Below are 65,354 nucleotides of genomic sequence, written 5' to 3' on the forward strand. Positions count from 1 at the left end.
TTTACTCTTGTTTGCCTATGGAGAGAGTGGGGCACAGAATGTGAAAAAGGAGAAATGACTGATTACGTATTTTTACTTTTTAAATTTTTGGTGGTGGATGATATAGCAACATGGATAAATGTAGAAATTACAATATAGGATATACTGCAATTACAATTATATTAAGACAGATTAGCTTATGGACAAGGCCTGAAGTAGAGCACACATGAAAAAGAAAAAATTGATTTGTTGGGTTGGTGGGACGACGGAGATTTTCTTTTCATTATTGCTATTAAAATGATTGGGTTTTAAATATACTTTTGCTTAAAGAAATGTTGGTTATTTTGGCCTAAATGAGGTATTGAGGGTCATGTGGGATAATAATGATCCATAATGCCATTTTTTGTACGTCATAGTTTAGAAAGTTTCCATGAGCTCATTTGCCCCTCAGACACTCCCGTAAGGTTCAGGGCAGGGCAGACATTTGACCCCTTAGGCCCTTTCTGGAACTAAGTAAGATTATACATTTCAAAAAAACCATTATTTTCAATTTAAACTCAACTGCAGTTCAGATGGTTCAATAACCTGCCCTTGGGAGTCAAGCAGCTAGTGTGGAGAAGGCTGGAATTCCAACCCCTGGTTTCCGGCTTCTGGTTCAGCGCTGAAACCCAATGTCCTCTTGTTCATTGGAGGCAGAGTTCTCATGTGTCTGGGCTCTCTTTGCCCCTTTCCTGGGGTTGTTGGATGCTGAGTATCACATTATGGGGCTGGGCTATGGAGACGAGGAGACAGGGGGCGCAAGCTGCCCTCAGAGAGAGTCAGAGCAGGGCTACGGGCCGGGGTCTGCTGCCTGGTCTGGGGAGGAGCCCCCAGGTGGGAATCAGGGCCTGCTCAGCCTGTGCGATGGACCCGAGAACTCCTACTCCAAACTCTCACAAGCTGGCTGTGCAGTTCAAGACAGACACCATGTGAAAGCCCTTTCACAAAGCTGAAAGCGAAGGTTCAAATGTAGAGCATGACCATCACGAGAGGCCCGGCGGAGGGAAGGTGCTCCTTGCAAACATACTCCCCGTTCCTGCAATCATAGCGAAAAGACTATTCTGGGATGGTGGCTGAGAAATGACATGGTGTGGACAAAGTCTCCATTTACCAATTTGTTCAACATGGAGCTGGTAATCTCGGCGCCTGTCGGATGGTGTGTTCTGGGAGGCAGGGTCTCTGCTGAGTCCAGGCTCAGCAGGCTCATGCTCTCAGGCTGGTGGCACTGGGAAAGTTCCTCTAAAAGTGAAGCCACTTAACGTGTGACCAACATTCCACACTAAATGTCACAAAAAGATTTAATTGAAACTTTACCTTGAGAAATAAAATTAAAAATTGAAAGCCAGTTTATATTATCTTATATTTATATATATCTTATATTTATGTTAGTTGCAATCATGCACAAAAGAACAAATTAACTTTGCTGAAAACCTAACTCACTCACTCTGGTAAACATCCTAAGATCTGCTCTGCTGAAAAGTGGGAAGAAGTTTCAATTTTCATAAGAGCTTCTGAAGGCAGTTTTCTCCTCCGAAGCATACATCTGGTCAAATCGCCACTCTGTAGGCCTTTCCTTTACATTAACTGCCTCTGCTCTGCCTTACCCTCACTTGTCAGTGATTTAAGTGGGATTCAAGCCAGTTGCCATTGTCACTTTCATTCACTTTGCAAATCTTGCAGAAGATGCAGAATTTCTCAATTTCATCGGCAATTGATTTGCATTGCATTTGTGTTGTGTTGGCAGGCACCTGCCACATCTAATAATCCAGGAGCTTCTACAAGAAGTCCATGACTGGTGTGGCCAACCTGTGGATGTGAGCTTCTAGTTGGACCTGTTTTAAAAGTGGTCAGGTTATTGAAGAATACATCAGTTGTTTCCATTTGGAATCTTGTAACCACATGGAGTCAGACAACAAACACTCAGGAGCATATGCCCTCTGCACTCAGTCTGAGCTGCACCAGATGGGGATGTTGGGGCCAGGAATGTCATCAAGGGTGATGTCAGAATCAACACACTCCTGAGTGCTAATTAAAATAATCTGCGTTCTCCTGCGACACTGGGCAAACCCCTTCCTCTCTCTGGCTTTGTGTGTAACACTCTAATTTCAGTCCAGCTCTGCCATCCAGTTCCTCCATCACCGCCATGTAGAAACTGGTTCTCGGCTGTCTAGCCACTCCCCCATAGGCTGCCAGCTCTTGCCCAGGCCACAGTGTCTGAGATGCCAGGTCAAGAACGTGGGCCAAAGGAGAGTGTTGCCGTAGCGGACAGGACTCATGAGAATGTACTACTTGGCCACAGGTCTCCAGGGGCAGCTGTGAGGTGAGCGTTCCGGGTGTTTGCTTCAGCAAGGGCTCAAGGGGAACTTCAAGCCTTCTTTGTCCAGTGTGGTCTAAGCAGACCACAATCAACTCAGAAAACCAGATTGGGAGGGTCAAGAGGATTTCAGTGAGTTTTGGTCAGGTTTTGTCTTTTTTTTTATTTTGGTAAAAAATGCATAACAAAAAATTTACCATTTTAATCATTTTTCCAGTTTTAAGCATACGGTTCTGTCACAGTAAATACCTCCACATTGTTGTGTAACCGTCACCACCATCCATCCATTTCTAGAACTTTTTCATCACCCCAGACTGAACCTCTGTCCCCGTCTCCCCTCCCCCAGCTCCTGGCACCCACCGTTCTACTTCCTGTCTCTATGAATTTGACTACTCTAGGAACCTTATATAAGTGGAATCATATAATATTTGCCCTTTTGTATGACAATATTTCACTTAGCATAATGTCTTCAAGGGTCATCCATGGTGTAGCATGTGTCAACATTTCCTTCCTTTTTAAGGCTGAATAATATTCCATTATATATAATATGTATATAGAATATATATGTGTGTAAGTACCACCTTCTGTTTATACATTCACTCACCGATGGGTGTTTGGGTTGTTTCCACCTCTTGGATATTGTGAATAATGCTGCTGGGAACGTTAGTATACAAATATATATTCAAATCTCTGGTTTCAACTCTTTTGAGCTGGGCTTGGTTTTGTCAAGCTTTAATCCTAAAATACGTCTGACTTCTCTAATTTGAAAACATCTTTAAAAAAGTTGGATGTAGAGTGAGATTAATTTGTTTGTTTAAACAAAATCTTTCTTTAGTGTTAGGGAATTTGACATAAGTAAGAAAATACTTGTGAGTTCCTGGGGACCACCTCTGTTACGGAAACCAAAGTGGGTTCCCTCCTGGCAAGTTAAATCAGACTCTCCACGAGAAGTAGTTGTCTCACAAAGTAAAGTGTATTTGTGGCAAACAGGAGACCATGAGGAATCATTTCCAGAGTCATGGCATCCCCGAATGACAGGAAGCAGGGACATTTATTTCGGATGAGGAATGAATATTCAAAAGGGAGAGGCGGGTATTTGCTTGCACAGGTTCAGTTGGAAAATACGCTTCCACATACACTGCAGCTGATGGTGACAAGGCCTAAGCTCCTCCTGGAGAGATCTAGGCATTAAGAATAAGGCAAAGGTCACAGGCATTGCTCTCCTGGTGAGGCTTGGTCTGGTTCAGGGAGGTTGGTCATTGCATCTGTTTAACATAACAAAAGGGAAAAGAGCAATTTGGAAAACCAGTTAAAATATGCAAGCCCATCCTTGAGTTCCTCAGGGTAACTAGTCCATAACTCCTTCTCACATCTTAGGGAAGAAGAAATGAACTTAGCACTCCTGAGGCTTCAGAGGGAAGGATGATCAGAGCTGTCTGGAGCCAGTCTTCAGCCCAACATAGAGGAGCTTTTTAGGAGTGAGCATCACCAAACAAAGACCTGCACGGGCAGGGTACAGCAAGCTGTCACAACCTGCGTGGGGTGTGGGAGTCTCCAGGGTGCTCATCGTCCTCCCCCTCCTCCATCTCTTCCTTTCCTGAGACAGTTCCTGCTCCTTCTGCTGTCTCTGCTCTAATCACTGTCTCTGTGTGAATCTGGACTCCCAGCCATATTTGGCAAGGCTTACATGCGTGCTTTTCCTGTAAACTCTGTGAGCCCAGCCAACTTATTGTCACAGAGGTGAGAAACTGGGAACGTTATCTGAGAGAGATAGAGATAGAATGAGACAGAGAGTTTGTAACCTACTGCTCTCTGAATGGAATGGAAATGTCCTGTCTCCTCTCTTTCTTCTTCCAGGTCCTTCTGCCCTTCCACTTCTATCTTTCCTTCTTCAGAGAAGAAGAGCTGGTAATTATTCACCTGTGATATTGGGGAATTGTTAGCTGCTCTCCAATCCTTCAGGGATTGCTTGTGTTGGGGGAGATTGTGCACAGAAAGCTGTCTAAGTGATGTGGCTAGAACTCCCCCATGCACCCTGTGAGCAAGGAGGGGGTTGTTCTGGAGAGCTGCCAGTGAAGCATTTCAAAGGTAATTGGCAAATGATGTTTTAGAGACAATGCACAAATGCACTGAATTTTCCTAGCCTGAGATTGGAACCAATCCCCTCTCTGCCAGGTACCCGATGGTTTATAATAATCACCTACGGAAAATTGTATTTTCAAGCCCCCAATTAATTTCCTACCCACTGGAGTTTATGAAAGGACTGCCAGCCAGGAAATAAAAAATAGCTTTGTAGAGGACCTTTACTATTTTGACAACGGAAAAATCATGTTGTTTCTTCTGCTGTTTTCCAAACAAAGCAAAGCCCTGGATGTGGGCCAGGGATCACAGGCTGGAGTAGAGCCGAGGCAGCGATGACAAGGAAGGAGTGAGCTGCTGGTTGTGCATTTGATCCATCGACTGATCTGGAGAATAATGAAAAGACTCCCTTCAGGTTGCCTGTTGGAGCATTGCTGAGGCAGGGGATGGCTGTGGAGGGTGGCTGCCAAGATGCCTCAGGGCCCTTGGTCCAAGATGCCTAGGGTCCTGCCTTGGGGCCCACTCTGAGGAGTGGGCATCCCCTGGAGGCAGAAGGTCTTGGCCTCTGGTCTCCTGTTCTCGGCCCTCTCTGCTGAGTTCTAATCTGGGCTCTCTGTCTGCACGGTCCTTGAAACTCGCTCACAGTCTTTGTCTTGGAGTTCCCTCACATGCAGACCGTGACACAATGATTCGTGTTCAGGTAGTTTCCAAGGAAGCAGGATGAGGGAGTTGGAGAGTGAGATGAGGAAGGACTGTTTCCCGTGTCTGGTCTGTCCTCCTCTCTAAAGGTCAGCTCACACTTCTCCATAGCGGCAGAGCAGCTTGCCCTGGGCCTCAGCTCATTAAATGGAACATGGCCACCGACAGCTCCCAAGCTTGATATGTGTCAGCACTCTTTCTCAATCCAAAGTACAAATTCCCAGGGAGTGATCTGATTGGCCCAGCTTGGGTGGTACCCATCTCTGAGCCAATCACCTGTAGCCAGGGGGCAAGGACACGCAGAGAAATCATGTGATTAGAAGGAAGATAAAACAATGTTTCCCAGATTAAGGGATGGAGATGGGACAGTTCCAAGAAAAAATAAAGAAATGGACAGACAAATCAATAGATCTCTCCTATAAGAAACTATCATCACCTCGTTTTACAGATGAGCAAGTCTAGAGCCTCCACAAGCGAAGTGTACCAGGGAGGTCATAAGACAAGAGTAGAGTTCTGTCCAGGCCCCATGTTGAGGGGATAATTGGAAGAAGAGCAGCCAGAGAAGGAGCCTGTAACAAATCCTGTGGGTGCCACACTTGTATCCTCCCAGCCTAACCAGGAGGATGTTTACAAATATGTCCAGTTCATGCTGGTGGCTCCCTAGGTCTCTCTGCCCCAGAATGTCTCTGGCCACTGGAGTTTGTGCTGCTCTCACAAAAGGAAGCCCAGAAATGCCAAAGAGTTAACCAACGACGGATGACAGATAAATACTTTGGCTTCTTCACCTCTTTGGGGAACAATTCTGAGATATATGAGGTATATTCTACAGAGTCATCAGGGTCCCCAGTGGCACTAGCCCCAGTTACAGAGTCATTGGGGTCCCCCATGGGATGAGCCCCAGTTGCCCACAAGGGTAACCTGACTGTAATACACCCTTTTTTGTCTTTCTTTCCATCACAGGTGAAGTCTGCATAATACTTTATTGACATTGTCTTGATTTTTTTTACATAAAAATTTGATACCCAATTATCTAGTTTCAAAAATCAGAAAGATTAAGGGAAAAGGTATTCCCTTTTCAAAAAAGTTCAGACCTAGAATTGATTTTAATAGTAAAAAGAGTAGACCCTCATAGTATACATAAAATGTGAATCAGTTTAACATAAATTTTCAGAAACATATTTATTGCATAAAAGTCAACCAAAGAAAGTGAAGATGAGGCCAAGCAACATAGGGTGCAAACCGCGGCCCTCATGCTTCAGGACACGATGACCTCAGGGGCAGTCTTGGCAAGCTCCTCTATTCTAGAATGTTCTGCTTTGGTACTCCATACGATGATGAGCACACGCCATGGGTGAGTCCCACACAGCAGAGAAGAATCTTCTCAGGGGCTTGTGTGGTTTGGTGGCTGGAGTGGAGCACTGTATGCTTTGGAAATGTTGAAGCTACAAATACGCATGTTTTTAAACAACTACAGAACAATTGTATTGCACCTGTAGCATCCCACGGCCAATGTCTAGCTCATTAGCATAGCAGGTGCTCCATACATGAGAATGAATAATGAGTGAATATTGGTATGAAGGTCCGTGCAGAGGGGGATTCACAGCCCACACTGATCTCATCTGCTTTCCACCCTCAGCCACAGCCTTCCATGGTCCTCAGATAGGACCACCAACCACACTATGTCATTTGCCTGCTCAACGGGCTTCATCCTGTGTCCTTCTCCTCTTGTCTCTCCAACTGTCCCTGTTGGGAACGCTTTCAGCAGCAAGTTACAGAAACCCTTCACCACAGTCACTTAATTTAGAAGTGGCCAGCTGAGAGATTGTGCCCTCAAGGAGCTGTGCGCTTTGGACGGTGCTGTTCTGCCATTTGCAGCAGGTCTGATTCCACCCTTGCGCTCGTTTCCTCATGTTTGCGAGGTAACTGGGCGCTGCCAGAAATGCAGGCTTCCTCCAAGCAGGAGAGGCAGAGACGAAGGAAGCATAACCATATCCATTTCCTTCTGTTAGAAAAGAGTTTTCCCAGAAATCTTGAAGCAGAGTTCCTTTTGATCTCATTCCCCATAACTGTGTCACCCGACTGGCTTTCGCTAAAACGAGACTGGGTGAAAGGTTCTTTTTAGCAGATCATATTGCTGCTCCCACAAACCCAGCGTTTTGTTAAAAATGAGGGAAATAGATGTTAGGCAGGCAACTAATAGACTTGTTATAACAACTAAACTGTAAAATCCATGACCACTGGCTCCGTGTTTTCAACGTCGGTCGTCATTGAGAACCCCCAAAGGCCGTGCAAAAGAACGGAACACTTACTGCCCGGGTGGATTCCAGTGGAGGTAGTTACCAGAGCCAGGGGGTCTGTCCAGGGCTACAAATCCAGAGAATGTGTCCCTTCGAAGTCTGGTCTCTCACTAATATCCAGGCTTCACCTTGAGACGAGACGGCTGCGCTCCCCGAGGGAGTTCTGCTCGGCTCGGTGAGGGTTCCTGTCAGCTGCCAAGACCCATCGTCCAACTATCCTTGACAGATTTTAATTTCAGTTAAAGCAATTGGCCTAATATGAATCAGACTGCCGGCCAGCTTTCAGAACAGCCTCTAATAGTCCATAATATCCATGCTACCCAGGGGACTCAGAATGACATCGCCAACGATAATTATTACAGGATGTAGGAGCGAATGGTGAGGGCTAATTAAAGGTCTTGTTTGATGTATATTTCCTGCTTAAAGGAAGGAGATAGGGAGCTCCCAAGAGAAGTAATGGGCTTCTGGGGAGGGGAACTTCCCTTTGCAATTTAGAATGACCTCGGGATTGTAACTTCAGCAACTTCCTGCTCAGCACAAGGATCCGCCCCATGAACAACAGAACTGCAAATATCCGAACAGCTTGGGAGAAACTTACAGGTTAATTAGAGGGAAAAGGCTAACATGAGAAGTAGTGGATCCTATTGTTAAAAGCACAGCTTTGGAGTAAGATGGGCTTGGATTCAGATTCCAACCCTGATGTTAGTTTTGAGAATTCAGGCAACTTATTTAACTCCTGCTTGTTGCTTTTCTCATCTGGAAATGGGAGGAAATAATAGGTATCTTCACAGAATTGAGGCAAGAGTTAACATGAGAAAATGAATGTAGAGCACGGAGCCCAGAGCTTGGCAAGTGTAATTGCACCTATTAGAGACGGTTGCTTGGCAGAGCACGTCGGCAAGCGGGCCAGGGCTCAGGCTGCTGGGGTTGCCCACGTGCCCCTGCTCTGTACCTCTGCTTTCCACCACATGGGTTGAATGTATAGGGGATTTTGTTTCATGACTGGGAGGCTGGGAGGAGATTGCTGTTGGTGTTGGAACATGCTGATAAGGATAATGAGGGGCTGCATCTTGGATGTCTTGCTCAGCCTCCGGGTCAGATGTGAGTCCAATGGCCACACGAGTCAGGACCAGAAGCCACAGAAGTGGTGTGACAAAAGTCTTATGAACTGGGCCCCGAAGCCACTCTGCTCATGTCCACAGACCATGAAGAGTGCCGTGGCTGGAGGCAGGATTCTCTTCGTCCAGCACGGGCCCCAGTGTGTCTGGTGGCTTTGAGATGTTGGGAAGCAGTGTACACTTTGCAAACACGTTGATGGGCATCTGGCCACGGGCAGGCTGGGAGTCAGTCCAGTGCTGGGCCAGTGAAGACGTAGCTGGGCCAGGTTTGTGGCTCCTGAGACTATCCTCAGGGGAACTCTTAGAAATACCCGGAGGTGATATTGGGAGGCCCCATGTTCCTGGAAAACCATGTTCCTCACTCAGCAGGTGGTTCAAACTTAAATGTTACTGGTACTTGCCTTCTTATTCACAGACTGGTACACCTAGATGACATCGGGATTATACCTCACGCTGACCACAATGTGATTAAGTATCAGAATGAGGAAACATATGTGTAGATTACAATAGCAGTGTCTGGAAAATAGTTGCTCAGCCAGTGCCGTTCACCCTTGATGTTTCAAATCTTAGTGAAGGTAAGAATGTTACATCATAGAAAGCTCAGGCAAATATTTATTCATTTATCTATTCATTCAACAAGAATTTGTTGAGTGCCTACTGTATATATGTATATGTGTGCATGTGCATACACCTGTACATGATAAACACGCACACACACGTTTGACCAGTGTGATCCTTGCATCTGGGATCTGCAGATCCTGGTAGAGGAGACCTGTGTTGCTCCAGTAGGTAGGACACAAAGCAGAGGCCGCTGACAGCTGCACCAGAGGGACCGGCAAGCACAAGGAGAGCACAAGAAGAGGGCTTGTTATGGCCTTGTGGGGAGGAGGCAGTCGAGCTGAGTGTCAAAGAGCTCCTCTTCCGCAAGTGGAGAGCCAGGAGATACCCAGCCCAGTTAGAGCAGACGGCAAGGGCGTGCACGGTAACTTCACGAGACTAAAAAGAATGCATCTTGACTGCAGTGTCATTGGTGGGAAAGGAGAGCAGCAGAGACCACTGTGAAGGTGGTGGGCCACGATTCACTCAGGGCAGGCACCCAGAGCTTCCCCTGGAGGGGTGGGAAAAGGAGGGGCCCTGCGGGCAGATTGCGGAGTTGCGGGTGGCACACTTTGGAGAGTTATGCCCCATGGGACTCCTGGACTTTACAAAAACACAGGACCCATGAAAAGGCAGGTTAATTTGCCTTTGAAAAGCACTTGGGCAAAAGCCTCTAACTGTGCCTGGAAGTTGTGGATGCGTGTGGCACATGGAGTTGACTTTTCTACTCTTTGAAGAGCAAAGTTTCATGTTTCCTTGTTTTTTTTTCTTTTAGTTCCTCCCTCATCTCCTAATGACCTCTGTATCTTGTGAAAATATCGCTGGGTGGGTATGGGAGGGTTCAGAAGTTCCATAAAATGCAGAATCTGCCCACTCTGCCTTCTCCTGCTCCCCGACTCCTGAGTCCTGTCTTATAAGGTACACGAGGCACAGACAGCAGGAAAGACGTGCAGGGAGTCTGAAGCACAGAGCCGCTGCTGCCTGAGCAGTCAATAAATCACATGCCTGTCTCCTCCTCCCCACCAAGAAGATTTCCTTTCAAATAAAGTGCATGACCAGTGTCCAAAAGGGAGCCTCGCAATGCGCAGCAACTTAATGGAAGGCAGTGGCGAATCAATCAGCCAGAGACTGTTGCCCCCAGCAGCCCTGTAGCCAGAACTGCCTGCCTGCCCATTTGGAGCAGTAACAGCTGCCCTGTTAGCATTCCTCTCCTTTCATCTCCTGCACTTGGAACAAAGCTGGCATCATAAGGTGAGTTATGAACCAATGATTTGGTTCATGAATTTTTTATTTTCTCCTTGCTCTTAACTTGGAACTACGAGGTACTCATCCCCTTCCTCCAGGGCCCCATTTTCCTGTGATTGCTCTCCCAGACCAAGAGACCCTGGAGGTAGAGGGCCCACCTTGAGAAATGGGATTGTCCATGACTGCCCTGTGGCTGAATGATGATGAGGGAGAGAACCTCTTGGCACAAGGCGCAATGGGGTCAGCGAGGGATGGAAGAACTCAGAAGTGGTGCCACGACCCTCTTTGTGGAGCCTGCCCAGTGCTGGGGGCACATCCTCAAAAATGGCCACAGATGGTCTCTTTCATGGAGCATGCCCAGAGTCCCCAGGTGATAATGAGGTTCCTGCTGTTGCTGCTAAAGCCCATTTACCCACCATAGAGAGAAACTGCTCTGCTTCAATTACCTCTTCTCAGTACCAATAAAATGCATATGGCAGCTCTGCACTCAGGCACACACTCTCTGCCATGGAGTAGCTCCAATTACTATCCACAGTGATCTTATTATGCAAAATATTTTACTTCTGATTAACCTGAAACGGTTTTTATGTCTCTCTTTGCTTGGGGGACCTGGAGAAGTTAGTGAATGGGTAGGTGGGCCTTTTGGGCAATAAGTACAATCTGGGGGTGGGGATTTGGGGTGGGGCTTAAAGCCCTATCTCAAGATTTAAATTCTTTCTCACTCAGTCCCTCCTTTTAGTTGAAATTTAGCTGTTCCTTTGCTGATAAAATATCTGTGGGAGATAACGCCTGTGGCCCACCCTACACCCTTGGGTCTTAACATTGTAGTGCAGACTTCCAACTGCCTGAGAGCTCTCTCATAATACACCCCCACGAACAGCTTACAACGGGCAGCTAGCTTGAGTTGGTGTGCGGATGCCCCCTCCCTTACCCTCTGTGGAGATAACTCTTGTTGCTAGGCTGGATCTCAAGAGTTCCCCACAAGGGTCGAGCCCCAGTTGCCTGCTGCAGTCATCAGCTCAGTCACCTACCCTTTATTGGTTACTTCCTGCTCTGTCTTACTTTGCTACTCCCCTGCCTGTGTTTCTTGGGATCACCTTCCAAATAAATGTCTTACTCTTGAATCTTGTCTCAGGATTTGTTTCTGGAAGAAGCAGACAGAAAAGTGCCATCAAGAGGAACAGAACATCCAGTCTGTGTCTTGCTACAGTAAGAAAGCACAGGATTGGGGATAAACTTTCTGAGTTCCAGGGTAATGCTTTATACCAGTCTTGTAACAGACAGGACTTGGTAGAAAATAGTTCAAATGTTGGCCTTAAGGTTCAGTGAATTATATGTAAAGTCTTCCTAGGACCCCTTAAGAAATTTCCATTATGATGTGGAGAGATCTTTGGCCTGGAGGCACTTAGCTATTTGACTCTAGTCACTGCTTTGAAAGCGATGTATGCCTGGCCGTTCAGTGGATCTGATTGTTAAAATGACCAGGGCAGACAGGTCATAACGGGAAGTCCTATGTCTCGACAGCACAAGCAGTTTGCCTGGATGAGAATCAGTCAATCATTTAATTGAACCATTTGGTCTTCCTTCTGTAACCTATGCATCAAGACTCTGCTGTGTAAATCGTGGAGGAGGAGAAGCCAGGGAGAGAGAAAAGAGCTGCCCCCAAGTGGCTTACAATTTTTCTGGGAGCAAAAGACTAAACTTTAAGCTGAGAACAAAGAAGTTAAAAAGTCTTCCCCAGAACAAAAGACTCTGAGATCAGCTTTGCTAAATGCAGCTACGGGTACTCAGCATAATCAACGGTTGTTCAAAACTAACCAGGTCTTTCTGTCCCTTCTGAGTGTAAGAGTGAGCTCTCTTTCCCAGGAAGTCCATGTCCAGACACCAAGATTCAGCCTCACCAGGCCAGATGCAGGCTGGTGGGAAGGCACCAATCAGCACGGCCCCATGCTCCCTCTCCCCCACCTAAAGCCCCAGGTCAAACCCCTACCTTCCCTGTGGCAAAGCGGTTAAGTTCAGTGCATGCTGCCTCAGCCGCCTGGGTTCCAATCCCCGTGCGGACCTACACCGAGTCAGCCATGCTGTGGCAGCAGCCCAGATACAAAATAGAGGGAGATTGGCACAGACCTTAGCTCGGGGTGAATCTTCCTCAAGCAAAAGAAAAATAAATAACAGGAAGATTGGCACAGATGTTAGCTCAGGGCGAATCTTCCTCACCAAAATACAAACAAACAAAAATAACCCTACCTTTTTCCCTGCCAGGAGGTGGATTTGGGTTTTAACTCCCATCTCCTGGTTTGCCTGCCTTTCAACGATAAAGGCCCCTTTCCTTGCCACAAGCCTAGAGTTTCATTTTTTTTTCTTTTGGTGCCTCTTGTGTGGCTGTAAATGAACCTGTGTTTATGTTGGGTAGCAAACTGGCAGTCAGAAGCCCTGAGGTCTTACAGCTTCTCTATCAGCGTGTGACTTTGGGCAAGTTACTTCACCTTTTTGGGTCGTAATTCTCCCAATGAAGAATGAAATAGGGGACTGGATGGTCTCTAATTGCTCTTCCAACTCTGATATTCTCTGATTCTTGTTTTCCAATCCCTCTGCCTCTCAGCAGCATCTTGTGTATTCTGTCTTTCAGAGATGAAGTCTTGGCATAGAGTTAATAAAGTAGTAAAGGAAATGTTTTCATATTTGTAGTCTATGAGACAGCCATTGTGATTAACATATTTAAAGTTTATATAGTTTTAAAGGTAGGTAACATATTAAATATCATCATCATCAATCACAGATAATTTGATCAAAATCTGTTGATGGGCATTTAGGTTTTTCCAATTTTTTACTGTTACTTCACTGTAATAAACATTCTATTGGATATATTTTTTTGCACTTGGTATAAGTGTTTCTACAGGCTAAAATAGCTGTGTGTGGGAACACTGAAGCAGAATATAAACAGCAAAAGTGTTAATGTAAATATTACCAAATTGCTGTCACAGGGGAGGAGGAATTATTTCTCTGCCCTCTAGGTCCTTCTGGCTGGTCTAGGAATTAAATTGACATGAGACAGATTAACAGGAGAAAATCAAACAACGTTTAATAACATGCATACATGGGAGAAACGCAGGAAAACTGAGTAACTTGCCAAAATGGCAAAAGCTGCTATCTTAAATACCACCTTCAGCTAAGGACAAAAGGAGGATGTTGGGGGTAGTGATTTGGGACTCCAAAGGAGAAGAAGGCAATTCACACGGAGGTGGAGAAGCAAATGTTTGGTAAACGAATGTTTGTTGTTTGCTGGGCCATCTAAGCTGGGTAAACATGGGCCTCGCCAGGTGCCTTCCTGTCTACCACACCTAGAGTTCTCTATGGCGACAGCTCCTTCCTGGGACAGGCCTTCTATCTTAAGTTCTTTCAGGCAGCTAGGGGAAAGTTTGAAGTTTCTTTCGAAGTCTTTTATCCTTAAAAATAATCAAACAAAAGAGACACATTTTGAGGTGGCAAATTTTGATCCCCCACATTGTCCAGGACTATTCTTAGTTACCATATCTTTCTAAGTTTTTATTTTCCAGTTTTATTGAGATATAATTGACATATAACATTGAGTAAGTTTAAGGTATAAAATGCGATAATTTGATATGCATGTATATTGCAAAATTATTATCACAATAATTACTTACCACATCCTTGTCTGCTCTGACATAAATTTAAAGAAGATAAAATATAATCTGATATGTGAAAATTACATTGGACTGTATTTCAATTTTGTCTTTAAATATGAGTGATATACCATAGTTGTTGTTAATTAGCTATTTTGCTTTTTCTTTCTTCTGTGAATGCCTTTCTTTTCTGATTTGTAAACACACGTGTGTTAAGTCTTATGTGTTTCACATATCTTTGGGATATCCTGTATTCACTTCCTTTAGCTATGTACCCAGAAGTGGGATTGCTGGACATATGGAAGCTTTATTATTATTTTGGGGGGAACCTCCATACTATTTTCCATAGTGGCTGAACCAATTTACATTCCTACCAACACAGCATGACTTCCCTTTTCTCCACATTCTCGCCAACACTTGTCTTTATTCTTGTCTTTTCTGTCTTTTATGGTGTCTTTAGATTCTTGTCTTTTTTCTGATAGCCATTCTAACAGGCGTGAGGCGATATCTCATTGTGGTTTCGATTTGCATTTCCTTGATGATTTTTAGTGATGTTGAGCATCTTTTCATGTACCGGTTGGCCATTTGTCTGTCTTCTTTGGGGAAATGTCTATTCAGTTTCTCTGCCCACTTTTAAATTGGATTGTTTGCTATTGAGATGTACAAGTTCTTTATATATTTTTTATTTTAACTCTTTATCAGACATATGATTTGCAAATATTTTTCCCTCTCCATTGGTTGTCTTTTCATTTTGTGGATAGTTTCCTTTGCTGTGCAGAAGCTTTTTAGTGTGATATAGTCCCACTTGCTTATCTTTGCTTTTGTTGTCTGATCCTTTATTTCTTTGATTTCTTTGATGCTCTGTGTTGTTTTCTGTGCATTTGATAAAACAGCCACCACTCCCGGTCTCGATGGCATGGTCTCCTGCAGGAGATTGACCTTACCATTCAGCCTCACCCGAGCTCTTGGTTGTCACTCAAACCTTTGGATCATCCAAGCCACCCTCTTTGTTCTTAGTGGCCTCCAGTAGTTGAGGGTTTGCCAAGACCTGTCAGTCTCCCAAAGAGAATAGTCTTATCAGCACTAGATGCAGGCTGATTGGAGGCTGGACCCTCAGCCCGCACTCTGAAGTATGCAAATAGGCCTCTTTCAGTGAATGACCGGAAGATGAGTGTTCTGTCTCCTCCCTCTGCTCAGAGCCCTTGGAGGATAGCTGGTTAAGAACTATTTCTTTCTTTGCTACAGTCCTGTGGGACTGGTGAAAGCAAGCTCTGCTGGCCACGAGAGGCAAGTGATCGAGGATTGCATCCTCTGGGTGGCGGCTGCAAAAGCTGGGTGACAGATGTGTGCAGAGACTCCTTCCAGGGAGACACCAGTGACCTGAATTGGGCCAGAGGGAGGATGCTGAGATGGTGCTCACTGACATCCCCAGTCTCTGGCGAGGATTGCAGTCAGCCCCTAGAAGTGTGCTAAATAAGCCTGACCCTCAGGCAACAGCTTTTGAAGGGCACAAATAGGGCTCTTTCAGGCAAAGATTGGGAGACAGGCCTCCTTCTGGGCTGAGCCCTGGAGAGATAGCCACAGCTAGTCCCACTGAGCCTCTCAAGAACTATTTTTTAAATTTACTACCGTCTTATGGGTCTTGTGGGTGCAAGCCACATTGGCTTTCAGAGCTAGGCATTTTGGGGGCCCCTCCCTCAGGTAGAGGTCTTAAGAGTTGGGGTGCTGGATGTCAGGCCCAAACCTTCACTCCTCAAGGGGAAGCTGGAGTTGGGGGTTCCCTCCCAATCGTGTGTTGCTGTGTGAGGAATGGAGCTTATGGTGAGAGTGTATCTTAGCCTTTCCTACCTGTTTCCATGTGGGTATTTTCTCCTTGGCCCTTCAGGTAGGTGTCCTTCAGGCGGGTTATGGATTTCTTTCAGAGGAATTGCTCCATAGGCAGCTGTATGCTTGGTGTGTCCAGGGCAGGGGGCTTCGGGAGCCTCCTGCATCACCGTGTGGGACTGCAACCTCTTCTCAGTGCTTTTATGCTTTCAGTTGTTTGTATTCAAATCTTTCATCAGTTGCGAGTTTATTTTGGAAAAAGGAATGAATCAGGATTGCCTTTTTTTTCCAAAGTCACTAATCTGATGGCCCAGCTTTATTAACTGAACTCTCCAGGTTTCCTCGGTGAATCAAAATACCACCTGTATTGTACACTAAGTTCCCAGATCTATGTAGGACTATTTCTGTACTCTGTTTCTGACAGCTTGACTGCAACATGGCTAGGTGTGAACTTCTTTGAGCTTATCCTATAGGAATTTATTGAGTGTCATACCTATGTAGAGAAATGGTTTTAATCAAATTTGGGAAGTTTTTGGTCATTATTTCTTCAAGTATTCTTTTTGCCTGTCTCTCTGCTCTCCTTTTGTGACTTCCATTATACCTATGTTGTTGTATATCTGACATTGTCCCACAGGTTTTCTGAAGCTCTGTTCATTTTTATCATTCTTTTTTCTTTCTGTTCCGCAGACTGGGTAATCTCAACTGATCTATCTTCAAGCTTGCTGATTCTTCTTTCAACTAAAATTTGCTGTTGAATCTCTCTAGTGATTTATTTAAAAAATCTGTTTGTTCTTTTTCATATCCAGAGTTTCTGTTTGGCTCTTTTTAATATTTTATGTCTCTTTATTAGTATTGTCTATATGGTGATCATCATGCTCACAACTTTCCTTTGATTCTTTAGAACTGGTGTCCTTTAAATCTTTGAAAATATTTATAAAACCTGATTTAAAGTCTTTGTCTTCTAAGTACAACATGCGGACTCCCTTAAAAACCAGTTTCTATTGACTGCTTTTGTGTGTATGTGTGTTTGTGTGTGTGTGTGTGATACTTCCCTGTTTCTTTGCATGTCTCATAACTTTTTTCTGAAAATGGGACATTTAAAATAATACAATTTTGCAATTCTGGAAATCAGACATTCCCTCTTCTCAGAATTTATCGCTGTTTAGTGACTTTTCTGGACTAATTCTGTAAAGCCTGTGTTACGTGTCATGTGAGAGCACTGACTTCTCAGTTTGATTATTTTAGTGGTCAGCTCATGACTGGACAATGATTTCCTTAAATTCCTTGAACCAATAAGTCATCTACACTTTTCCAAGGGGCACTCTCTGTGTTGGGGGCAGCCCTCCAATGCTCAGGAAGTTGGCAGCTCTACCTTAGCCTTCACTTCCTGCTTGTCAGGGCCTCAAGATCAGTGGTAGGTGAGAAGTTAGGGCCCTCTCATGTCTTTTCTGGGCATGCCAGGGCCTTGCGCATGCACATGGCCTACTAGATTCCCTGGAATGTGGGAATCTACTTTTAAGACCTCCTATGAATAGCTCTTTCCCCAATTTTTTTTTTTAAGTTTTGTGCGGAGCCTCATGATTACCCAACAAGTATTACTCCCTCAGACATCTGTGGGATTAAACAATTATCTCCTATTGTTTCTGAGGCTGCTGGTTTTAGCAGCTACCATGGTTTCAAGGCTTCTGGTTTTCAAGGCTGCTGTGGATCTGAGGGGAAGGGGAGGGGACCAGGACAAGTTGAAACACCACTAAGTTCACTGTTCTTACCAAGAGTCAGCTGTTTTTCTTGATAAATGCTCTCAAGATGTTGACAATTTTTGGTTAATTTCCAGAGTTCTGAAAAATCTTTTGAAAAAAGATTTTGATTTTTTTTTTTTCCAGTGTCCTCATTGCTTTTACGGAGGAACAAATTTTTGGAGGTCCTTACTTTGACATTTTAAAGCTTCACTCTGAATTCTCTTTTTATTATTTTTAAACTTGATATGTCTCTATTTGAATTATTTTGGTTTATAGTGAATTAAATATCCCATGATAGAATCATCCTGCCACTCCTCTCCCCACTGATAATTTTCTCTTTAATACATCTTTGACCATTCTTGTTCATTTATTCCTCAAATTAATTTTAGAATAATGTCTTCAAATTCTAAAAATAAGTCTTTTGGTATTTGATTGAGACTGTTAAAATGTGGATAAATATGGGAAGAATTGCCATCTCTGAAATATTAAATCTTCCATTTCAGGAACACGATATGGCTCATCATTTATTCAAGTCTTCTTTCATGCTCTTTAGTAAAATTTTGCTTCTTTCTTTATGAAGGGTCCACACATTTCTTCATGAGTTTACTCCTAAGAACAAATGGGGTCACTACTTGGCTATGTCTGCAGGAGTCTACAGTCATTCTTCAGGATCCATCTGGTTTCTTCAAGGACTAGATTAGTGAATTAAATAAATAGCTGATAGGGACCATTCTCCCTTCATTCTTAAGATCTCTAAGAGTGGCTAATATCCAGCTCCCCACCTACCCTACCTCCCTGAAATGTGACATCGTAGAGTTTCTGTTTTGGCCAGTGGTGGAGGCATGGTTTCAGTGGCTTTCACTTGGTCTTCCCCTCTGTGATCTCCCCTATCCAAAGTGCCAAGGACCCAATATGGGGGTTGGACTCACTGAGGGGCTAGGCACATTCTGCTGGTAAGCATTCTTTGAGTGGGCTGATAGCTAGAGGATGACCTTGACAGCACTCCCAGCATCTGGGGCAAAAAGATCTGGATGGTGTATCTTTGCATTTATTGAATAACTTAACCTCATTCATTAAAAACGTTTATGTATGTATCTGCATAGAAAGATATGCGTGCATACATTTCCAAGAGCATGTAAGAAAATACCATATTATAAAGTTTATCAGTTAGGGAATGATTAAAACTACCTTTGTCTTTGTCTTAGTTTGGATTCCTGCAGAAGCAGGTTATCATTCTAGGACTTCTGCTGGTGTTTTATTTCAGAGATGCACCCAGGAAGCTCAAGTGAGGGATTGGGAAGAGTAAGACAGCGAAGGGAGACAGGTCCGTAAAAGGTATGTAAATGAGTGGGTTACTGGGAATTCATCTGTCCGGGGACCCTATAAGAAACTGTATGGAGTACATCTGGAGTTGTCCACCAGAAGGCAGGGAATTTAAGGCATTTACTTCCTTCCTTCCATCTCTCTTGAGGATGGTCCCTGGTGCCCTGGCCACCAGAAGTTCCAGTTTACACTTCCATTTAGGGGAGTAAACTCTGGTGTTGCTGGAGAAAGTCCTCAGGCAGTGAAGAAGAGAAGTGCGAAAGCTTGAGGCAGGAGGCCATCACCATTTTGGAACCATCTATCACAGTTTCAGGTGACCTAAAGCGAACTGAGGGAATTGGAGCCATCAATAGTGTCTGTTATAACCTTATAAATGATTCTGGAAAGATTCAAGTCTCCAGATATATTTAGAATAGGAAAATTATTTATGTAACTTTCCACAAGCCAGTCTTGGATAGTGGCATGGATAATATGGATTGGTGAAGGTCAATTTCAGACATAATACTAACTAGGTGTGTGATGTTACCACTCAGAAATATGTGGGGACTTGAGCAGTTTGCCCTCTTATGCTATGCTTTTACCTCCGGAGTCAAAAGGACGCTTGGTTAGGTGCCAATCTGTAACCAGCAGGACCTTAAGCCCATCTCTAGTCCTGGGGCTTCTGCCTCTTGTCTTTGGCTCAGAAATGTGTCCAGCTTCATGTCTTTAGCCCCTACTAGTCAAGCACCATTGAAAGACTGCCTTTTAATGCATGGATTCCCCATTCCACTTTCTGTTATGATTGACTGAACATAATTAGGCAAGCTTTCTTGATAAGAACATCCTTAAGAGAAAGTTTGGTTTATGGTAAACCAGGTAAAACACCTCCTCAGGTGATTTAGTGTGACAGGTAGACTTAATAGCCATAGCCAATTAATCAGGGGACCAAGAGAGGGAAGATGGTTTGCTTCCTCACTGTGGCCTATCTTGATATCTAGTTTCAATGTCTTGGCTTAAGGTAGGTATGTTTTAAACTCTTTCCTAGATGTCTGAGTGATCATATGAGCACTTATGCCTGTGAGTGTGCATCGAAGTGCCACACTGCCTGAGCAAGAGGGCAGGCAGTCTTCAGGAAGGGTCGATGATGTGTAGGCATCTGTGTGACGTGAAGAAGCTGCAGTTGGTAAAGATTCTAATGAATCTGGCATTCTTAACAAGAAACTCACTTACGTGCATCTGTTTCCCACCTGGTATATTTCCTTTCTCCCCATGAATGGAAAACTTGACTTGTCCTCATCCTAGGGATCCATCTGTAATCTTTGTCAGTCCACAAGAGGATACAGGTTGGGGTTGATCAAGAGGCAGACAGGAGACACAGTAAGTGTTACTGATTCTGAATGGGATTGTTTCTGAATTTGCCCAAGGTTGGGTCACTTCCTGGGGTGAATGCTGGCTCTGTTTCCGCAGGGTTATCGGTTACCATAAGTGCTTCTGAGTGGGGCTCTCCTGAGATGCTGGGCTCTGTGAAGGCTGTCCAAGCATGCTGGCTTCTCTTCTGGGAGAGGCATGATGGGAGTTTGTGTGCAGAGCTCGTGACTTAACCACCCTGCTCAGCAGAGGAAGGACACCCACTCCATCTGTTTGCTTTCGTTGTTAATAGCCCGTTCACATTTCAGATGACTGTTATGCCAAATTAACCTAATTATGTATGACAGCTAATTTTCTGAATGATAGGCAAGTCTTTAGGGCTTTTTAAAAAAAGAATTGTGGAGAACATGCAAATTACAGCTGTGAGGCTTTGGTAGGGGTGGGAGTGAGGAAGAGAGGTGGCAGTCATCCAAGAGGAAGCCTGTAAAAGAAGGAAGAGCAGATGTCATTCCATCACAACCTGCCCACAGGGTCCCTTCCAGACTTACTTCCCATTTCTTCCTTTCGTGCTCTCTTTCTCTATCTCTGAATGACTACCCAAATCTGGTATTTTCCAAGTAGGTTCGCTCCAATCATTTACTGGAAACAATTGCTAATGGCCACTAGGAGTGGTGTGGATAAAGACTCTGGGACTGTGTCTCATTTAACAAGAAATGCAGAGTGGCCAGTTTACAATGTCCTCTCATACCCGCCCAGTTTTTCACTTTTCTCCATCTCTGAGGCCCCAGTCTTATTCTCGGTATCATCTTTTCCCACCTGGACAACACCAATGCCATCCAAATGATGTCTCCATGACCACTCTTTTTTAAAAGTGTTTTTTTGCGAGGAAGATTGGGCCTGAGCTAACATCTGTTGCCAATCTCCCTCTTTTTGCTGGAGGAAGATTGTCACTGAGCTAACATCTGTGCCAATCTTCCTCTCCTTTGTGTGGGATGCTGCCACTGCATGGCTTGATGAGTGGTGCTAGGTCCGTGCCCCGGATCTGAACCTGCAAACCCCGGGCTGCTGAAGTGCAGCGTGTGAACTTAACCACTACGCCACTGAGCCAGCGCCCCCACGACTACTCTTGTCCTCCCTTTGCTCTTGCCTCCACAAGCTGCCAGATCCCTGGTGAATCTTACCAGGAACACCAGGGCTTGGGGTGGGGCAATTCTTTATTGAGAAGGACTGTCACGTATGTCGCAGAGTATTTAGCATCCCCGGGCATTCCTAAATGCCAGTAGTGCACTCAAATCATTGTGACAACCAAAAATGTTCCTACACGTTATTAAATGTCTCCTGGGGGTGGCTGTACTGTCTGTGTTGAGAATGATTGTTAACATATTTTAGGAGCAAGAAATCCATCTCATCCTTGTTTAAAATCCTTTAATGATAGAAACAAAATAACTGAAAATGAACGTTTCTATGACTTCACATTTTGCTTAGGATAAATTCAAACTCTTTACCATGACCCACAGGCTCTGCTCACCTCCTCTCTGATTCTGTTCCAGCCACCCTGACCCTGTGCTCCAACACACATCAAGCTCAGGCTCTGCTAAGGGCCTTTTCCCCACATGCCATTTTCTCTGCCTGGAATGTCCATCCATCCCCTCTCCCTAATCCTGTCTTTCACAGGGTGGGCTCCTGCCCTTGCTTCAGGTCTCAGTATATCCGTCACCTCCGCAGACAGCCTTCCCTGATCCTGATCACTGTGTCTAAGTAGCCCCTCCCCCACCATTTTCTGCTACCACCGCCTCTATTTGTTTCCTTACAGCACTTTCTCAATTTGTAATCTCATATTCATTTACTTGTTCACTGTGTGCTGTTTGTTTTCTGTCACTGATTCCATAAGGGCAGAGACAAAGTCTATTTGGTTTGTGACCCTGTGCCCTGGATGAGCCCTGAGGACAGCTAGTGGCTGTAGAGACCCTCAATGAGTTTGGAGGGACCTGCTGCAGAGGGGTGCTAAACTCACTGCCCAGTGTGTCTGGGGGAGCCCCAAAGCATTCCTATCCTAATTCAGTGCAGTAATACTTGGCAGTGGGAACAATGAATGTGCGTGTAGATACCAAAGGGCCTGTGACAGCCCCTCATAAAGGGCGAGGCAAAGAAGCCAAAAGTTTTCTGCATCTGAGTTTAGAAATGGGCAGGAAAGTCTTTGGGTCCGAAGGAGACATGTGGATGTTGGAGTGACTGTGGACTCAATGCTCTCCCACACGAAGATTCAATGAAAATACAGCCCTGTCCCTCACCTTCGCCTTGGGATAGCTGAGATCTCCTATCTAGGAGAAGAGGGCAGAGAGGAGAAAACATTGGCTTTGAAGCCTGACATTTCTGCATTTAGCTGGGAGAGAATGACTTTACCTGGGGTTAACTAGATTAAGTTTATTTACCAGGCAAAATGGGAGCTTAACTCAAAAATTGAGTTCAATTATAGCAAACTACATTTTTGCACATTGAGTGTTGTGACTGAAAATTCATAGACTGTGTAATGATAATGAATGTTAATAACAATTATCCTGATATCTATAGCACTTTATGTAATCATGTCTGTCTGATCCTTACAATGACACACTGAGCATGAGATAGAGCTGGGCCCTGAATACAAGCGATCTCTCTCTGGAAGCCTGTCTCCTTGTCGCTGGGCTCTGTGCTGCATCCCAGAGCAGTCAGGGAAGGCTACGCATGTAGATCAAATACACAAAGCCTTCTGTCTTGGAATCCTGGGTTGGCTGCCTGCCTGCCTAGGTAACCTGTTGTGTAGATCTGTGCAGAAGAGGTGGGTGGAGACCTGGGATCCACACATGGCATTTCCTGGAGTCTCCTGAGCCACCAGAAGCTTGAGATCTCTCAGCATTCGTCCTTTGCCTCACTCAGTCAAGCCCCAGGAGCAGGGCTCACTGTGGTTGGATGAGTTTCCAGCAGGTTCTCTGACGGGTTTGAGGCTGGGAGGTGCCTGCTGGTGGTTATGGGCTGAGACTGTGATGCAACACCCCACTGCTGGACTCAGGGACTTGAAGGAGGTTCCTGTACTCCTTGGTACTTGTGTGCACCACATGGGGCCTGATGGGACACTGCTGTATATGGGGTAAGTTGTGGGCTTAGGCCTGGCCCCTGCTTAGGCCCTGGTGGCCTGTTAGGCTGCTAGTCCTACCTCTAAATCTTACATGCTGTTGTCAGGGCTCCCTCAAACTTAAGGTTGAATGGTGAAATTAATACTAACATTAATGGTGTTATCACCAAGAGGAGCATTTACTGAGCATCTATTACATGCTAGGCACTATGCTAAACCCTTTTCTATGCTAGTTCATATAATCCTTGCAATAATTCATTGCAGAGATACCATTATTGCCTTCATTTCACTGATGATGAATTTCAAACTTAGAGACATTTGGAAATAACGTCCAAAGTCAATAGCTGCACCTTGGTGTGTCTGGCTCTAGAGTGGTATTCTTTTTTTTTTTTTTTTTTTTATTAATGTTATGATGGATTACAAGCTTGTGAAATTTCAGTTGTACATTTTTGTTAGTCATGTTGTGGGTACACCACTTCCCCCTCCGTACCCTCCCCCCACCCCCCCTTTTCCCTGGTAACCACCGATCAGATCTCCTTCTCAATATACTAATTTCCACCTATGAGTGGAGTCATATAGAGTTCGTCTTTCTCTGACTGACTTATTTCGCTTAACATAATGCCCTCGAGGTCCATCCACATTGTTGTGAATGGGCCAATTTCGTCTTTTTTTATGGCTGAGTAGTATTCCATTGTGTATATATACCACATCTTCTTTATCCAATCATCAGTTTCTGGGCATGTAGGCTGGTTCCACGTCTTGGCTATTGTAAATAATGCTGCGATGAACATAGGGGTGCAACGGACTCTTGAGATATCTGACATCAGGTTCTTAGGATAGATACCCAGTAATGGGATGGCTGGGTCATAGGGTATTTCTATTTTTAACTTTTTGAGAAATCTCCATACTGTTTTCCATAGTGGCTGTACCAGTTTGCATTCCCACCAACAGTGTATGAGGGTTCCTCTTTCTCCACAACCTCTCCAACATTTGTCGTTCTTGGTTTTGGATGTTTTTGCCAATCTAACGGGGGTAAGGTGATATCTTAGTGTAGTTTTGATTTGCATTTCCCTGATGATTAGCGATGATGAACATCTTTTCATGTGTCTATTGGCCATATTCATATCTTCTTTTGAGAAATGTCTGTTCATGTCCTCTGCCCATTTTTTGATCGGGTTGTTTGTTTTTTTGTTGTTAAGCAGTGTGAGTTCTTTGTATATTATGGAGATTAACCCTTTGTCGGATAAGTGGCTTGTAAATATTTTTTCCCAATTAGTGAGCTGTTTTTTTGTTTCAATTCTGTTTTCCCTTGCCTTGAAGAAGCTCTTTAGTCTGATGAAGTCCCATTTGTTTATTCTTTCTATTGTTTCCCTCAACTGAGGAGTTACAGTGTCCAAAAAGATTCTTTTGAAACTGATGTCAAAGAGTGTACTGCCTATATTCTCTTCCAAAAGACTTATTGTCTCAGGCCTAATCTTTAGGTCTTTGATCCATTTTGAGTTTATTTTGGTGTGTGGTGAAAAAGAATGGTCAATTTTCAATCTTTTGCATGTGGCTGTCCAGTTTTCCCAGCACCATTTGTTGAAGAGACTTTCTTTTCTCCATTGTAGGCCCTCTGCTCCTTTGTCGAAGATTAGCTGTCCATAGATGTGTGGTTTTATCTCTGGGCTTTCAATTCTGTTCCATTGATCTGTGGACCTGTTTTTGTACCAGTACCATGCTGTTTTGATCACTGTAGCTTTGTAGTATGTTTTGAAATCGGGGATTGTGATTCCGCCGGCTTTGTTTTTCTTGCTCAGGATTGCTTTAGCAATTCGTGGTCTTTTGTTCCCCCATATGAATTTTAGGATTGTTTGTTCAATTTCTGTGAAGAATGTTCTTGGGATTCTGATTGGGATAGCATTGAATCTGTATATTGCTTTAGGTAGTATGGACATTTTAACTATGTTTATTCTTCCAATCCATGTGCAAGGAATGTTTTTCCATCTCTTTATGTCATCGCCTATTTCTTTCAAGAAAGTCTTGTAGTTTTCATTGTATAGATCCTTCACTTCCTTGGTTAAGTTTATCCCAAGGTATTTTATTCTTTTCGTTGTGATTGTGAATGGGATAGAGTTCTTGAGTTCTTTTTCTGTTAGTTTATTGTTAGTGTATAGAAATGCTACTGATTTATGCACGTTAATTTTATACCCTGCTACTTTGCTGTAGTTGTTGATTATTTCTAATAGTTTTTCTGTGGATTCTTTGGGGTTTTCTATGTATAAGATCATGTCGTCTGCAAACAACGCGAGTTTTACTTCTTCGTTACCTATTTGGATTCCTTTTATTTTTTTTTCCTGCCGAATTGCTCTGGCCAGCACCTCCAGTACTATGTTGAATAGGAGTGGTGAAAGTGGGCACCCTTGTCTTGTTCCTGTCCTCAGAGGGATGGCTTTCAGCTTTTGTCCATTGAGTATGATGTTGGCTGTGGGTCTATCATATATGGCCTTTATTATGTTGAGGTACTTTCCTTCTATACCCATTTTACTGAGGGTTTTTATCATAAATGGGTGTTGGATCTTGTCGAATGCTTTCTCTGCGTCTATTGAGATGATCATGTGGTTTTTGTTTTTCATTTTGTTGATGTAGTGTATCACGTTGATTGACTTGCGGGTGTTGAACCATCCCTGTGTCCCTGGTATAAATCCCACTTGATCATGGTGTATAATCTTTTTGATGTATTGCTGTAATCGGTTTGCCAAAATTTTGTTGAGGATTTTTGCATCTATGTTCATCAGTGATATCGGCCTGTAGTTCTCCTTCTTTGTGTTGTCCTTGTCAGGTTTGGGGATCAGAGTGATGTTGGCTTCATAGAATGTGTTAGGGAGTTCTCCATCTTTCTCAATTTTCTGGAACAGTTTGAGGAGAATAGGTATTAAGTCTTCTTTGAATGTTTGGTAGAATTCTCCAGAGAAGCCGTCTGGTCCTGGACTCTTGTTTTTGGGGAGGTTTTTGATTACCGTTTCTATTTCCTTACTTGTGATTGGTCTATTCAGATTCTCCATTTCTTCCTGATTCAGTTTGGGGAGATTGTAGGAGTCTAGGAATTTGTCCATTTCTTCCAAGTTGTTCAATTTGTTGGCATATAGTTTTTCATAGTATTCTCTTATGATCTCTTGTATTTCATTGGTATCTGTTGTGATTTCTCCTCTGTCATTCCTGATTTTATTAATTTGTGCTTTCTCTCTTCTTTTCTTGGTGAGTCTGGCTAGGGGTTTGTCAATTTTGTTAATTCTTTCGAAGAACCAACTCTTTGTTTCATTGATCCTTTCTATTGTCTTTTTTGTTTCAATATCGTTTATTTCTGCTCTTATTTTTATTATTTCCCTCCTTCTACTGACTCTGGGCTTTGTTTGTTCTTCTTTTTCTAGTTCCGTTAGGTGTCGTTTGAGGTTGCTTACGTGAGCTTTTTCTTGTTTAGTGAGGTGAGCCTGTATTGCGATGAATTTCCCTCTTAGGACTGCTTTTGCTGCATCCCAAATGATTTGGTATGTCGTGTTCTCATTTTCATTTGTCTCCAGATAATATTTGATTTCTTCTTTAATTTCTTCAATGATCCATTGTTTGTTGAGAAGCGTGTTGTTTAGTCTCCACATTTTTGCACCTTTCTCTGCTTTTTTCTTGTAGTTGATTTCTAGTTTAATAGCGTTATGATCAGAAAAGATGCTTGATATTATTTCAACTCTCTTGTATTTATTGATGTTTGCTTTGGTTCCCAAAATATGGTCAATCCTTGAGAGTGTTCCATGTGCACTTGAGAAGAATGTGTAACCTGCTGTTTTTGGATGAAGTGTTCTATATATATCTATTAAGTCCATCTGGTCTAATTTTTCATTTAATTCTATTATTTCCTTGTTGATTTTCTGTCTGGATGTTCTGTCCATTGGTGTTAATGGTGTGTTGATGTCCCCTACTATTATTGTATTGTTGTTGATGTCTTCTTTTAGTTCTATTAAGAGTTGCTTTACAAATTTTTGTGCTCCTTTGTTGGGTGCGTATATATTTATAAGTGTTATGTCTTCTTGGTGGAGAGTCCCTTTTATCATTATATACTGTCCCTCTTTATCTTTCTTTATCTGTTTTGCTTTGAAATCTACCTTGTCTGATATTAGTATAGCGACACCTGCTTTCTTTTGTGTTCATTATTAGCTTGGAGTATTGTTCTCCATCCCTTCACTCTGAGTCTGTGTTTGTCTTTGGGGCTGAGGTGTGTTTCCTGGAGGCAGCATATTATTGGATCTTGTTCTTTGATCCATCCTGCCACTCTGTGTCTTTTGATTGGGGAGTTCAGTCCATTTACATTTAGAGTGATTATTGAGACGTGGGGGCCTACCACTCCCATTTTGTGTCTTGTTTTCCGGTTTTCTTCAGTTTCCTTTGTTTCTCGTCCCATGGTTTAATCTGTTCTGATGTAGAGCTGCTACTCTCTGTTGTTGTCCTTCTACTTATCTCCTCTGCTCTTGGTTTTGTAGCCCCTTTCCTTTTTTGGATTTTTCAGGAATGAGGGTTTTCCTGAGGATTTCCTGAAGAGGAGGTTTTGTGGCAATGAACTCCCTTAATTTTTGTTTATCTGGGAAAGTTTTTATTTCTCCATCGTATTTGAAGGATATTTTCGCTGGGTAGAGAATTCTCGGCTGTAGATTTTTGTCCTTCAGATTTTTGAATATATCATTCCACTCTCTTCTAGCCTGTAAAGTTTCTGCTGAGAAATCTGCTGATAGCCTGTTGGGGGTTCCTTTGTAGGTTAGTTTCTTTTGCCTGGCTGTCCTTAATATTTTCTCCTTGTCGTTGACTTTTGCTAGCTTCACTACTATATGCCGTGGAGTTGGTCTTCTTGCATTGATAAAGTTTGGAGATCTATTGGCTTCTGTCACCTGAAGATCCATCTCCCTCACCAGATTTGGGAAGTTCTCAGCCATTATTTCTTTGAATAGGTTTTCTGCCCCTTTCTCCTTCTCTTCTCCCTCTGGTATACCTATAATCCTTACGTTGCATCTCCTAATTGTGTCTGATAATTCTCGGAGAGTTTCTTCATATCTTTTAAGTCTTGCTTCTCTCTCCTCCTCTGCCTGCAACAATTCTATATTGCCATCTTCCAAATTGCTAATTCTTTCCTCCATATTATCGGCCCTACTGTTCAGAGCATCTAGATTTTTCTTAATCTCCTCTATTGTGTTCTTCATTTCCAATATTTCTGTTTGGTTCTTCTTTATCGTATCAAACTCTTTTGTGACATAGCTCCTGAACTCGTTGAGTTGTTGGTCAGAATTCTCTCTTAACTCATTGAGAATCTTAATGATGGCTGTTTTGAAGTCATCGTCATTTAGGTTATATATCTCATTTTCTTTGGGATTGTTTTCTGTGTATTTGTTGCTTTCTTTCTGTTCTGGAGATTTAATGTATTTTTTCATATTGCTTGATGTTGTTGATTTGTGCCTCCGCATGGAGATCTTAAAAAAATCTTAAAAAAATCTTAATAAATGGACAGAGATACTGGTTCATGGATCGGAAGACTCAGTTGTCATTTTTCCTCAAATTGACCCGTTTGCCTACGGAATCGCTCCTGCTGGCCCCTCGGACTGACTCCTCCGGCTCCTAGAGTGGTATTCTGAGCCACTATGCCATGTCTTACAATCACAATCATGGTCATAATGGCTGCCCTTATATGGCAGGTACTGTGCAGAGTACCTAGTGACTAAGGGTGGTTCTACAGTTACCTGCAGAGTGTACCAGTAGTCATTCATGGGTAATTGCAAATCACTGCTAGCAAACCTCCAGAGTCAATTATTGACACCTGAACTGGACTCATCAGTGTGCTCATCAGAGGTGGTGAAGGTACCACAGAGGCCTGGCTGTCCTTCCCTTTGTGACTGGGCTTGGATATTGGGCAGGGGCTGATAAGGCTGTGCTGCTACCCCTGTGGGCTGGGTGGAAGCTGTATATCCACCTGGCTCTCTGGATGAGGCTCTTACTGTCTCTCAGGAATCCACTGCCAAGATAATCCAGAATTGACTGGTTTATCTCTGAAACCTGTAATTACTTTGCCTGGTAAGTATTGCTCTCCCCATTTGACAGACGGAGGATGTGAGACCCAGAAACCTTAAGTGTGGTGTCTGAGGATGTACAACTAGTCAGCAACAGGGCTGAAATTTGTCTGTCCTGTTCTGATGCTGGTGCTTGTGTTATCCTCATTCCTCTGCTGCTCAATCACCATCAATCTTTGAAAATTTCCTCCTTTTATTTTCTTCCGTTCAGTATGACAGTAAGACAGATCTAAGGGGCTTGGGAAAAACCATTTTGTGGTCCTAACATATATACACACGTCTTCTACATGAGTCTCTGATAAGAATTATTTAAATAATATGTTCACAGAGATTTCTCCCTTCTTTCTGAGTTTCTTCCACAGGCTAAAGTTTGTTGGTGTGCAATGGCACAGTTGGTGGCGATGTTTTGCAGATCTGCTGCTCATCAGAATTATTTGGGGAGCTTTTGAAAAAATACCATGCCTGGGCCCACTATGGAGTTTTGCTAGGGGTGGGTAGAGTAAAGAAGTATGTGTTTTTTTTTTTTATTTTTTTTATTTTTTTTATTTTTTTTTTTAAAGATTTTATTTTTTTCCTTTTTCTCCCCAAAGCCCCCCGGTACATAGTTGTGCATTCTTCGTTGTGGGTTCTTCTAGTTGTGGCATGTGGGACGCTGCCTCAGCGTGGTCTGATGAGCAGTGCCATGTCCACGCCCAGGATTCGAACCAACGAAACACTGGGCCGCCTGCAGCAGAGCGCGTGAACTTAACCACTCAGCCACGGGGCCAGCCCCAAGAAGTATGTGTTTTTAACAGTCCACAGCCTCCATAGGTTTGGTAGCTACTGACAAAGAGGACAGAGTCCCAGCCTATGAGCTTGGGGTCCTGGGTCCCTATCAGGGATCTGTCAGTGGCTTGTATCTTGACTTCAATCAAGTACCTTCTTCTGTCTCGGCCTCTGTTTCTATAACTAATAAATAAGGAGATTTGGAACAAATCAGAGGCCTCAAACTGATTTCCTGTAGGGCCAATGCTCCTGGCGTGTGTTTTGTTTGAACTGTACACAGAGATGGTAGTGAAAATAATTCACAAGCATAGTGCAGGCACCCACCAAGCCACACAGACGCTGGCCGTGGTGCTGAAACGGGCTCCTTGGGGTCTGTCGTTAGGTGTTAACCCTGTAGTCGCTGGATGATGGTACAGTCTGACAGAGGTTCTGGGCAGGCTGGGCTGCCAGGGTGATGGTGGGGATCATTTGAAGGGCCTGGGATAATGTCTACTTGACAATTTAAATAGAACGATTTCACAAACCCTGCAGCAAAGCTGGTGAGTACCTGCTGGCTATCTTTCTTACCTGTATAGTGATTTTATTAATATTATTATTTGGTTTTATTACTTTTTAAATATTAAATTTATTATCAATATTTAAGAACAGGGACATTTTCACTTATAAACATCAATATACATCTTCTCTTGAAAAACCTATCTGGCCACAATGGATCAGAATTCCTGCCTGGCAACAATTACTTGTGATTGAAAAGTCATTGCTCCTACAGGTCCTCTCTTTCCCTGAGGGAGCCTGACCAGCCACTTGATTCCCTCATGCTCCCTGCTGGCTACGATAGGCATTTGACTCTGTGATTCCCTGGCTAGTAAGGTCCTCTCCAGGCCCTAAGCTTGAGGCTGTTTTGACTCTTTTGCTCTCCATTCCCATTCCTGAATGAGGTGAAATGGGTAGGCATGTAAGAGCTGTACTGAAAAACTGGACCCTGTAAGGAGTCAGTGATTTTCAGGTGAGATTTGAAGCCTATTAAACCTGATGACATCTCTTAAAGCTATAAATTACCCTCTGTCTGGAGCTGGGTGAGGAAGGCCTTTAGTGCAGATTAATCCCAAGACTGTTTCATTAAAATCTCCGTGTAGCCAGCAGTGGGAGGTGACATGCTGACGTGACTCGTATTTTTTCCAGAGGTGACATACCCGTCCTTTATGCCACAAACTCTATCTCCCACTTCTCCCGCTTTCAGCCTCAATTATACAAGTGGCTTGTCGACTTGGCTTTAATGCTGAATTAGCTCCTTGAGACTGTGCTGGCTAAGGTCAATACTTTCTGAAGTCTTGTTAAATGTCCATCACAGAGCTGACAGTCTTGGAGATTTTCACACTGAAGAGCTAGTAGTCTCTGCCTTTGGAACCATGACTCAGACAGAAGAACAGGGCAGGCATTACCTCTCACCTGGCAGCCTTTCCTCAGAGATCCCAAATCCCAAATCTTTCCTCATTTTCCTGAAGTGAAATACAGGGGTCCCAGAACCTGATTTTGTTCCAAGAATCAGATATGTTGCTGAATCTTCTCAGTGGAGGGTGGGCTGTGTGTTTTATGCAGAATGACAACACCAACAAAATGATAATAAATGTTTTCCTCTTTTTTCCTCACTTAATGACTGAGCATCTATTACCAGACGCAGCGACAAATAAGTCATCTATAGTCATCATAGGCTTACAGTCTTAGGAAGGAGATTATCTTAGTCTGGGCTGCCTCAGAAGCAGATCCTGAGACAAAGATTCCAGTGCCAGTAGTTTATTTGGGAGGTACAGGAAATAGGTGAGACGGGGAAAGTGATACAGGCAAGGGAAAGCAGTCAGCAAAGGGTGTCCTGTTTATGCCAGATACCACAGTGACCGACTGAAGCTTAAACCCATGGGAGACTGAGGAAACATGTAAAATACACACCTCAGAATTGTCCCTCCCAAGGGGAAAGGGAGTTATGGTATTTCTATGCCAACTCCAGAGGATCATGATTTGAGTGCTGCTGCCACAAGCTGTTAACTCCTTGGTACTTCAGCCCACTGGACAATAGCCTTCCAGGGTTCCAAGAAAATCTCTCAGGACCAGAGATACAGAAACTGGATGAGCCTCCTAAAATGATAGTGTTGGAGGGAAATGGGTGTGGCATTGACAATATCTCCTATGGATACAGAGATTAATTAAATATTAACCCAGAAAAACCCGTAAAATGACAACTGTGATAAGATTTCTTAAGGACAGATGCATTTAGTAGAGGTTTGTCTTGGTCAGGTTTATTTGAACAAAAGCTTTACATATGCAGTTTATTGGGTCTTCTTTTTTTTCTAAGATTAGCCTTGAGCTAACATCTGTTGCCAATCTTTTTTTTTCCTCTTCTTCTCTCCAAAGCCCCCCGGTACATAGTTGTATATTGTAGTTGTAGGTACTTCTAGTTGTGGCATGTGGGATGCCATCTCAACACAGCTTGATAAGTGGTGCCATGTCTGCACCCAGGATCTGAACTGGTGAAACCCTGGGCTGCCAAAGCAGAGTGTGCAAACTCAACCACTTGGCCATGGGCCAACCCTTATTGGATCTTTTAAAACTGATGAGATTGAATAACTTGCCAGTCAGAGAGAGAGCCAAGACTTGAAGCCAGGGCCCTAAGTTGGAAACTTGTACTTTTTTCTCCCCTTAGGCTTTTGCCACATATAAACTCATTTTCTTTTGGCAATATGCAGAGTGAAAACAACAGGTAACTAATTGCGTCTGAGAGAATTAAATAACAATGTGGATGTACCCCAAGGAGAGCCTTCCTTCATCTGTGTGCAAACCTAGCCTGCCATCCTTGGATTCCTGTCGTTGTATTTTTTGGAAAAGCACCACTGCATATTCCAAGAGGTGGAGAAGAGCCAGAGTACCTCTAAGAGAGAAGAAATTGTCCTTTTTGCCTCCCTGCCTTTTCATTAACTCTTAGAGCAGATTCCTAGCCTCCAAATTTCAAGGAAGCTAATAAAAGTGTCTGGCCACAATTCCAAGGATTGCTGATTTTTATTTCATGAGCTGGACACAATTTTTCATGACTGATTATGCACCAGGCTCCAATGTTGCTATTATATAACCATTTGCAACAAAAATATTCGGTAACAGCTCATCTAAAATGTTATAGTGACAGAGAATTAGGACCAAATGGCATGCCATGTTTCATAGTGAAAATAAATCCCTCTCTGGACATGGACATCTCAGGACAGCAAAGATTTGGTTTTAGATGTTTCCCTAAACTGAATGGCTTAAGGGACATAAAGGGAATACTTCTGCATTTTTCCTGGATAAACAATGATCAGCTAAAAGTTAATTAGAGGTTTTAACCCCTAGGAAGGGCAGCTTGAAGAGACCAAGGTCATTCATGCCCGTTGGTCTGTGAACAGATACCAGCTTACTTGGATTAATACTGTATGACTTGTTTTGAAATCAGAGGCAAATTAGCAAGTGTTTACTGAGTGTCCAACTTTTCTCTTAAGGCTAACATCATTTTTACCCAGGGTAGTACTAAGGCCTTTGAAATTAGCATCAGATGCTCTTAATTTGCAATGGCTTTTTTTGGAAATAGCAGGAAATTATGCCCAACCTTCTAAAAAGTTGAAGCATTCATTCAGATGCATGATTTTTTAACAGTGCATGGAATGGGCTTGAGAAGACCTAAACTTGATATTGTTTCCCCCAGTAATAGCCTGTTTAGACTTTAAAAGAGTACTTTCATCTTTAGGCCTTGGTTCTTCATCTGTGAAATATTAGGGTGAAACTAGGTGATCTCTGAACTCACTTCCCCTAAGAATCTGGAAGCTTTATCTCTTCTTTCTCTTCCTCCACATTTCCTCCCTTCTCTTTTCCTCCTCATCCGCTGAGCATCTACTCTGAGCCAGGTACTCGGTCCTAGGAATACAGTGGCAAATCCCTTCTTTGTAAGACTTCTCAGTTGAGTGGGGGAGAGAGAGAGCTATGTGCAAAAACTGTTAGAACAACAGCACAACACACAAATAAACACATAGGTACCGAGAACTGATTAGTAATTACCAGAGGGGAGGAGAGGTGGGGAAGGTAAAACGGATAAAGGGGGACAGTTGTTTGATGATGGATGGAAACAAGACTTCTGGTGGTGAAAATGAGGTAATGAATACAGAAGTCAAATTATAATGATGGACACCTGAAATCTGCATGATGTTATAAACCAACGTTACTTCAATAAAAAAAGACAATTACAACACAGTGTAAGTGCTGTGAAAGAAGGGCAAGATAGTACAAGCCAAGGAGGGGATAGCATTTTAGGAAGCTCACTTTGGCTCTTTTTGTCTGGATCCTGATCCAGGTGAGAGGTGATGACAACTGGCAGTGGAGGTGGAGGAAAAAAAGAGAGATCAGAGAGAAATTTAGAGCAGAATCAGCTGTCTGTGTGTGTGTGTGTGTGGTGTGTGTGTGAGTGTGTGTGTGAGTGTGTGTATGTGGTGTGTGTGTGTGAGTATGTGTGGTGTGTGAGGTGAGTGTGAGTGCATGTGTGTGTGTGAGTGTGTGTGTGTGTATGTATATATGTGTGTGTGTGTGTGTGTGTATATGTGTGTGTGTGTGAGTATATGTGTGTGTGTGGCTTGAGAGCTGGGAGGGGGACTGGTGCTACCTTTTGCTGAGATCTGAGACCAAGGAAGAAAAGGAGGTTATGGTTAGAAGGAAAGAGGATGAGTTAAGTCCTGGCAGTACATGAGTTCTGCCTTTTGTACTCAACTTCAGGAAAATTACTCAAGCAACAGGAACGTCAGTTTGCTTCTCTGTAAAGTAGAAGTAGGAATAGTATCTACATTCCAGGGAGTTATTCTAAGGATTAAGTCTCACCTTATGGGAGAATGCTATACAAATCGGCGTTGCTGTCCAGGTATGAAGGATTACTCTATTACAGTGTGATCTTTGGTCTGTTCAGCGTTGGGGCACAGATCAGGAGAGCGGAATTTGAGTCTGGTCTTTGCCTCTTGCCAGCAGGTTGGTGGCACTGGGTAAGACATTGCCCATTGTGGGGTTTAGTTTACTCCCTGCGACCACCCCCCGCACCTGCACAATGGATATTCTGGCAACTTATGGGCTGAGTGTGGCCTCAATATATATTATATTTGAGTCACACAGTTTTTAAGAAAGCAATTTATTTGACATCATTTAAAGACAGAAAAATTTCACCTAAACTCTTGCATCTTGAACCTTAGTTCCCACATGCAATGGTCAACTGACGCCAAGTGGAGGCTGCTTATGCAGGGGGTGCCTCCAGTGCAGATGGGGGCCACCACTCTTTCCTGCTCCTGGTCCCTGCAGCTGAGTGATGTTGGCCATTTTTCATTGTCCTTGTGCTATTTCTATTCTCACTCCTGGCCTCTACTCAGTTACGTTCTCTTTCTGGCTCTGTATGTTTTTGGATTTGTGACCCCCTTAATATATAGTCTTCTCTAAAGTCACATCTGTCTTTCAAATTCTGGAACTCTGTCTCTAAAGATCCTATAGTGGCCTCTTGCAGGCTTGTAATCTCTGATGCAGTGGCTTCTATGACGTGTTTCTGGAGTGAATGACTGCTTCTTGATAGTGTTTCATCTAAAGGCACAATTTCACTTCCTTAGGTAGCTAGTTTAAAGCATAGAATGAAAAGGAATGACCTAGACAAGTGTGTCAGTTCGATTTTCCATTCATTCTAAACCAAACAGCTCTAACTCAATCCGGCTTGCAGGGAAGAGGGGATTTATTAAGCCACGTGGTGACCAAACAGACTAGTCAAGTGAGCTCTTGAGAGAGAGGCTCAGAAAGATGTCGCTGAGCTCAGTTTCTCTCCATTTCTTGGCTATTCTTTTCTGTTTTGGCTGCAAGATCAAACTCTACTAAGAGCAAGATGGCTGCTAGTGGTTCAAACTCCTTAATGTTTCGGGTTAAAAGCTGGTGAAAAAGAGAGTTCTGGCTGGGCCATGCACCTGTCCTTTAATTACCTGCCATGGCCAGGGGACTGTGATGCATTGGCTGGTCAGTCCTGTGTGTCATGCCCTCTCCTCAGCCAAGGGGATGTCAATTCTGCCTGATGTTCATGGACTGAGAGTAGTGAGGGGTGATTTCCTATAAGAAATGGCAGAATTACCCAAAGAAGGGAGACTGTCTGTTGTACGGATGTTGTGTATCAAAACAATGTGTGTCCTTGCAGTAAATATGGTTTTTTTGCCTAGAAAAACTCATCAGAAGACTGTCAGTTCTTAGAAAACACTGTCCTTAAGGGTGAGGGGATCACAATGCCGGCATCACTAGCAATGGAATAAATCATTCATAATAGATATAAAATTATTAAAACAACTTTTCAATTTAATAAAGCATCATCAAATGAAGAGTGTGATGGTAGATAAATGGGGGCATTTTGAATGCTTCATTTTTCAGCAGGTTATTTTGACGGGTGGTGGGAGCCCTGACATTGCCTTCTGTTAGAGAGGTTTCACACACAAGACAGTGATGACGATGGCAGCACAGTGCTTCACGTAGCACTCAGTACGCATTAGCCTCTCGGCACTTTAGATGCGTGCATACTTTCACTCATTCATTTAGTCATTTAATAAAAGTTTATTTTGGACACCTAATCTGTGTCAGGCATTATTCTAGGGGTCAGAAAATTTTTTCTGTAATGAGATAGTAAATAATTTACACTTTGTAAGCCACATACTGTCTCTATCACATATTCTTGTTCCTTTTCCTCAAATATTTAAAGAATGTAAAGACCCTTCTTAGCTCTTGGGCCATATGGACAGGTGGTGGGCTGCATTTGGTGTGCAGGAAGAGTTTACTGAGCATAGCTGGACTCTAGGTGAAATGGATTATTCACTGAACAGAATAGGTGAAAATATCTGACCTTATGAAATTTTAACTCTAGTGTACATTTAATTCTCAGAGAAATCCAACATAGATACCATATTTAACCTTATTTTATTCTATTATTTATTTATTTAGCATGCTAATTTTTTATTGAGGTCACATTGGTTTATAACATTATATAAATTTGAGGTGTATGTCATTATATTTTGACTTCTGTGTAGACTGCCTCGTGTTCACCACCAAAAGTCTAGTTGCCATCAATCACCATACATATGTATCCCTTTACCCCTTTTGCCCTCCCCTCATCCCCTTCCCTTCTGGTAACCACCAATCTGTTCTCTATAACCCTGTGTTTGTTTGTTTATCTTCCACATAGGAGTGAAGTCATATGGTTAACGGCCAGACCACCCTGAATACACCCAATCTAGTCTGAACCCTATTTTAGAAATAAGGGGAAAGCATAAGTAATTTGTCCAAAATCACAAAGCTAGTAAGAAGAAGACCTGGGCTATGAACCAAGATCTGACTTCAAAGTCACTTTTAACCCTTGTGTTTAACTCCCTGTCACTTGCTGTGCCTTTCTCCATGATTAACCTGGAATTTCTGGCTTCAAGTCAATTAATAAAGCAAAGATAATGGAGAGACTACATGTGTGAGGTACTGTCCTGGGCATTGAGAAATTCTGCTGAACAAGACAGACATGATTCTGCAGATGGATTGTGTTTGATGCCTTGAGAATGAGAGAAATCCCTAGGAAGAAATTTGAAGAGGCGAACAGTTAGGGCTAAACCCTGAGGAACTTTGATATGTGAAACTGAGTGGAGGAGGTGGTACACCCAAGAGACAGGGATTGAGAGATATAGGAAAGCCAGCAGAGCATGCAGTCACAGAAACCAGAGGACATTTCAAGAGAAATGACACATCCTCCCAAAAGGCTATGTGAAGTGGGGATTAAAATGTAGCCATTGGATTTAGAAACATGGAGGCCCCTAGTACCTTTGGTGAGAGCACTTTTGGTGGAGTCATGATGATGAGGCCAGCTTAGAGTGGATCTAAGAGAGAACAAATGGAAGTGAGAAGATGTGGCGACAGTGTATACAGACAACTCAAATTCTTTTGAAGACTGACTATAACGAGGAGGAGAGGAATAAGACAGGAATAAGACATGCTAAAGAGGCATGTGGGGTGTAAATAGTTTACTTTTTTAAAGATGGGAGAGAGTAGAACATTTTTGAATGTTTATGGGATGTATCTGAAGAATAAGGGGGTGATGAAGTTACAGGAGGGGCAGAGAACAACAGAGTCAGTGGGGTTCCTTAGACGGATGGAAGGGTTGAGGTTCACAGCACAAGCAGGGGAAGGAGGCTTCCACATATGTGGGAAAGGACTTCTTCCTCAACTGCAAGGGGAGAGAAAGAGGAGAGGTACCGATGCAGCAAAGTTTAGAGATTTGGTAGATGGAAGATAAGAGAATTTCCATCTACTGGCTTCTATTTTTTCTGACAACTACGTATTTCTCTAGAGTCCACTGTTATTTCTCCTGGGCCCACATATCTGGAAGGATTGATTTCAGCCTGTGTAGGGTAACAGAGGGAGACTCTGAGCTGAACACACGCAAATTGGCCACTACTCTTATTCTCTGCTTTTGTCCTTTGCTGGAAATAATCCTCTCCATGAGTTTTGCAGACAAAAGAAGCTTGTTCTTGACAAAGAAAGAAGCATGATGCTCGAAGAATAGTATGCTCGTGTCATAGGGCTGAACAGGCTGACAGCACTTGGGATGTTTGCATTGTTTGTCAGAAGCAGTGAGGCAGGTTTCTAACCTTGCATCAAATTTGCAAAACTCTTTAAAGGAATGCGTCTATAGAAAGTACGAAACCTAATACCCAAGGCAAGCATATGCAGTCCCCACTGGACCATCCATCCATGCTGCTCACAGCTCGATCTGTCTGTCTCTGCCACACCAATCACCTCACTGGCAGTTGAAAAATGAAATGTCCCTGCTAAATTAGAAAATGACTCCAACTAATATTAAGACTGGTCTTATTCCTTGGAGAGTCAAACACTGAAGTTAGTTTCTTATATTTTTCAGATCACCTAACCTGATCTCTAATTATGTTTCTATAAATAGAAAAAATAGAAAAAAAAGAAAAAAAAACAAAATTAGTTTTATGCTGCCAGCCTGCATTGTTTCTCGATTTTATGGTAAGGAGTGCAGAATACAAAGAACAAGGTTCCCAGGAATGAAAGGAACCGGTGCTTTAGTCATGTGAATCATAGCATCCTGAGGTTGGAGAGGACCTCAGAGGTCAGTGGTAGAACCTTTTCCTGATGCAAAAATCCCCTCTTCATCAGCCCCGTCAGCCTTGACCTGATGTATCAGTGAAGGGGCCCTCGCACTGCTGTGACCTTTCTAGGAGGCTTTGGTGGTGGTGGAGTTCTTCTTCATGTGGAGTGACTTCGGCTTTCCTGTGTCTCACTAATTCTGTCCTGCTGAGGTGTGTGGAATGTGTGGAATCCTCCTTATACAGAATGTATATCTTTTTATTGGAGAGCAAATATCTTGGCCTTCATGCAGTATAAAGTTATATCTTCTCTCTGAGTATCAGTCTCGCATTTATAAAATGGCCTGATTCGAGTGCCTGCCTCCTAGGGCAATTGTATAGCCTGAGTTTTGTGATGAACTTAAAGGTCATAATGCAGCGCTCTGAATTCAGAGACTCCGCATCTCATAGTAAATTCACCATCTCCCTGCTGAGTGACCTTGGGAAAGCTGCTTCATCCCTTGGTGCATCTGCTTCCTCGTGCACAAAGTACCCACCTCATGAGGTGGCTGTGAGGTTCAACATAAACTGCTTAGAGCCATGCCTGGCACATAGTAAGTATGCAATAAATATTTAACATTTATTAATAACCAGCGGGCTAATTAGATTAATTATAAATCAGCTAATTATTAATGATAATTAATATAGTACTATTATTTATAGAATACCTGGTTCTTATATATTCAAGGAGACATTCAGCACATATGATAGCTTCTTGTGATTTATAATTGCACTTAGCAAAATTCTGGGTTAGTTAGTAGTTACTCCATCATTACTAACTGATTTTCCCTAACTAACTAATTGAACTAATTATCGTAATTTTCTGTTGTGTCTTTGTTGGCAGTTTTGCCAGAATTCTCCTTAGCAAAGATTTGTAGGCATCCTTGAAATGCAAAAACAAAAGGAAGTGGTTGACTTGGTATTACTGAGTGGAATACAAGGACGTGGCTTGCTTTCTAGCACTCCTGAAAAGCAGCAGTGCGGTCAAAGAACCTGCCTCTCCGGTTACCATCTTGAACACTGATGGACCTCAGGATCTCGGTCCATGTATAAGCCAGTGGAGTAATACACAGGAACATTTGTTTTCAGTACTGTATTCCCCTTCCTTTTTCATCATCAATTTGAGTAAGACCTGGATTTTTTGGGTCTAATTTATGTGATCAAGATAATTCTACCTGTTTTCTCATGAGACTTTTCTGAAAAGCTTTGCCATCTTTTGTCTTTGCACACAATAAAGTTTCAGAGCTATCTCGTGTTTCAGGGAAGGCTATAATAAAGAGATGTTATTGAACAAGGAAACTAAAACAGTTCACTGATTCCCACCATGTGCTTGCATTTTCTTAATGAGCATCAGACTTCTCACCCCCAAATTGATTTGCCTCACGGGGTGTCTGTGGATCTCTGCAGGGAGACGCCTCTGCTTCTGCATCTCTGATCCACTGAGGCCCCTCTGTTCCCTCCCACTACCTAGAGACGTCAGAAAATGGAAGTTTTGTCTTTCAAGTCCTTTGCATTTCAGGTGCCTGATGATTCTTTACAACTTAAAATTTGACTTGATCACCAGCTGGACGACTCTGTTTTATATCCAATGTGAAGATAGAAGGATTTGTACAGTCTCAATATACTGCAACTAGAGAAGGCTTTTGCTGGACTAGTCTATATTTTTCCTGAAGGATAATTATTCAGTTAGAGTAGTGACTACTAGGGTCTTCTTTCCATATTCGGACCAGAAGGGCCATCCATCCATGGCTTCGCATAACCAGATTAACAGGTGGGTAGAATCCAATTTAATATACGTGTTCATAAAAAACTCACCAGAAGTTGGGCCTCTGAGGGAGGACCCAAAAATCTCTTGTTCCAGATCAGACCTGGAAGGACAACTCTGCTCTGATGTTTCACACGCACTTCAAGCTCAACATGTACAAAACAAAACTCATAAAATTTCTGCCTAGAAATCTAATTTCTCCTTAAGTGTTTACATTTCAGCAAGTAGCATCATCATTCTCCCCTTTGCTGAAGCCAGAACCTGAGAGTCATTCTTGCCTTCTACCTCTTCCTCACTGCAATGCCTAAATCCTGTTGATTCTACTGTCTAAATAGTCATTGCATCTGTCTACTTTTCTTCGTTTCTACTACGTCTACCAGCATCTCAAACGTGAATCATTGCAACAGCTTTTGTGGCAGGTAGAATCTAAGATGGCTCCCTTTGATCCCGGTGTCCTGGTGTTCATGACCCTGTGTAATATCTTCCCCTTGAGAGTGGGTTTGGGTGTAGTGACTTGTTTCTAGTGAGAGGAATATGGCAAAAGTGATGGGACGCCACTTCTGAGACTAGATTATCAAAGACTGCGACCTCAGCTTTGCTTGCCTGCTCTCTCTCTGGCTCGTCGCACTTGCTGGCTGTGATGAGGCATACGGCTATGTTGTGAGTCTCCCTGTGGGCTTCTGATCAGCAGACAGTGAGATATCGAGGCCCTCAGTCTAACAGCTGCAAACCACCATGACTGAACTTAGAAGAAAGTCCTTTTCCAGCTGAGCCTTGAGATGACTGCAATCCTGGATGGCATTTTGATTGCAGCTTTGGAAGCAACTGTGAACCTAAATATCCAGTTAAGTTGTACCCAGATTCTTGATTCACAGCAATTGCGAGATAATAAGTGTTGTTTTAAACCCCTAAGTTTTGGAATAATTTGTTAAATAGCAGTAGATAACTAAATACAGCATCCTAACGGGACTTCCCATACCCACTGTTGCTAAACTACACTGTAGCCAAATTTGCACATTTACTAACATGTAAATCTGATTTCCTATTGACTCATGATAAAGCCCAAAGTTCCAAACACTTGGTCAAAGATCTTTTTGACTGACTGAAGCTCTCCAGCCTCATCTCCCACGTTTCTCTCTCTGGACTCTGGACTCTGACAGTCAGTCTTTTCCAGTTTCTCCTGGCGCCATGTTCACCCTCCCCTGCAGGCCTTTGCACTTGCCGTGTCTCCTGCTGGGAGCTTCCTTTCTCCTCACCCTTTACCTGGCTGCCTTGTTGGCATCTTTTTTGCCTCAGCTTAGTATTCCCTCCTCAAGGAGATCTTTCTTTCCTGACCCCGCCCTATGGACAAGGCTGAGAGCTGCTCTTTTTACTCCCACAGCACGCTGTGATTTCTCTACCACCACACTGAGTACTCTAGTATGAAGGTTTTTATGTGCCTCTTAACTCTTACCCAGCTTGAGCAAGGAGCAAAGCAGACATAGGCCTGGAACATCGCAGGAGCTCATTGTACAGGAGAAGGGGAAGTTTCCTTTCTTCCCAAGGGGTAATTTGGCTGTTCAAATATTTTATGGGCGTCTCAAACTCAGCTTGTGAAATGTTGAAAGCTGTTTGGGGGGAATGGCAGGGAGCAGCAGTCTCAGTCCGTTCTGCCACCAGCGAGAAGGAATTCCATTTTTACAATGTTCCAGGCCCAGTGCGGCAGGGAGTGCCAAGTGACACTGTTCCCACCAGAAAAGCAGTTCCACAAATGCTTCGCTTTGCTCAGGGCTTTTGGTTTCACAAGAAGTGGGTCTTCATTATGGCTGTGTGGAGGACTTGGAGTATGTGAAACAGTATCAGTTCTGAAGATAATCTTCCAGTAGAACTCTACCAGAAAGCTATGGTGGCCAGCACTTACAGACCAGGAAGAATAATTTCCACAGTGTATGACACGTAATGGGGATCACTATGGGCAGTTCAATCTGGGGTTTTATATGGAGTGTTGATAATTTATATACCGACAAGAACAGCTGATAATTAGCGTACAAGCCAATCCAAAATCCTGTGTGTTGAGGCTTAGCCAGGAGATTGCTTATGTGGAAGGCAGCTCACCCTGTGTCGTGCCCTGATTATTTTCCAAATCCAAATGTCCCTTGTGCAGATGCGTTGGAGCTGCCACTTGACCCTGTCTCCATCATAAAAGAGCTTGTGAAACACACTGAAGGGATGGACCAGTGCTGTTGTGTTAGAGATACGTTGCATGGGCAGGAACGCAGTGATGAGGAAGGCCTGCCCCTACTGATCAGGTTCTGAAGGAAAGCTGGCCTCTCACATGGTCTACACTTCCTGGTAATCAGAGAACATGTGGTGTGTTGATCACGTCTGACTTTTTGGGTAAAATGGAGAGGTGTGGGCCTTGTGCCTAGAAAATAAAGCTGGTCTCAATACAGTGTAACACAATTTCCTCTTAACACAGACAACTTGCATTTGAATATGCAGATTTAATCTTAATAATAATAATAATAACAACAATTTTTGCAGTTTTTATTCCCTTCATCCATTAGTTCATTCATTTTTTTCAATATTTATTGGATATTTACTAAATACTGAAATAGCACATGGCAGTTAAGTGTATGTAGCAATCAGCATAGGCTGAGTGATGCTGCAGTACCAAATGGCCGCTACATGTTCCGTTCATTGTAAATTCATGCCCATCATGGGTTGGCTGTGGCTCATCCAGGTTATCTGCGTTCCAGGACCAAGGCAGAAGGAGCAGCCTTTATCTGATACATGCTGGCTTCATGAGCTGTGATGGACAACATGATGGCCCTCAAATCTCTGTTCAGAAGCACTCACTCGCACATCATTGGTCAAAGTAAGTCACAACGCCCCCTGGTGTCAGTGGAGTGAGATTACAGTCCTTCTGGAATCCCCTCTCCCTGGTAGTAGAAGCAGGAATATTTTGAACAAATGATACAATTTACATCAGTGTAACCACCAGGAGACTCTGGATAAAGAGTTCCCAGTGACAGGATGATTGGTTTTGATGAATGGTTTGGCTCGTTTCACAGCAGGGAGACTTCACAGAATGTGAAGAACTTAAATGGATCTGGCAAAGTTCAGTTTTATTAAGATCATCGCCCTGATATTTTTCTGCCAAAACAGTAGTTTTTCTCTTGCTTTGACCCCTCGCAGCACTGATTTCCAAGGTTCTCCCAGACTGGGTTTGTAGAAGCACAAATGTTTCAAGTTCCTTGCGCACAGCAACCTTTGGGAAGCTGGAAACTTTCGAAAGAAAAGTTTTTCCTGGAATTTGCGAGTCAAATGCTGAGTTTGCCACTCTACTGGCATTATATCTTTTGACTTCATTTATGCAAACGTTTCATGCTTGCAAGGGGTTCGCTCCTAAAGGAAGTAAAGTCTTGAATTCTTACACTGCCAAATTTAATTAAAGTTGCTCATTGCTGATATCCAGCTTAAAACTGGCAAACTTTATTAGTCATTCTATAGAAAAAGTGATGACAGCACACTTTTTTTATAGCACGAATGGGATTTTTTAAAACTTTATGCAAAACAAAGTAGCCAGTATAATTAGACAGTAATTTGTAACTTCCAACGTAAACATTTTAGGAGCAGTAGTATCAAAAGTGAGTGCTAATTAGAGAGCTGTTAGAGAATATGCGTAAGTGGTAACAGATTGACAAGCTATACCAAACAGCAGGCTATTTATAACTCCATGCTGTTTTTAAATTCTATTTTGTTTAATAGTCTTTGGACAACTCATAAGAGGGGAGAGTTTCACAACTTGATTTGCGGTTTAATTTCTGTAAATACAGCTAAACCTTGCAGATGTGACTGCAGAGCAGCTAGCCGTGATAATTAAAAAGTATTAGTAATTGGATGCCTTTCTGACTAAGTTGTTTGAGATTCTAGTATCTTTTGTGTTCCATCTCCCCAAAGAAAGGATACATAGAAGCATTACTTAATTATGTCTGTAACAATAAAGCGCACTTTGATCAGCAACCTTTCAGGAGCATTTGCCTTGTAGTCATTTATTCAAACAACAAAGAGTCAAGAAATATTTATGAGAAAGGGTAGGGGATTGAGGCACAGACACTCACTTGGGCTGCTGTTGACCCTGTGGACACTTGACCTCTAGTTTCATTAGCAAGGAAATTGTTTAAACATTGACAAGAGGCTGAGATGTGATTTCCTGTCAAGTTTATGCCTTCTTCTGGATTTCTTAGCAAGTAATAAGAAAGAAATTTAGTTCTTGATGGGAAAGGAGACATATCACAATGTGTAAGACTTAGTCTCTTCTCCCACGGTCATGTTCCATGAAAGTAAGTGTCAGAATTAAAGAGATGTGAACGGGAAGGGAGAATGTCTTGTATGACTATTGCTTTTTTAAAAAAATAGTTAAAATTCACATAACCATTTTAACCAATCACCACTTTAATGATTTTTAAGTATAAAGTTCAATGCTTTTTAAAACACTCACAATGTTGTGATACCATCCCAACTATCTAATTCTACAATATTTTCATCACTCCAATAAGAAACCACAGACCCATTAAGCAGTCCTTCCTCATTTCTCTCTCCCTCGTGCCCTGGCGAACACTGCTCTTCATTCTGTTTCTGTGAATTTGCCCATTCTAGGTCTTTCAAATATATGGAATCATAAATATGTGGCTTTTTATATCTGGCTTCTTTCACCTAGTATAATGTTTTCAAGGTTCATTCATGATGTAATATGCATCAAAATTTAATTCCATGTTATGGCTGAATAATATTCCATTGTATAAGTATACCACATTTTGTTTATCCATTCATCAATCAGTGGACATTTGGGTTGCTTCCACTTCTTCCTTATAATATGAATAATGTTAACATGAACTTGGTGTACAAGTTATTGTGTAAACATACGCTTTCAGTTCTCTTGGGTATATATCTAAGAGTGAAATTGTTGAGCCCAGTGGTAACTCTAAATTCAACTTTGTGAGAAATTGACAAACCGTTTCCCACAGTAGCTGCACCATTCTACATTCCCCTTATCAGTGTATGAGGATTCTTGTTTCTCCACATTCGCACCAACAATTATTATTTTCTGCTTTTTTTTTGGATTAGAGTTATCCTGCTGGATGTGAAGTAGTAGCTCATTGTGGTTTTGATTTGCAATTCCTTAACGACTAACGACGTTAAATTAGGTATCTTTTCAGGTGTTTATCGGCCGTTTGTATATCTTTTTTACAGAAATGTATATTTAAGTTCATTGTCCATTTAATTTATTTATTATTTAAAAAAATTATTTTATTGAGGTCATATTCTCTTATGACATTGTGTATATTTCAGGTGTACATTATTGTATTTCAGTTTCTGCATAGATTGCCCTGTTGCATCACCGAGAGTCCAGTTTTTATCCATCACCATGTATATTTGTCCCTTTACCCCTTTTCACCCTCCCTCTACTCCCTTGTCCTCTGGTAACTGCTATTCTGTTCTCCTTATCTATGTGTTCGCTTGTTGATCTTCCACATATGAATGAAATCATACAGTATTTGTCTTTCTCTGGCTGACATTTTACTTAGCATAATACCCTCAAGGTTCATCCATGTTGTTGCGAATGAGATGATGTTGTCCCTTTTTATGGCTGCATAGGATTCCATCATATATATATACACCACATCTTCTTTATCCATGCATCCATTGATGGGCGCTTGAGTTGCTTCCACATCTTGGCTATTGTGAATAATGCTGCAGTGAACATAGTGGTGCATATATCTTTTTGGATTATTGATTTCATGTTCTTTGGATAAATACCCCCAGTAGTGAGTAGCTGAATCATTTGTATTTTTGAGAAAATTCCATACTGTTTTCCATAGCACCTGCACCAGTTTACATTCCCACCAGCATTGTACAAGGGTTGCCTTTTCTCCATGTCATCTCCAGCACTTGTCTTTTCTTGTCTTGTTAATTATAGCCATTCTGATGGGTGTGAGATATCTCATTGTAGTTTTGATTTGCATTTCCCTAGCAATTAGTGATGTTGAACATCTTTTCATGTGCCTGTTGGCCCTCTGTATATGTTCTTTGGAAAAATGTCTGCTCATATCCTCTGCCCATTTTTTTTGATCAGGTTGTTCACCGTTTTGTTGTTGAGTTGCACGGGTTCTTTATATATTTTGGAAATCAACCCCCTTTGTCAGATATATGATTTGCAAATATATTCTCAGAGTTGGTGGATTGTTTTCTCATTTTGTTGATGGTTTTCTTTGCCTTGCAGAAGCTTTTTAGTCTGATGTAGTCTCATTTATTTATTTTTCCTCTTGGTTCCCTTGCCTGAGTAGATATGGTATTCAGAAAGTTGCTGTTAAAACTAATGTCAGAGAGTGCATTGCCTATATTTTCATCTAGAAGTTTTATGGTTTCAGGTCTTACATTCAAGTCTTTAATCCATTTTGAGTTAATTTTTGTGTATGGTGTAAGATAACAGCCTACTTTCATTTTTTTGCATGTGGCTCTCCAGTTTTCCCAACACGATTTATTGAAGAGACTTTCCTTTCTCCATTGTATGTTCTTTGTCTCCCTTGTGGAAGACTACCTGTCCACAGATGTGTGGAATTATTTCTGGACTATTGATTATGTTCCATTGATCTGTGTGTCTGTTTTTGTGCCAGTACCATACTGTTTTGATGACTATAACTTTGTAGGATATTTTGAATTCAAGGAGTGTGATACCTCCACATTTGTTCATTTTTCCTCAGGATTGTTTTGTATATTCAGAGTCTTTTGTTGTTCCATGTATATTTCAGGATTCTTTGTTCTATTTCTGTGTAGAATGTCATTGGGATTCTGATTGGGATTGCATCGAATCTGTAGATTGCTTTAGATAATATGAGCATTTTAACTACGTTTATTCTAATCCAGGAGCATGGAATGTCTTTCAATTTCTTTATGTCTTCTTCAATTTCTTTCAATAACGTCTTATAGTTTTCAGTGTATAGGTCTTTCACCTCCTTGGTTAAATTTATTCCTAGGTATTTCATTTTTTTTTTTGTTACAGTTGTAAATGGGATTGTATTCTTGATTTCTCTTTCTGCTAGTTTGTTGTTAGCGTATAGAAATGCAACTGATTTTTGTATGTTTATTTTGTACTCTTCAAATGTACTGTATTCATTGATTATTTCTAACAGATTTTTGTGGATTCTTTAGGGTTTTCTATGTATAGAATCATGTCATCTGCAAATAGTGACAGTTTTACTTCTTCCTTTCCAATTTGAATCCCTTTTATTGCTTTTTCTTGCCTAATTGCTCTGGCTAAAACTTCCAGCACCATATTGATTAAAAGTGGTGAGAGTGGCAATCCTTGTCCTGTTCCTATTCTCAGAGGAACAACTTTCCACTTTTTCACCATTGAGTATGATATTCGCTGTGGGTTTGTCATATATGACCTTTAATATGTTGAGGTACTTTCCTACTATACCCATTTTATTCAGAGTTTTTAATCATAAATGGATATTAATCTTGTCAAATCCTTTCTCTGCATCTGTTGAAATGATCATGTGATTTTTATTCTTCATTTTGTTAATGAATTTTGTTAATAATGAATTTTGTTAATTAATCATTGATTGACTTGTGGATGTTGAACCATCCTTGCATCCCTGGAATAAATTCCACTTGATTGTAGTGTATAATCATTTTAATGTATAGTTTTATCTGATTTGCTAATGTTTTGTTGAGGATTTCTGCATCATTGTTCATCAGTGGTATCAGCCTGTAATTTTCCTTTTTTGTGTTGTTCTTGTCTGGTTTGGTACCAGGGTAATGTTGACCTCATAAAAGGAGTTAGGAAGCATTCTGTCCGCTTCTCTATTTTGGAATAGTTTAAGAAGGATAGGTATTAAATCTTTGAATGTTAGAATTTACTGGGGAGGCCATCTGGTCCTGAACTTTTGTTTTTTGGGAGGTTTTTGATTACTGTTTCAATCTTGTTATTTGTGCTTGATCTATTCAGGTTCTCTATTTATTCTTGATTAATTTTTGGGAGGTTGTATGATTCTAAGAATTTATCCATTTCTTCTAGACTATCCAATTGCTTGGTGGATAGCTTTTCAAAGTATTCTTTTATAATCTTTTTTATTTCTGTGGTGTCCATTGTAATTTCTCTTACTTTGTTTTTCATTCTATTTATTTGAATTTTCTCTTTTTTTCTTAGTGAATCTTGCCAAGAGTTTGTCATTTTTATTATCTTCTCAAAGAATCAGCTCTTAGTTTCATTGATCTTTCTATTGTGTTTCAATCTCTATTTCATTTATCTCTGCTCTGATTTTTATTGTTCCCTTTCTTCTACTGACATTTGGCTTTGTTTGCTCTTCTTTTTCTAGTTATTTAGGTATAGTGTAAGATTGTTTGTTTGAAATTGTTCTTGTTTTTTGAGGTAGTTCTGTATTGCTGTAAATTTCCCTCTTAGTACTGCTTTGGATGCATCCCATAAGTTTTGGTATTTTGTATTTCCATTTTCATTTGTCTCTAGGTATTTTTTGATTTCTTCATTGATCCAATAGTTGTTCAGAAGCATGTTAGTTAGTCTCCACATATTTATGACTTTCCCAGTTTTTTTCTTGTAGTTGATTTCTAGTTTCATACCATCATGGATGGAAAAGATGGTTGATGTGATTTCAATCTTCTTAAATTTTTTTAGTTGTGCTTTGTTTTCCAACACATGGTCTATCTTTAAGAATGTTGACTGAGCACTTGAGAAGAATGTATATTCTACTGCTTTTGGATGGAAAGTTCTATATATATCTACTAAGTCTATCTGCTCTAGTGCTTCATTTAGGGCCACTCTTTCCTTGTTGACTTTCTATCTGGATGATCTATTCATTGATGTAAGTGGGGTGTTAAGGTGCCCTACTATTATTGTGTTGCTGTCAATTTCTCCCTTTAAGACTGTTAATGGTTGGTTCATATACTTTCCTGCTCCTGTGTTAGGTGCATATATATTAATGTTATGTCTTCTTAGTGGAATGTCCCTTTTGTCATTATCTAATACCCATCTTTGTATCTAGTTATCTTTCTGATCTTGAAGTCTGTTTTGTCTGAAACAGGTATCACTACATCCACTTCCTTTTGGATGCCATTTTCTTGGAGTATCATCCTCCATCCCTTCACTCTGAGCCTACATTTGTCTTTAGAGCTGACATGTGTTTCCTGGAGGCAGAATATTGTTGGGTCTTGTTTTTTAATCCATCCAGCCACCCTGTGTCTTTTGATTGATTAATTTAATCCATTTACATTTAGAGTGATTCTTGATATGTGAGGGTTTAATACTGCTATTTTATCTTTTGTTTTCCGGTTGATCTATGTTTCCATTGTTTTCCTTCCCTGGTGTTTCTGTCTGTCATTTCAGTTAGGTGGCTTTGTGTGATTGTTTTCTCAGTTTCCTCTTTATTTATGATAGGTGACTCTGCTCTGATTTTTTGTTTCGTGGTTACCATGGAGTTTGTATAAAAGATCTCATAGATGAGATAGTCCTTTTTCTGATAGCCTCTTATCTCCATCAGCCTAAGCAGCTTTCATCTCTTTCCTCTTCACCTTCTATGTGTTTGTTGTCACAAATCATTCTTTTTCGTGTTGTGAGTTTGTGGCAAAGTTGAAGTGGTTATATTTATTTTTGACACTTTGTTTCCCTTTGTCATTTAGAACCTATAACCTTTGTTGTTTACTAAGCTATTCTGATATAGAGCAGTAATTTTCTGATTTTGCCTGTCCATTTATCTCTTTGCTCAAAGTTTTGTAAACTTTTGTTTTCTTGCTTTAGGTAGGAGGGCTCCTTTCAACACTTCTTGTAAGGCAGGCCTAGTGGTAGTGAACTCCCTCAGCTTTGGTTTCTCTGGGAAAGGTTTTATTTCTCCATCATTTCTGAAGGACAGTTTCACTGGATTGCTGTCAATTTTTCTGGATAGAGTTTTCTTGGCTGGATAGAGTTTCCAATTCCTGGATAGAGTATTCTTGGCTGATAGTTTTTGTCCTTCAGTATTTTGAATATGTCACTCCACTCTCTCCTAGCCTTTATGGTTTCTGCTGAGAAGTCTACCGAAAGCCTTATGGAGTTTCCTTTGTAGATTCTTTTCTTCCATCTTGCTACCCTTAATATTTTTTCTCTGTCCTTGACTTTTGACAGTTTTGATATTACATGCCTTGGAGAAGGTCTTTTTGCGTTGAGGTAATTAGGAGTTCTATTAGCTTCTTATACTGCTATGTCTAGTTTCTTCTCCAGGTTTTGGAAGTTCTCAGCTCTTATTTCTTTGAACAAGCTCTCTGCTCTTTGCTCCCTCTCTTCTCTTTGTGGAATACCTATAATCCTTGTATTACTTTTCCTAATTGAGTTGGATATTTTTTGAAGAATTTCTTAAATTTTTTAGGTCTTAGTTCTCTCTCCTTCCCCACTTGAATCATTTCTAGGTTTCTTTCTATCTCTGAGCTCACTAATTCTCTCCTCTGTGTGGTCTGCTCTATTTTTAATACTTTCTACATTATTTTTAATCTCATTAATTGTGTTCCTCATCTCCAGAAATTGTTTGTTTTTTTTTCTTTTAGAGTTTCAGTCTCTTTGGTGACATACTCCTTCTGTTCATTAATTTTATTCCTGAGCTCATTGAACTATCTTTCTGGATTTTCTTGTAACTTATTGAGTTCCTTCATGACAGCTATTTTGAATTTGCTGTCAGATTGTAATCTTCTGTGACTTCATGTTTGATTTCTAGAGAGTTGTCATTCTCCTTCTGTTCTGCTGTGTTACTGTAGTTCCTCATGGTGTTTGATGAATTTATCCTCTGCTGGCACCTTTGTGGTAGTAAACACCTTTCTTATTTGGGTAAGGCTTTGGTTACATTTGTTCTGAGCTTCTTCTGGTTGTACCTGAGAGCCTGCACTTCCCACCCTCCACTGCCTCTACTAGAGGTATTGTCAGTACCCTCCTTGTGCTACTTGTGACTCTGACGTTGTTGGTGTCTTGCTGCTTCTGATGTTGCTGCAATCTCAGGTGATGCCACCGGGGTCACCAGGCATTGAGCACTTCTGCTTCCAGGGTCACCTGGGTTTCATGTTCCTCTGCTGGCTCTCTGTGGGCTCTCTGCTGGCTTGGGTGCTGCTGCCCTGTGCACTGCCTGTGCTTCTGATCCTGGGTTGTCCGTGGGTGCTGTTTGTACTACTTCTAGGGGTGCTGGGTTCATGGGTGTTGCTGTTGCTGCTGGGATCCCAGGGATCCAGGGACTTGTTTGCAGCCCCTGCTGCTGGTGGAGCTGGTGTCAGGGATCCCAGCACTGGGGGCTGGGTCACTGGTTCTTCTGTGGTTCCTGAAGCCTCTGACACAGGTTCCACTTGCCACTGCTACAGTGTATTAGGGACTAAGCAGGTAGACATTTTGGTTACTGCTTTCTGTGCTGCCTCTGGTCTCTGGTGCTAGCTGTTCTGTTTTGAGAAGTCAGGTCAGGGGGCCCTGCTTCACCTGGGAAAATCTGAGTTTTGTATATATTCCTTAGTATTGGAAGACCCGGCTGCTCCTATGGGAGGCTGAGGGGACATGTTTTCTGGATCCACTGGAAGATGGGCAAGAGCAAGCCATGCCCACTTTCTCTGCCCCCACCACAGCTGCTCATAGTTGCATGGGCTGAATCTACTGAGATGTGGGCAGAGAGCAAGCTGCATCCATTTTCTCCACCCCGCCACAACTGTTTGCAGTTGTGGGGTCAGGATCTGCTAGGAGATGGGCAGGGAGAAAGCCTTGCCTGCTTTTTTTCTCTTTGTTTTCTGCCCCCACTGTGGCCACTTGCAGGCATGTTCGCCAGTATAAGTCTCTTCACCCTGGATCTCTGCTGTTGGAGGACAGGGAGGGGAGCTCCTCCTCTAGTTCTACTGCCTCCTGCAGGTCCAGTCCATTTACTTTCAGATGCATAGAAGTGTGGATCTCTTAGGTGTCCTGTTGTGCTATGTAGGGAACCTTCTGTTGGTCAATGGATGTCTGATTGGTTGTAACTTAGAGGAGAGAAACAAAGGGAACAACTCATTCTTCTGTGATGCTGACATCACTCTCATTGCCCATTGAAAAAGTAAGGTTGTTTTCCTCTTTGTTGTTGAATTGTAAGAGTTCTTTATCTACTTTGGATATTAATAACTTGTCAAATAAATGATTTGTAAATATTTTATTCAATTCTGTAGGTACTTTTTTCCCTATCTCGATGTTGTCCTTTGATGAACCAAAGTTTTAAATTTTGATGAAGTCTAATTTATCTATTTTTCTTTTGTTGCTTTTACTTTTGGTATCATATCTAAGAATCCATTGACCAATCCAAAGTCATGAAGATTTACTGCAATGTTTTATTCTAAGTTTTATAGCTTTAGCTCCTACATTTAGGTCTTTGATCTGTTTTGAGGTAATTTTTGCGTGTGGTATGTGGTAGGGGTACGACTTCATTCTTTTGCATGTGGATATCCTGTTGTGCCAGCACTATTTGTTGAATAGACTATTCTTTCCCCATTGAATGGCTTTGGCAGTCTTTTGAAAATCACTTGGCCGGGGATATAAGGGTTTGTTTCTGGACTGCCAATTCTATCCTATTGACCCATATGTCTATCCTTAGGCCAGTACCACACTTTTTGATTACAGTAGCTTTGTAGTCAGTTCTGAAATTGGGAATGTGAGTCCTCCAACTTTGTTCTTCCTTTTCTAACATTATTTTGGCTATTCAGGATCACTGGCAATTCCATATGAATTTTAGGATCAGCTTGTCCGTTTTTGCAACAAGGTAGCTGAAATTTTGATACAGATGTCGTTGAATCTGTAGACGACCTTGGGTAATATTGCCATCCTAATATTAATTCTTCCAATCCATGGATTTCCTTTGTTTAAGATTCATCCTAATTCATTCACTGATGTCTTGTATTTTTCATTGTACAAGTTTTGCACCTCCTTGGTCAAATTTATTCCTAGTTTTTACTCTTTCAGATGCTATTGTAAATAGAATTGTTTTTTAATTCCAATTTTGGATTATTCATTGCTAGTGTATGGAAATGCAACTGAATTTAGTATATTGACTTTGTATTTTGCCACTTTTCTGTATTGTTATGGATTGACAAACTTGTTTATTAACTTTAATATTTTTTTGTGTGGTTTCTTTAGGATTTTCTATATATAAGATCATGTAATCTGTGGATAGAGAGAGTTTACTTCATTCTTTCCAATTTGGATACCTTTCCTTTCTTTTTCTTTCCTGCTTGCCTTGGCTAGAACTTCCAGTACAATGTTGAATAGAAGTGATGAGAGCAGACATCCTGTTCTTATTCCTGATTTTAAGTGAGAAATCTTTAAGTCTTTCACCATTAAGTATGATGTTAATTGTGGGTTTTGCATAGATACATTTTTCAGGATTGAAGAAGTTCACTTTTGTTTCTAGTTTGAATATTTTTATCATGAATAGTATTGGATTTTGTCAACTATTTGTCTGCATTGTTATGGACTAAAATATGTCCCCACCAAATTCCTATGTTGCAGCCCTAACCCATGATGTGACAGTATTTGGAGAAAGCCTTTAGGAGGTGATTGAAGTTAACTGAGGTCTTCAGGATTGGGCCCTGATCCAGTAGTGCTGACGTGTTTATAAGAAGAGGAAGCAACACGAAAAGTGTGCACACAGAGGTATAAGGCCATCTGAAGACACAGTGAGAAGGTGACCATCTGCCAGGCAGGAAAAAGGTCTCAGAGGAACCCAACTCCACTGGTACCTTGATCTTGAGCTTCCAGCCTCCAGAACTGTGAGGAAGTAAATTTCTGCTGTTTAAGCCCCCCAGTCTGTGGTACTCAGTTATGGCAGCCGGAGCAGATGAAGACATGCATCAGTTGTAACGATCATGTGGTTTTGTTCTTTCACCCTATTAATACAATGTATTATATTGAGATTTTCATATTTTCAACTACCTTTGCTTTCCTGGGATAAATCTCACTTGCTCATTGTGTCTAACCTTTTAATATGCTGCTGGGTTTGGTTTGCTAGTATTTTGGGGGGATTTTTGTTTCTATATTTATAATGCATATTGCTCTGTAGTTTTATTTTCTTGTGATTTCTTTGTCTGTCTTTGATTTCAGGGTAATACTGGCTTCATAGAATGAGTTGGGAAATGTTTCCCACTCTACTATTTTTTGGGAGGGTTTGTGAAGAATTTGTATTAATATTTCTTTAAGTGTTTGGTAGAATTCAGCAGTGCAGCTATCTGAAACAGGGCTTTGTGGAAAGTTTTCCTGATTACTAATTTAATCTCTTTATTTCTATAGGTCTCTTTAGATTTTGTATTTCTATTTGAGTACATTTGGATAGTTTGTATATTACTGGAAACTTGCCCTTTCTGTCTGTTGCCTACAGTTGTTCATCAAATTCTATTTTAATCCTTTTCATTTCTGTAGAGTCAGTCAGTTGTAATGTCCTCATTTTCACTCGATTTTAGCAATTTGAGTTTTCTCTCTTTTATTCTTTGTCAGTCTAGCTAAAGGTATATTAATTTTACTGTTCTTTGTGAATCAACTTTTGGTTTCGTTGCTTCTCTCTATTGTTTTTTAATTCTCTATTTTCACTTATCTCCATTATAATCCTTATTATTTCCTTCTTCTATTTGCTTTGAGTTTAGTTTTATCTTCTTTTTCTAGTTCTTTAAGGTAGAATGTTTGCTTATTTATTTGAGATTCTTTTGTCTTTAAATGTAGGCTTTTATAGTTATAAATGTTCCCCTGAGCACTGCTATTGCTGCATCCCCTAAATTTTGGTATGTTGTATTTTAATTGTCATTTGACTGAAAGTATTTTCCAATTTCCCTTGTGAGTTTTTCCGACTTTGTTGTTTAAGAGAATGTTGTTTAATTTCCACATATTTGTGAATTTTCCAGATTTCCTTCTGTTATTTATTTCTAATATTATTCCATTGTAGTTAGAGAAGATACTTTGTTTGATTTCAATCATTTTAAATTTCAGACTTTTTAAATAGGCTAACATATGGTCTATCCTGGAGAATATTCCATGTGCACTTGAGAAAAATGTGTGTTCTTCTATTTTTGCATGGAGTGTCTGTTGGATGTAGTTGGCATATATATTGTTCAAGTTGTCTATATGCTTGTGATCTTCTGTGTATTGTTCTGTCAATTATTAAAAGTAATGGGGAACTGATATCTTCAATTGTTATTGTTGAACTGTGTATTTCCCCTTTCAATTCTGCCACTTTCTGCTTCATGTATGTGGGGCTCTGTTGTTAGGTGCATATATGTTCATAATTGTTTCTTCCTGATGGTTGACCCTTTTATCATTATATAATGTCCTTCTTTTTCTCTTGTAACAAAGTTTTTGTCTTCTGATATTAATATAGACACTCAAGCTTTCTTAGTTTACTGTTTTTGTGAAATATCTTTTGGATCCTTTCACTTTCAAGTTACTTGTGTCTTTGGATCTAAAGTGAGTTTCTTGTAGATAGCATCTAATTGGATCATTTTTGTTTATTCATCCTGCCAATGTCTGCCTTTTAACTGGAGGATTTAATCTATTTACATGTAATGTAATTACTTATAAGAAAGACTTGCTTCTATTTTGCTATTTATTTTCTGTATGTTTCATATATTTTTTTGGGGGGGCCATCATTTCTTCTATTAATGCCTTTTCTGTTAGATAATTTTTAGTGTACCATTTTGATTCTCTTCTCTTAAGTTATTTTCTTAGTGGTTACCCTGGGAATCGCAGGTAACATTTGTAACAATTAATTTATAACACTCTTCTTCTAATTAATACCAACTTAGTTTCAATAATATGTAAAATTTTGCTATATAGCTTCATTCCCCTCTTTATGTTGTCACAAATTTCATCTTTATACATTTGTACATTATGTGCCCATGAACATGGATTTATAATTACTGTTTTATCTAGTTGTCTTTTAAATTATATAGAAAAAATAAGTTACAAATAAAACAAAAATTCATATTGACTTTTATAATTATCTGTATAATTGCCTTTATTAGTGTTCTTTATTTCTTCATGTATATTTCAGCATATTCAGTTATTGTCTAATGTCCTTTTTTTCATCCTGAAGACTCCTTTTAGCATTTTTTATAGGATAGATCTGCTACATACAAACTCTCTGTTTTTGTTTACTGGAAAGCCTTAATTTCTTCTTTGTTTTTGAATGATAGTTTTGCCAGATATAGAATTTTTGACTGACAGTCTTTCTTTCAGCACTTTGAATGTGTCATCCTACTGCCTTCTGGCCTTTATGGTTTCTGATGAGAAAGCGGCAGTCAGTCTTATTGAGAATCACTTGTGTGGACGTCGCATCTCTTCTGCTGCTTTCACAGTTCTCCCTTCGTCTTTGAGTTTTAAGATTTTGCTGTGGATCTCTTTGAGTTAGTCTTACCTGGGATTCATTGAGCTTCTTGGAAATGAGGGTTAATGTTTTTCATCAAATTTGGGAAAATTTTTCTTGGTGGTTCCCAGAAAGACCAAATCAAAGAGTTTGCTTTTATTTAATCTACTTCAGACTCTCCCAGAGATGAGACAGCTACCCAGGGGCATTTATCAAAAATATTTGAAGGCAAATGTATTAGCTTCCACTACCAGGGACAAGGGATAACAGTTGAGGAAAACAATAGACAAATCAAAAAGCTTAGAAATTATCTCTTCAAATATTATCTCTGCCATTTTTCTCTCTCCTCTCTTTGTGTAACTTCCACTATGCATAAGTTGGTATGCTTGATGTTGGACTTCAGCTCTCTTGGGCTCTGTTCATTTTTTTCATTGTGTGCCTTAAATTGGGTAATTTCAATTGACCTATCTGGTTCTTTCTTATGCCTACTCGAATATTCTGTTGAACACATCTAGTAAAGTTTGCATTTCCATTATTGTAATTTTCAACCCCAGACTGTTTATGTGGTTCATTTGTATAGTTACTTTCTTTTTTTTAATATTCTCTATTTGGTGAGACATAATTCTCATGGTTTCCTTTAGTTTTTTGTACTTGATTTTCTTTAACAGTTTGAACATATTTAAAAATGTTGATTTGAAGTCTTAGTGTAATAAAAGCAACAGTTTAGCTTCATCAGTGATAATTTCTGTCAATTTGATTTTTTCCATGGTGTGGGCAATCATCTCTTGTTTCTTTGCATGCCTCATAACTTACTTTGTTGCAAACTGGACCTTGTGGATACTATAAAGTGGCAAGTCTGAAAATGAGGTTATCTCCCCTCCCCAGGGTTTGCTTTTGCTCCCTGTTGTAGTTGTTGTTTGTTTAGTTAATTTTGGACCTAATTTTGTAAAGTCTGTATTCTTTGTCATGTGTAGCAACTGAAGGCAGCTACCAATTCAACGGAGATGTCCTTAAACCCTAGAAACGGGGTGAAATAAATCCCTTGTCATTTATTACAGCTCTGTTTGTGTTATGCTGATGCTGTTAACAGTGAGCCTGGCCATTTACACCTCGACTATAGCCTTCACTTCCTTCCAGAGCCTGAAAGTCATCCAGAGGGGAGAACTTAGTTCTTTCTCAAGTTTTTTCTGAGAATATGCCAGCCCATGGCATGTGTATGGCCTCCTCAATTCCCAGGAGTAAGTGAGTGCTTTTCAAAGCCCTTATTTTCCAAAGTGTCTCATGCTCCAGGCTTTCCTTCTAAGCTTTTTGATTTGTCTATTGTTTTCCTCAACTGTTATCCCTTGTCCCTGGCAGTGGAAGCTAATACATTTGCCTTCAAATATTTTTAATAAATGCCCCTGGGTAGCTGTCTCATCTCTGGGAGAGTCTGAAGTAGATTAAATAAAAGCAAACTCTTTGATTTGGTCTTTCTGGGAACCACCAAGCAAGTCACAAGAAACAACCACAATTCTTTGAAACTGAAGTCCATTCTTCTCCCTCTGCTGCTAGGAATCTGGGAATCTACATTGAGAATGCAGGCTATTGTCTCCAAGTCTTCCACCAACCAGGGGGCAGTGAATGGGCTGGGTTGAGTTACAATGGCACGAAGCTCTCTTACTGGGATTCAGGTGTTTTTTCCTTAAGTGTTTACCTGTTTGCTATAAAATTATGATTTGTTTTCAATGTTCTGATAAAGTTCATTCTGACAGGTTTTACCAGTTTATTCACTGCTTTTCTGGAGAGACAGGCTTTCTGGAGGTGCCTAATCCATCACTTTTTCTGATGTCATCCTGATAATTGCTTTTTAACTTCTCAGTCTTGTGTTGACTCTAATTCTATGGCTGCCTGGACTGGAACCTGTTACTTGTTTTCTCTCAATTTTTGGTAGAGAAGTAGTATCATTATAGAGAGGAAACCTATTGATAAAGGACTTTTACCCAAAATATACAAAGAAATCTTAAAACTCAACTATAATAGAGAAGCCAATTAAAAAATGGGAAAAAGACATCTCATAAAAGAGGATTGCTTCCTGGGTTCCCCAAACCTCCTAAATAATTTTTAAATTTGCATATGTAAATGCATACTTGCAATTAATAACATAAAATATACTGAACACAATTTGTTGTTAGGGGACTGCAAATTAAAACAACAATGAGATATGAGTAACACCTATTAGAATGGCTAATATCCAAAAAACTGACAATACTAAATGCTGGCAGAGATGCAGAGTAACAGGAACTTCGTTCATTGCTGGTGGGAATGCAAAATGGTACAGCCGCTATGCAATACAGTAAGATAGTTTCTTACAACAATAAACAGTTTTACCATGCAATCCAGGAAGCATGCTAATAGGTATTTATCCAAATGAGTTAAAAAGTTATATACATACAAAAACTCACATATGAGTGTTTATAGCAGCTTTATTCATGAGCACCCAAACTGGAAACTACCAAGCTATTCTTCAATAGGAGATGGATAGACAAACTATGATACATCTATACAGTGGAGTATTTTTCAGTGACAAAAATAAATTAACTAGCAAAACACGAAAAGACATGGGTGAACCTCAATTGCATATTTCTAAGTGAAAGAAGCCAGTCTGATACGACTACATATTGTATGGTTCCAATTATATGACATTCTGTAAAGAACACAAAGCTATAGAAACAGTAAAAAAAATTGCCAGGTGTTTGGAAGGAGAAAGAAGGGTTGAGTAGGTGAAACTCCCAATGGTCAAAACTGGACAACATAAGCAACAAAATCATATTGGATTATAACCAAAAATATAAATAAATATCCACCAGTCTACAGTGACATGAGTGAATGATTGAATAAGTAAATGGGGAATAAGAGACTGAAGAATTCCAAACAGTTTATGTAGGTATTCCACTCTCAAGGTAAGGAAGCATAACTCCTCATTGCTTAACATGGATCGCAAATAGTAGATTCCTTTGAAATAGTACAGTATGAAAAGGAAAGGAGAAAAGAATAACTATATAGTGTATAACCTGGCAAACATTACCTCAACCAGGTGATTAAAGTCAGCATCAACAGATAAACCATGCTGATAGTATCTAACTTTGACATAATTTTATAAAATGGCACTTTATCTCTGTGGCCTTCCTCCCCAACTCCATAACCCCAGTTTATTTATGAGAAGAACATCAGAAGACAGAGGAGTATCCTACAAAATGTCTCATCAGTAGCCCTCAGAAATGTCAGGGTCATCAAAAACAAGGAAAATCTTGAAAGCTGTGCAGTGAAGAGGTGACTAAGAGACATGATGACGAAATGTAATACGGTATCCTGGATCGTGTCATGCACCAGAAAAGGGACCTTAGGTAAAAATTAAGGAAATGTGAATAAAGTATGGAGTTTACTTAATGTCTTGGTTCATTAATTGTAATATATGTACCATGGTGATGTAAGATGTTAATAATAAAGAAAAACGGGTGAAGAGTACATGGAAATTCTCTGCAATATCTTCTCAAGTTTTTCTGTAAATCTAAAATTGTTCTCAAAATAAAAGTCTATTAAAGAAAGAAAATGAACAATGGAGAAAATGAGAAAGTGGGAAAATGAACAGACTTGCATTCAATTCTTGGCTCTGCCACTTACTGGATATATGAGCCTCTCTGGGATTCGTTTGCTTTAACCATGAAATAGAAGTGGCTGTACAACTTATTTGATTCAGTTACTATAAGTATTTAATAAGACAATGGATGGAATATAAACAATATAGTGCCTGACATATACCATATATTTTTGATGCACCATTGGAGACTAAATTCAAATAGCATAGCATTACTTTTCATTCTAAATAATTTAGTGTGCATTTTTTAAGAGAGAACTATCTTTTACCTAATCCTTATACAGCTATCAAATTCATAAAATTTACAATTGAATTATCTCAATTATGTCTTTTAAATCACCTTTTTTTCTATTCCAGAATCTAGTCCCAGGTCATTTAATACATTTAGTTGCCAAATCTCTTTAGTCTACTTTACTCTGGGGCGGTTCCTCAGCCTTTATTTGATTTTTATTAATTGATGCTCTTGAAGAGTTGAAACTAAGTTTTTTGTAAACTATCCCTTAATTTGGGTTCGTCTAATTATTTCCTTAATCTTTTAAAAATTTAGATTAAATTTTTATCCAAGATGTTCCTACATAACGTTTAAAGTCAAACAGTTCTAAAAGAATTTTTAGGAAGACAAAAAGCAGCCCCAGACCCCTATTTTTATTCCTGTCCCTTGGAGGTGACCTCTGTTAACTCTTTCCATGGACTCTTTGAACATTTAACTCCATATCTCTAAATAACACGTATATATTTATTTCCCAGATTTTCTGTTATCTATTTAATTCTCACTATCAAAGATGAAGATTTGGCTCTCTTTTACCTGTCCCCTTGCTATCATCATGGATTTGCATGCATGTCATCTTTCATTGTGTCAATATGGAGATAATTTTGGTTGCATCAATATTCAATGTTTACATTACTAGGACTATTAAGCACTATTCACAGCTGAGCTGTGTGGCATCTCATTTTTCTTTTTGTACATAACTTTTTGTATTTTCTGGATTTATTCCTTTCCCTCCCAGTTTCTTAGCTTTCTGTGTAGTTATCACCAAGTTATCCCTAAGGTCGCCCTAGTTGTGTAATCTCTACTTGTTATATTTAAGCGCAACAGATAGTCTACCAATTCCTTTATTTATTTATTGGTGAGGAAGATTGGCCCTGAGCTAACATCTGTGCCCATCTTCCTCTATTTTGTATGTGGGATGCTGCCACAGCATGGCTTAATGGGTAGTGTGTAGGTCTGCACTTAGGATCTGAACACGTGAACACCAGGCCGCTGAAGTGGGGCATGCAAACTTAAGCACTACACCACTGCACCAGCCTCTCATTTCCTTTTTTTTTTTTTTTAAAGAAATATCTTCCTGAGGCTTTTGATCTGCTCTGATCTGCATTGGTTGCTCTCTATTGCTAGTGCTCTCTTGTAATGGATCTGACATCTGGAGGATTTCCCCTGTTCATTTTTGCATTGCGTCTTGTGTTTACATGTGTTTATATCTTTGTTTGGATTTACTTCATTTTATCAGAGTGTGTCCTGAGAATGGGCCCATCAAAGTAAGCTTTTTGAAACTTTGCATGTATTAAAATAGCCCTGTTCTATTCTTGAATAGTAATTTCGCTAAATATAGGATTCTAGTTTGAGAACAATTTATACTCAGTATTTTGAAGGCATTTTATCCATTGTCTCCTTTTTTCAATGTGGCTTTGGAGAAGTTCATTAATATTCTGAATATTGATTTTTCTATGACCCCTGTATTTTACCACTTTCTGGAAAAAATATTTTTTATTTTATTTCTCCCTCCAGTTTTATTGAGGTAAAATTGACAAGTAAAATTATATACATTTAAGGTGCAAATGTAATTATTTGATATACATAAACATCATTAAATGATTACCACAATTGTATTATTTAACACATCGATCGCCTCACTTTTTTTTTGGTGTGTTGAGAACAATTCAGATCTATTCTCTTAGCAAATTTCAAGTATACAATACAGCATTATTAACTATAGTCATCATACTGTGTGTGGATCCTCATAACTTATTCATCTTATAACTGAAAGTTTGTACCCTTACACTAACAACTATCCTTTTCCCCATGCCCTGGCATATGTTGAACCATCCCTGCATCCCAGGGATAAATCCCGCTTGATTGTGGTGTATGATCCTTTTAATGTGGTGTTGAACTTAGTTTGCTAGTACTTTGTTGAAGACTCTTCATTTCTGTCCATCACAGATATTGACTTATAATTTTCTTTTCTACTAGTGTCCTTGTGTGGATTTGGTATCTGGGTAATGCTGGCCTTGTAAAATGAGTTTGGAAGCATTCCCTCCTCTTCAGTTTTTTGGAAGAGCTTGAGAAGGACTGGCATTAATTCTTTAAATGTTTTGTAGAATTCACCCATGAAGCTATCTGGTCTTAGGCTTTTCTCTGTTGGAAAACTTCTATTACTTATTCAATCTCCTTACTTATTATTAGTCAGTTCAGATTTTCTATTTCTTTATGATTCAGTCTTTGGAGGTTGTATATTTCTGGGTATTTATCCATTTCCTCTAGGTTCTACAATTTGTTGGAGTATAATTGTTCATAGTAGTCTCTTATAATCCTTTGAATTTCTGTGTTATCAGTTATATTGCCCCCTCTTTCATTTATAATTTTATTTATTTGAGTCCTCTCTCTTTTTTCTTTGTGAGTCTAGCTAGAAGCCTGTCAATTTTTTTTTATCTTTTCAAAGGCCCAGCTCTTGGTCTCGTTGATCTTTTTAGTCTCTATTTCATTTATTTCTCTTCTGATCTTTGTATTTCTTTCCTTCTACTAACTCTGGGCTTCCTTAGTTAGTCTTTTCCTAGTTTCTTGACGTGTAAATTTGGGTTGTTTCTTTTAGATTTTTCTTGTGCCACCCCCAGTTTTACTAAGAAATAATTGGCGTATATCACTGTATATAAGTTTAGGTGTACAGAATGATGATTTGATTTACATATATCATTAAATAATCACCACAATAAGTTCAGCCAGCATCCATCTTCTCATGCAATAAAAGGATGCAATAAAAAGAAAAGAGAGGGGCTGGCCTTGTGGTGTAGTGGTTCAGTTCTCACACTCCACTTCAGTGGGCCAGGGTTCTCAGGTTTGGATCCTGGGCACTGCTCATCAAGCACACTGTGGCAGCATCTCACATAAAATAGAAGAAGATTGGCACAGATGTTAGCTCAGCAGCAATCTCCTTCAAGCAAAAACAGGAAGATTGGCAACAGATGTTAGCTCAGGGTCAATCTTCCTCGCACACACACACGCAAAAAGAGATAAAAAAAAAAGGTAAAAAGTTTTCTCCTTGTGATGAGAACTCCTAGGGTTAGCTCTTTTAACAACTTTGCTCTACATCATACAGCAGTGTTAGCTACAGTCATCATGTTGTACATTAAAACCTTATTTATCTTATAATTGGAAGTTTGTACCTTTGGATTGCCTTCCTCTAATTCTGCCTGCCCCATCCTTCATTTCTGGGCTTCTTTCTTGCTATGTACTTCCCTCTTAGAACTGCTTTTGCTGCATCCCATAAGTTTTGGTTCATTCTATTTCCATTTTCATTTGTCTCAAGCTGTTTTTTGATTTCTCTTTTGTTTTCTCTTGGACCCATTGGTTGTTCAGTAGCATGTTGTTCAATCTCTATGTGTTTATGAATTCTCCAGTTTTTTTTCTTGTAATTGATTTCTAGTTTCATATCATTGTGGTCTGTGGAAAAAATGCTTGATATCATTTCAATATTCTTAAATTTCTTAAGACAATTTTTGCCTAACATATCTATCTTAGAGAAGACTTCATGTGCACCTGAGAAGAAGATGTATTCTGTTGCTTTTGCATGGAATGTTCTGTATATATCTGTTAAGTTAATCTGGTCTAACATGTCATTTAAGGCTGATGTTTCTGTATTGATTTTCTGTTCGGATGATCTATCCATTGATGTAAGTGTGGTATCAAAATCCCCAACTGCTATTGCACTATTGTCTATTTCTCCCTTTAAGTTCATTAATATTTGCTTTATATATTTAGGTGCTGCTATGTTGGGTACATAAATATTTACAAATGTTATATCTTTTTGTTGAGTTGACTCTTTTATTATTATGTAATGCCCTTCCTTGTCTCTTATTACACTCTTTGTTGTAAGGTCTATTTTGACTGATCTAAGTATAGCTAC

General features: G+C 40.8%; 1 long non-coding RNA gene across 2 annotated transcripts; it reads left to right on the forward strand.

The window, feature by feature from the left end:
* Positions 1–9,987: 9,987 nt before the first annotated feature.
* Positions 9,988–57,469, forward strand: LOC139041255 (uncharacterized). 2 transcript variants are annotated; one of them, XR_011496072.1, is made up of 3 exons: positions 9,988–10,373; positions 43,908–44,026; positions 54,704–57,469. It is a non-coding gene; the product is annotated as an uncharacterized lncRNA (long non-coding RNA). The 2 variants fall into 2 exon arrangements; XR_011496071.1 differs by lacking the exon at positions 9,988–10,373 and adding an exon at positions 43,322–43,500.
* The last annotated feature ends 7,885 nt before the right edge of the window (positions 57,470–65,354 follow it).

Source organism: Equus asinus, chromosome 20 (genome assembly GCF_041296235.1).
Source record: "Equus asinus isolate D_3611 breed Donkey chromosome 20, EquAss-T2T_v2, whole genome shotgun sequence".
In the NCBI taxonomy this organism is placed as follows: Eukaryota; Metazoa; Chordata; class Mammalia; order Perissodactyla; family Equidae; genus Equus; species Equus asinus.